This window comes from Nicotiana attenuata, unplaced genomic scaffold, assembly GCF_001879085.1.
Source record: "Nicotiana attenuata strain UT unplaced genomic scaffold, NIATTr2, whole genome shotgun sequence".
Lineage (NCBI taxonomy): Eukaryota > Viridiplantae > Streptophyta > Magnoliopsida > Solanales > Solanaceae > Nicotiana > Nicotiana attenuata.
Window position 1 is genome coordinate 478,614 of NW_017670451.1, and position 72,089 is coordinate 550,702.

The window sequence follows — 72,089 nt, forward strand, 5'->3', positions numbered from 1 at the left end:
TTTGGGCTCGAGCCATAACTCATGAATCTGGGATGGTGGCGAAGATGCTCGATCATCCACATTTGTAGGAGGATATTGCAACCTTCGAAGAACTTGGCCCCGGCTTTGCACAAAGTCAATGCACGATAAATATCCGCCAATATCAACGGGGCAAGTGTATGATCTTTCATGGTAGTGAGGATTTGTGCAATTCTAGCCATACGTATATCCACTGTCCCCTTCTCATTCGGAAAAACCATTATCCCCAAAAACGCCACGATAAATGCAAACCGGCGATGAAGTTGTCAAAGACCCTTATCTTGTTTGTTGCACAACCCCTTTTCATGTGCCTCAAAACCAGAAGAGTGCCCAAACCTGAAGTACAAAAAGTGGAAAGCACAACACCCTTCGCTTACACGGTTCTTGCTTGTCTGTTTACTGATATTCAGGAGGTCAAAAAACTTGTGCACTGACGGAGCCCTTGGAAATATAAGTTGTTGCTTCCTCAAATCTCGTCCAAACTCAATGTACCCGGCTATCTCCTCCATAGTAGGGGTAATCTCAAAGTCTGAGAAGCGAAAAACATTACGAGCAGGGTCGCAGAAAGTTATCATAGCCTTGATCAGATCGTCTCGTGGTTTGATCTCCCAAATGTCTATAAGAGCGCCCAATTGTTTTCTTACCCATTTCTGACCATCTTGATCCAAATCATTCCACCACATGCGCAAATGTACTCGAGCCTGCCCCCTGACCACTTCTGGCGGATCCTGGATAATATTCATTTGTTCCTGTAGAAAGGTGGGGTTAGGGTTGACTCTAATGGACCTTTTTTGAAAGAAAGTTTCTAGTTTTAAAACAAAAGACCATGATCCCTTCCTTGATATGCCAATTTTAGCCAAAAGGCTAGCTTTGCAAATATGGCCCCTTCCCAATTCCACATGAATTTTGAGGCCGGGGGAGGCTTATTTTGTGACACTTCTCAACTTTGCCCATTCGATTACGAGGTAGCCCTTCGACAACGGAAGAATATTCTAAGGCTATCTCGGTAAGAATGGTTTAAAACACTACCGACACTGAATCAGCTTATTTTGACTGACTGCATTTGTTTGACTCCCTCGCTTCTCTCTCTTTTTTTTCTTTTCTTTTTCAAAATAAGGCCGGACCTTATGTAGGTTGCCTACGTATCCCATATCCGATGGGAATCGGACCCGCGTAGTTCGGCCAACTTGACATTGAAATGACTATTTTTTTTTTGTAAAAAAAAAAATCGGCAGAGTTTTCGGGGTATTTTCAAGCATTGGGTTTTCTTCAGAACCGGGTTTTCTTCTTTCCTACATCACTCTTGGTCTTTTTCCCCTCTTCTTGTTTTTCTATGATTTTTCCTCACTCTTCTTTTCTTATTTAGCCGGTCAGCATGCAAGCCAAAATAAATGAATGTTCACATAGCACATAGGATGCATCATGATGGTCTGTTATTTTGGGGTACACCTGTCCTAGACGGACCCAACCCCTGTGTTGAGTCCCCTAAGCCAAAATGCACGTGATGCAAACAAGCGCTCCTACTAGGGATCCGACATGAGGCTGTGTTCTTCTAGGTTTAAAAAACCTGGGGTTTTGGTCTAGACTTGGGGTACCCGAGCGGACAACTGGGGCCGAGGAAGGGGCGACGTACCGGGAGCACTGAAGTCTGCCCGGCCTTATCGCTTGCCCAGCCTCGCTCTATTTGGTATATTTTCTAGAAAAAGCGGGCTACGCGAACGTATGCACCAATTTCAAAAAAAAAACTAAAGGGGTGGCGTAAGAAGACAATTATATACAATGCAACAATATTAAAGCGGTAAACAGATAGCATTTAGCACAAAGGTTCACATAATGCAATAATATCAATAATAAATAAGCCGAGTAAAAATCATAAAACAAGCTCGAATTCTTGAACCCTGAACAAAAGTTCTGGGTTTTAGTCCCCAGCAGAGTCGCCAGAGCTCTCACACCTCCTTTTTACTACTACACCCCCGGCAAGGGGTATAATATAGGGAGTTATTTCCAACTTGAAGTGACAATCGAAACGGGATTCTTTTATTAAAGATTCAGAGTCGCCACTTGGGAGATTTATGGTCCCAAGTCACCGATTTAAATCCCGAATCGAGGAAAGGGTTTGACTTTGTTATACAGTCTGCGAATCAGAAATCCGGGTAAGGAATTCTGTTAACCCGAGAGAAGGTGTTAGGCACTCCCGAGTTCCGTGGTTCTAGCACGGTCGCTTTGATAATACTTGGCTTACTAAAATTGTTTAATTACTGATTTTAAAACCTATGTGCATTTACTTCTTTCACCGCTTTTAATTAAGAAAATTATCTTAAAACAGGTTACGCGTACATATACCCGCTTGTTTGGCGCGTCAAAAATTATGTCACGCGAACGTGTCCACAATTAATGACGCTTTATTATTATTAAGAGAGTTTTGGGCCGAAGTTGCGCGAACGCATACTGCGGTTTTATTTTTAGAATCGCAATCATGTTACGCGAACGTATACACAACCACGATAGTATTTTAAACGGCCCTAAAGGATATTCTACGAAATATTAGTCATTTTTAATATCTAGGTTATAAAGCTAATACGAGGGCTACAGAAAAACCAATTAATAGCCCACGAAAACCTATTTTTATTACTAGGAAAGTTTGATCGGAGTTGCGCGAACGTATACTCCAAATTGATTTTAGAATTGTGATGATGTTACGCGAACGTATACACAATCACAATGATAGGGGAAAGTAGGCTCACTGAATCTTTCTCTTTACATTTCAGTGCAATGACATTGCATAGTCTGGCAAATTCATCCAAATTTAACTAACTTCAAACAAAGGAATTCATGAAATGAGTAGAACAACAAAACTGGAAGACAGTATAGGCAATTTCATGGTTGAGAACAGATTTCCATTACAGAAAGGATTTATTCCTATTCTTCAAAGACCATCTGGTTCCATGTAAAATACGAGAAGCTTATGCTCTTTGACTTAAGCTTATTGCACAGAGAGGTCTGCTTATTGCACAGAGAGATCTGCTTATTGCACCACATAGAGCCCAAGTGATTAGTCATTAATCATTCATTCCCATCACAGACAAAGTATAGGTAGGACGAAGCAAAAATCTCAAAATTGCGACCAAGTGGACTGGCATTCTGAATTTAATGAGAATCACGTCTCCTTGATACCAAAACTAACTCAACTTATCAGAAGAAATGGAATTCAGCAACTAAATCAAAGAATCCAGGATAGGTATTAGTCTATAATTAGCACAAAAATCTCCAATGGACCAATTTTCATCAAGATACTTGAACAAATTGAATTGAGGTTAGGCTTAACACAACCAATGACTAGCTATATGTTGAATTTCCAAACAGAAAACATCAAGGCTAACAATAAGGGTCATCCTGGACCAACTACACATTCCCAGTACAACTTGATGGTTTCCTGAACCATTAAACAAGCCCTGAACCTTATGGCTCATGCTGAGTACAGCAGGACGAGCATACAAAGGACTGGAATGGATCCTCAAGTCGGTGACACACTCACAGTTCGAACACAACGAACGGGGAGTAAAGCAGACAATCAGTGGATACCAAGTTCCTGAACCAATGTTCTCATAATTTCAAATGTAAAACATAGCCAGAAATTAGGATAGATTCAGCAATAGAAAGGTATAACTTGAAGCTTAAACTTTCAGGTTTACAAAAATATCAACTCAAACACATAGGATCTATACCAAATGGTTAATGTTCACAATTGCTCTAGCTTTTGACACATGAATTCCAACACCAATTGTTCTTTTTTCTCCTTTACTATTACGACTCTAAATCACAAAGGGAAAGCAAGACTAAACTAATCAAGTTGAGAAGAGATGTCAGCAGATTCTATTCAAGGGAAGAACAACAATCAAATAGGACTATCAGTTAGAACAAGGACATAAACAGGGTAAGGGGAAGCAACCAATTTAGAGCATCAGGCACATAGACTGAATCTTCACTAAGCAGGAAACACCACTCGTTTCAGCACTATTTCGAGCTCCAGCTGAGAAGGGCAAACTAAACATTCATAAAAGATCACGAAGAACATGTCACTAGATTGAAATTCAGCTAATCGCTTCACAACTAATCATGTTTTAACCAAACAAAGTAAAACTAATGGAAAACAGCAAGCATTGAAGAATAAAAGGCGTCGCAGATTCATGCTTTACTAGCTATAAAGTTTATCAAAATGCGGCTTATCACATTGACATCACATAAATCTTAGCTCAACCAAGACTGAATATCCTAACCATATTTTAAACCATCTAAACAAAGTAGTACAGGAGAGGAAATAAACCTGAATGCTCAAAACTTCAATTAATTTCAGGAGTAGAAATACAAAGAACTTCGGCGGTGAAAATCTGAAGCACACAGCAGCCAAGAAACAGCAACTAGCAACCACGAACGAGCCTCGATTGGAACTCGAGTCGACAAACGACTCACTCGAACTACATACTCGACACCTGTAATCCAGAGCAAAATAAAATGAAGGAGTAAAGGTGCAAGAGAAATCGAACCACTATATCTCTTTTTGTATATATTTTTTTTTTTTATTTTTTTTGGAATTGAAACTAAAAGAAAATCCAAAACGAAGGTTCTGTATCAATCAAACGAACACAAGAAATCAGAAGAAAAAAAATAGAAATCAGAAGAAAAAAAATAGAAATCAGAAATTTCACTCTTTAGAACCTTAGAATTTTTCTCTCAATCCTCTCTCTGAAAAAATCCTCCTTACACAAGAAAATGACCTCACCTTACATAACCCCTCATGAATCTCGAACCTTCTATTCCCCTTCCAGAAATCTTCCGAGCCAAGAAATCCTCTCCCAAAACTAATTTTATCCCTTTTCTGATGCAAAGGGGACAAATGGAGGGAATAGATCAACTTGAATCTGATCTAACGCTCCCCATTTTTCCTCATTTTCATCTGAAGGGTGAAAAATCCGCAATAAATCAAAGAGAGCATGTGAGGGAGGGGGAATCTGTCAGAAACGGTTGTAATATGGTAGGAGGAGAGAGGGGAAACGCGAAGTACGAGCTTGGTGTTCACTCGCCATAGATTTTGAGTGATTTTAGGGTCTGATTTGGTTGTTTGGAGAAGAGGAATAGTGGCTGCGTCGCTTGAGCTCAAGAGATTAGGGCTCTGGATATTTTGTGTTATAATTTGGGACGGGTCGGGTCAGCAGGCAGGTTGGGCGGGTCGGCGGATGAGTGGTGAGATTTGGGCCGGGATTTTGTTTGGATTTTGGCCCAAATTGGTCTTCAAGATCAAATCCCCACTCCCTTTCTCTTTTTTTCATTTGTTTTTTTTCTTTTCTCCCTTTTTAATTAATTAAAAAAAACTAAAATAAACTCTTAAATTAAAATAAGCTGTAAAATTAAGTTAATTACCCACTAAGATATTTATGAAAATTAATTACTCCTACATTAAAAGAAGAAATTACTAATTTAATATGAAGAGGCTAAAAATGCAAAAATGGGCCATTTTTGTGATTTTTCCATTTCTTATAAAATAACTAACTTACTAATTAACCCCTAAAATGCGAGATTAACTCCTAAATGCAAATGCACATTTTTTGTATATTTTTTACTAATTAAAATGCACAGACAAAATGCAAACAATTAACAGAAAATGCCATGAAAAATCCACAAAATTGCAAACATTGAAAGAAATTATTTTGTTTTGAATTATGGGAGTAATTCATATAGGGAAAAAATCACGTGCTCACACTTTAGACCGTAGAGGGACCGACGCAACCGAAATACAAGGCCACTAGACTCCCCCTAAGCAACAAAATCATGTGGTTACTCCATATAAACCTTATCCTTAAAGTCACCGTGAAGGAAAGCATTCTCAAAATCTAATCTATAGAGAGGTCAATGGCGAACAACAGCCATGGATAGAAAAAGGTGTACTGATGCTATTTTAGCCACAGGAGAGAAAGTATCACTATAATTGAGCCCAAATATCTGAGTATACCCTTTGGCAACAAGACGAGCCTTAAGTCGATCAACGTAGCCATCTAGACTAACTTTGATTGCATACACCCAACGACAACCAACAGTCGATTTACCCGACGAAATAGGAACAAGCTCCCAATTACCACTCGTATGTAATGCAGACATCTCATCAATTATAGCATGTCGCCTCCCTGGATGAGACAGTGCTTCAGCTGTAGACTTAGCGATGGAAACAAAGGACAAAGATGATACAAATGCACAGTGGGGTGATGACAGCTTAAACCGACATAATGGGGATTAATATTAAGTATGGACCGTATACCTTTCCGGAGTGCAATCGGTTGACTAAGAGGAGAGAAGTCCGTAGTATTAGCAGGGTCAGGTGCAGGACGTAAATCAGCTGGGCTTGATGTTGGCCGTGGACAATGATGATAAGTCAGGAGTGGTGGAGCTGTAGAAGGTTGAACTGGACTAGGAGGTGGAACTGGAGCTATATGCGGTGGAACAAGAGCTGTAGGTGGTGAAGCTGGAGCTGGAGTTGTAGGTGGTGAAGATGGAGTCAGAGGAAAAGGAATGGGAGATAGTGACTGAATCTCCAAAAGATGGAACCGGTAGCACCTCAGAAATATCTAAGTGATTACCTGGACTTGTTAAGTAAGATTAGGTTTCAAAGAAGGTAACATCAACAGACATAAGGTACCGCCTGAGATCAAGAGAATAGCATCGATATCCCTTTTGCATTCTTGAGTAACCCAAAATACGCACTTAAGAGCACGATGATCTAACTTATCTTTTCCTCGAGTAAGGTTATGAATAAAGCACGTGCTTCTAAAGACACAGGATGGAAGAGAAAAAAAAGGTAAGTGGGGAAACAAGATAGAGAATTGAACTTAATTCTGGATAGCTGAAGATGGCATACGAATAATAAGATAGCAAGATGTAAAAACTGCATCCCCCTAAAAACGCAACGGAACATGAGATTGTATTTGTAGGGTACGAGGAATTGCAATAAGATGTCTATTCTTTCTTTCAACTACCCTAATTTTTTGGGATGTGTACGGATAAGACATTTGATGAATAATATGAGAGTTCATAAACTGCTGAAATGGGGAAGACAAATACTCTAGAGCATCATTACTACGAAATGTGCGAATATAAACCCCAAATTGATTTTAAATTTCAGCATGGAAGGTCTGAAAAATAGAAAACAACTCAGATCAATTTTTCATTAAAAATATCCAAGTGCACCTAGAATAATCATCAATGAAACTAACAAAGTAGTAGAATCCCAAGGTAGAATTGATCTGACTATGACCCCAAACATCTGAATAGACTAAAGTAAAAGGTGACTCTACTCGATTATCAAGACGCCGAGGGAAATGGGAGCGGGTATGCTTACCGAGCTGACATGACTCACACTCTAGAGTGGACAAGTGAGATAAACCAGTTACCATTTTCTGAAGTTTTGACTAACTAGGATGTCCCAACCGTTTATATAATGAATCTGGTGAATCAGTGACAGGACAAGTTGTTGAAGTAAGACAAGATGTGAGTCCATGTGATTTTGCAAGGATAAGGTAATAATGTCCATGTAATTCACACTCGGTACCAACGATCCGTCTTGTACTGCATTCCTGTATAAAAATAAGGTCATCAAGAATTAAAATAGAGCATTTAAGTGATTTGGCTAAGCGACTAATGACTATGAGATTAAAAGGACTACCGGGAACATAAATAACTGAATTTAAAGATAAGAAAGGAAGTGGACTTGCTTGACCTATTTCAGTTGCCATGGTTTGAGGCTCGTTAGCCATTGTGACTGTTAAGAGAGATTGAGAACTTAAAATAGTAGTGAAAATATATTTGTTACTAGAAATGTGATCAGATGCACCTGAATCAATGATCCAAGACTCATAGGTTGAAGACTGGGAGACACAAGTCACACTACTATCTGTTTGAACAACGGAAGTTATCCCTGAAGATGTCTGTTTACATGAATTGTACTGAAGGAACTCAATATAATCCGATAAAGTATGGATTGGATCCAACGGATTGTGAGTTAAAGGCTTCAGATACGAATGCCATTATAATATTGCGCTGGAAAAAGCAAAAAAAAAATGGAAATTACTGTTCACGCTAGAAAAATATAAAAGTGGTTGGAATTTGATTTAAATTGGATGGGTAGGCTCGAACTTGCGAGGAGAAGCGTTGTCCTGAAGAAGCTTTCCCAAAATCTAGCCGGAAACAGCCTCACGAGCCGGCGCGTGGACGCCGGAACTTCGCTGGAGAAATTCTTCCGGTGACACGTGAGGGCGTGTGCAACCTTTTCTGTCGGAGATTTTTTTAAGAGTTGGTCGCCGAGCTCTAATCTAATTCCTGATGATGTTGGTTTTTGCAAAACACTGACATATATTATTGCTCTTGCGGACAGACCTAATTTTGCCGGTAAAAGGGCTTCCAGATGACTTTTTTCTCTTTCCGGAGTCGCTTAAATTTATGCACAACGATAAATTTCTCATGGTTGCTCTGATACTATATGAGAATGGACGAAAGAAAAATCTATTATTGATATTTTGTTTAACTATAATACGATGAGCCCTATTTATACAATACATAACATACTCATATTCTACGTGAGACTATGACTAATTCGTGTTATGTACAAAACTATCTAACATTATGCACTAGCATCACGGTGACATCAGTGATTGTGACACGGAAAAATTTGGTGTATTTTGCATGATTATTGATCAATCTTAGAATAAAAAGGCATAAAAGCCGGCTCCGATTAGTATTCCTGATTCCAAGTAATTTTGGTAAACAATGGAATGTTCCGAAGTTTCTTTTGCTTTAGTTATCTTATTACTTTGTTGTTATTACTTCTTACTTTTTCATAGCGTCTCCAAAATTGTATTGCTTTTTAACACTGTTGTAGTTATGCTTTTCTTGAGCCGAAGGTCTTGGAAATAACCTATCTGTTTTCACAAGGTAAGGGATATCTGCGTACACACTATCCTCCCCAGAACTTACTTGTAAGATTACACTGGGATTTTATAGCCTGTTTGGCAAACTTCAAAAATCAGCTTACTTTGAAAAGTATTTTTTTCAAAAGTACTTTTGATGAGAAGTAGTTTGTGTTTGGCTAATTAATTTGAAAAGCACTTCTGAACAACAATTAGTGTTTGGCTAAGCTTCTAAAAAGTGTTTTTAAGTGTATTTTTCTCAAAAGTGCTTTTGAAGAGAAGTTACTTTTTTCTCCTTCTCTAAAATTGCTTCTGCTTCTACTCAAAAGCGCTTTTTTTTCTTCTCAAAGCTTGACCAAACACTTCAACTTTAAAAAAAATACTTTTTTTTAGGGAAAAAAGTACTTTTAAATTTGAAGAAGCTTGGTCAAACATGCTATTAGTTGTTGTCGTATGGGAATGTTATGATCATGATCAAGAAATAGTAGTGTCTGCATGCCTCTACACCGGAGGCTATCTTTTGCACGAACAAATAATATTTTTCTACAAACATGATGTATATACGCAATAGCTAATGGAACTCTTAGAATTCTTGTATTGTGTGTTGTTTCTTGTGCTTCAATTATCATATATCTTGTTGTGTTCATGCTTTCCTTGAGCCGAGGTTTATCGGCAATAGTTTTTCTATCTTCACAAGGTAAAAATAAGATCTGCACATATACTACATTTCTTGTACCCCACCTGTGAATTACACCGAATATATTGTTGTTGCAATAACTACGGGAATTCATACGAAATAAACATCTATTTGTGATAGGAAGTAAACCCCCAAAATTAATATAATTATATATTTAAATCACTTATAAATCGAATTGTGACAATAGATGACATTATTTACACAAAATTTTGCATAGTACGTTGTGCTAAACATAAAGAATCTCATTATTATTTTGATAAAAATCCATCCTAAAATGGATAAACCACGTGACTGAGGCCCATGCCGACATACGGAAAGGCTCTTATAATAACATAACCTCATTAATTTCCGCTTCTATCCGTCAAAAGATACAAATATCTGGGAAAAATTTAAAAATAGCCAGATTTACAATTGGTCGTTCAAAAATAGTCCAATTTCAAAAGTAATCGAAATTTAGCTACTTTTTATGTAAAGATAAATCCGAGCGAAAATACTATTCAAAACCCGGAAAATACTCCAGTATATTATGCTGGAGTTCCAGCATAAGTATACTTGAACTCCAGCATATTATACTAGAGTTCCAGGATAGTATGTTGGAACTCCAGCATAGTATGATGGAGTTGCAGCATAAGTACACTAGAACTCCAGCATAATATACTGGAGTTCCAGCAAGTATATTGGTCCAGTATAATATACTGGAGTTTGGAGCTCAAGTCCTCCAGTCTGCAGTATATTATACTGGAGCCAGCAAAGTATATCGGTCCAGCATAATATGCTGGAGTTCATACACAAGTGCACCGAACTCCAGTATATTATGCTAGACCGGTCTCTATTGCAGCAAAACGATAGGTATTTTTCATTGACTTGATAAACGCTGGCTATTTTTGATTGATTAGTCCGAAAATTGACTATACTGTGCTATTTTTACCAAATATCTTGGTCCGGTCTCGGCTTTTGTCTCTCTTTTTCCTTTTTGTTTCTTGGATCGGAATCTCGGTGATTAGCCGACCTAACTGCAAGACTACTGACACGAATATAGCAAAGAGAAAAAGGGAATATGAACGCATTGGATATTTAAACCAAATGAATTAATGCAAAATATATTTTTCTATTTAAAATTTCATTATGATTAAGATTCCCCCGTTCCAATTTATGTAAATCTTTTCGATTCGGCACGGAGTTTAAAAAAAAATAAAGAATTTTAGAATTTATGATCCTAGACAGATCAAAAAGGGGTCCAGTGTATTTGTGTGGTTATAAAAGCTTCTCATTAAGGGTAGAATTGGAAGTTTAAGCTAAATTATTTTCAAATTTAAAAAGGGGTCATTCTTTTTGGAATGGGCCAAAAAGGAAATAGGTTCACATAAACTGGAACGGAAAGAGTACAATATAAATATTATATATGCTCATTTAGATTTATTAGTCTTACTTATTAGGAGTCGTTTTGGTTGAAGACAAGTTACACTGGGATTAGTTATGTTAAGATTAGTTATTTTGGTATTATTTATTATTGTCTATTTGGTATTGCTATATTAATTCTATGATTGTCAATTTTACTATTTTATCATAAGATAACTTTTCTTGGGATTACTATTCTACCCACTAACAAGTACTCCCTCCGTTCCAATTTATATGAACTTGTTTGACTGGGCACGGAGTTTAAGAAAAAATGAAGACTTTTGGAATTTGTGGTCCTAAACAAATCAAAAAGGGGCCCAGAGTATTTGTGTGGTTATAAAAGCTTCTCATTAGGGGTAGAATTGTAAGTTTAAGCTAAATTGTTTCTAAATTTAGATAGGGGTCATTCTTTTTGGAACGGACCAAAAAGGAAATAGGTTAACATAAACTGAAACGGAGGAAGTATAAATTATCTCGATATTATTTTTAATTATAGAATAACTTATCCCATAATAAGTAACCAAACAAAGAATAAAACAATACTAAATTGTTGTCTCGAAATTATTGGTGATTATTCATCGTACCAAACGACCCCCTTAAATAGGGGTGTGCATTCGATTTATCGATTCGATTTTGACCCTTATCGATAATTACTTATCAATTATCGATTTGTACATATGCTTATCGTTATCGTTTCAATAAGGTTTCGATTTTTTCGATTTCGATTTATCGATTTTGGGGGCGTATCGATTCAGTTATCGATTACACCAATAAGAAATTTTGCGGGATTCCACGGAAAGTGTATCGCTGTAAACGCGCCTAACTAATATGGACAAAAAGAAGCTAAAATAAGACGAACAACATTTATAATATAAAAATTATGTCAACAAGCACAAATGTATACCACCAACACTCCAACGGTATAAAAAAACAAAACAAAACAAAACACATCATCACGGCTAATTCTGTTTTCCATTAATTTGAACTTCATTCCCTTGATCTTTAAATATGATCGTTCCTTAAATGTGGTAGAGGAAATAATAGGGTAAGAGATTTAGGGTAAAGGAAAAGGTATAGATTAGGGAAAATAATATTGTATAGCCGCTTTCAAAATAGTAGCGGAATATATATACATTATGTATGTTATATTAATCTACACAAATAGGTAATTACTCATTTAACAAGTGTCCATAGTCTAGGGGTGTGCATTCGATTTATCGATTCGATTTTGACCCTTATAGATAATTATTTATTGATTATCGATTTGTACATATGCTTATCGTTATCGTTTCAATAAAGTTCCGATTTTTTCGATTTCGATTTCGATAACAAATAATCGATTTAATTTATCGATAAATCGATTCGAATACACACCCCTACCCTTAAAATTAAAGTAGTGTATGTGGTGTAAATATTTTGTACACGGAAATTGATAATGTTCTCTCGTTTTGAAGGTACAAATCTTACAAACAGTCATACCGCCCAACCACGCATTTTTTAGTAGTGACGCCATTTACCTCGTTTGTTCCCACTGAGAAAACGACACGTTTTTTTAATCAAATGAAGTCAAACGTGGCAACACAAAAGCAAGAGACCAATATAGTACTACTCCTAGTAGAAACTGCTACTCCCTCCGGTTCACAATAAGTATCCAATTTACTTTTATCATGCCCATTAAGAAAATACTAAATTCCATACAATAATACCTATTATGACTAAACTATCCCTAATTAAACATTTAAAGTGAGGAGTAAGAAAACCTTTTAGGGATATGCACATAGGAGTTATTTTGTAAAAACAAATTGAATTCTTTCTTAATTACATAACTGGACATTTATTTTGAACCAAAATAAAAAAGCAAATTGAATTCTTATTGTTATGCACACGAGGGAGTACCAATCACAGAACAAAATCCAACCCACAAGAGCCACGTGGCACGAAAATATCTCTTAAATATCCTGCCATAAACAAACACAGAATAGCACTCACACGTTGGTGAATAAAGTCTTGTCTTTTAGTCAAAAACAAATCTTAAGTGGGGATATTGTGTTTCCATACTTTACAGAATAGTAAGATGATTCAAACTCATAACATTAATATCGGTACTATATTTCTTTGAATACTAAAAACACCAGGAGTGGAAACACATCACTCCTTTATAAAAGTTTGAGTCACTCGTTTAGTCATCACTTGTCAGAAGTAAATTAAGTGCTTTGAAAGGACAAGACCGCACTATAAAACCTCTTCATTTACTTCTCATAGCCTTAGTTCATTGTAGAAGGAGATACGTTAAATTCGAAGAAAGAACATAGTCCTTCCTGTTCAGAGGCAGACCTACATTGTGAGTTGAGGGGTTACGGACCCGGTTAGCCTCGGCAAATACTCTGTATATTTATGTTATATATCAGTACATATATAGATGGAACCCGTAAATATTTTGCTTGTGCCCCCAAGCACTAAAGTACTGACTGGCGAAGTAGTTGGATTGGGCGCAAAAGTTCTCTTTTTTGCTGAATGTTGGGTTCGAATCCTACCTTCTACCTTTTATCTTCTTTTTTATTTTTTCTTAATAGCAAATTGCTTTATTTTTTATTTTTTTTTAAATTCAATTATAGTTTAATACTAACACATAACAATCAACTTCATTAATTTTTCTTTTTCAAATCCCTCATTTAAAATTAAAAGCCTCAAATTGCAACTTATCGCTCCACAAATAAAAATATTCTTCTCCCACAACCTTTTCAACAATTACTTTGACTCCGACTCAATAATGGCGACTAAGAGTTTGAGACTCTTCTTCGCTACTTTAACTATTAACATACCTTTAATCTTGATTTCTTGAGTAAGTTTTGACAATTTAATGTCGGAATGCCATTTTGATCACTGTCCCCCTTTTTATAAATAAATTAGAAATTTTAAAGTGTGAAACATGCTTAATCAAATATTTTCTCTTTCCATAACACCCATTTTGCAAAGAATTCTCTCTCTATTCGGTGCTTTTTTTTCTTTAGAACTTCTTTTCGTTTATACTTGGATGATAGGTCATCATAATCATTAAGTTCTCAAAGAGTTGTACGCCAAATTTTATCGCTAGTCATTAGTATATAATGGTGCCCCCGTCATGCTCAAATTCTGGGTCCGTTACTGTTCTTGCTAGAAGAAGAAGTGGAGGATCAAATAGAAGATGGAAGATTTGTGGCAAAAGATGGTTTTTCCAGTTAGACGTGCTTGGTTCGTGTTTTCAGCCCGTGTCAAGGCTCCTAAGAATGGTTAGTCCTCTCTTCCTACCCCCCTCCTCCCCAACCCCCCAAAAAAAAAAACAATGATAACAACAATAAAACGAGTGAAATCTCACTTTTGGAGAAGATAGTGCGTACGCAAACTTTACCCCTACTCTAATAAATTAGAGAGGCTACTTTTGATACACCCTCGATGAAACCCTTCCTCCTAAAATTAATGAAAAAAGCTCTCTTCCACCCCCCAACAACCAAAACAACAATAACAAACTCAGAAAAATCTTACAAGTAAGGTCTGGAGAGGATAATGCGTACGCAAACCTTAGTCCTACACTGGAAGATAGAGAGGCTATTTTTCGATAGACCCTACATGAAACCCCTCCTCCTAAAAATTAATAAAAAATCACTCGCGCTCGATCTTGCTTAAAGGATTCGTAATGAACATGCGGGAGGCTACACATGCATGAACTAGTTTTTAGCTTCACCCTGTTTTTTCTTCTTGGTTTCACACTAGCGTAGCGTCTGATAGAAATCATGATATGTGACCTTTTATAATGTTGTTAACTTCATAGTTCAACCTAGTTCTTTAACAGATCCTTAACCTTTTACAGCTTGATTGTATTGGGAAAAGTTATATTTATATATAAAGGTGACGTGCAAGACACGTGGATTGGTCAAATGGTCAAAGAATTGCAATTAGCCAAGAGTCATGAGGTGCAACAGGAGCGAGCAAAGAAAGAGGAAGAGGCACGGGCAATCAGACAAATAACTCGGCGCCCGTACCTATTTAAGTCATTTCTATTCGAGAATCAGAAGGAATGAATCTGACAATGGAAAAGAGTACGGATACGGCATTTTATGGGTATTAAATGCTGAATACGTTAGAGAATATGTTTTAAATGTAATGATTGTGTAACGTAACATTCAATGTCTTTAATTACTCATAATAGCCTCATTATAAGGAAAACGTATATTTCCAAAGGTATTTATAAAAGGGAAATGTATGATCAGTTGTAAGGACACGAAAGACTATTGGAATAGACATTGATTTATCTGTTTTCTTGATTATCATCTTGCTATCCAGAATTACTTCTTTTCATTCATTTTCTTGATTATCAGTAACCCGAGTTCTTCTAAATTCTAGCTTTGACTAAAATCTCATTTTTTGGTTAAACAGATTGGACCCGTTACCGGGAATCTGATAATCTATTTTTCGCTTAACTTCCCTTGTTGCATCAACTATGTCGAACAACAATGATAACACTCAAGGAAACCAAATAAATCAACAAAATCAGGAAGATCCACAGCATATTAACGCTCGAGTTTCTACTCCACACGGCTCACCACGACAATCTCGTGAGGGTACTCCTGATGGGTCTCAAATAAACGAGCATGGTCAATTTGAAAATGCTGAAGCTGTTGATGAGGCTTTGCAGAAATTAATTGCTGCTCAGGTCAATAAAGCTGTTGAGGCACTTGTTAATCAGCTACCTGTTGCAACACCCACACCTACTCCAAATAACAACACTTAGGAAAACCCTCGTTCTGGGCTTGTTAACTCAGGCGGTGGACGAACTCCCAGCGAATCTCAGGACAGAGAACCAGGTAATGTATTTAATTCCGATTTACAAAATTTAGTACTAACCTTGCAGAAACAGCTCAAGGAGCAAAGTGAGCGCATAGAGCAGATACCCGGGGTGCCACCCATAATCAAAGGGGTAGATATGGATAGATATTTGCAACAACCCTGGAAGCCAAGTGCTGCTCCACTTCCAATTCCAAAAAAGTTCAAAATGCCTGATATTCCAAAATATGATGGAACGACAGACCCACGAGACCACGTGACTGCATTCACAACGGGCGTAAAAGGAAATGATTTGACTAAGCAGGAGATTGAATCAGTATTAGTCAAAAAATTTGGTGAAACACTCACCAAAGGAGCGCTAACATGGTATTCTCTTTTACCCGAAAATTCTATAAATTCTTTTGCTGAGCTTGCAGATTCTTTCATCAAAGCACACTTGGGAGCTCAAAAAGTAGAGAAAAGTATGGAGGATATTTTCAAAATCAAGCAAGGGGACTTAGAACTACTTAGGGAATTCGTGGACAGATTTCAACGTGCAAGAATGACATTGCCACGTGTACCTAACAACTGGGCGGCTATAGCTTTCACAAGTAATTTGAATGAAAAAAGCTCGGAAGCTACGAGGAAACTCAAGGAAAGACTTCGAGATTTCCCCGTTATAACGTGGAATGATGTTTATAACAGGTATAATACGAAATTGAGGATTGAGGAAGATACTGTTCCACGATTTCAAAAAGAAGAAAAGGTAAGTTCGAGACGTTCAGAGTCCGAAAAAAGATCCGGTAAAACAGGTACGAGCCATACATAGGACCTGCAGGAAGAGACTCACGGTCAAAACAGGATAATCAGAGGTACGATCACAGATCAAGGAATAGAGAGTCAGGCTCATCATCAAGATTTGGGAGTGACCGAAGCGCACGTGAGCCACGAGACAATGATGGAGGTCTAAAGGCAAGGTTTGGCGGTTATAATTTCAACGCTAGCACTTCTGAACTCGTGGCTATTTTAAGAGGCATGGGAGATAAGGTACGGTGGCCCAAGGAAATGAGATCAAATCCAAACAGACGAAACCCTAATCATTGATGCGAATTTCATAACGATCACGGGCATAAAACAACAGATTGCAGGTTTTTACAGGGTGAAGTTGATCATTTATTAAAACAAGGATATCTCACTGAGTTATTCAGTGAGAAAGGTAAACAGGCATACATGAAGAACATGCATGAGCCTCCAAAACCACCCTCTCCCAAAAGAACTGTCAACGTTATAAGTGGGGGTGAAGACATCAATGGTATATCATATACTGCCGCTAACAAAATTTCCAAAGTAACAATTACCCAAGGAAAACGGGTGCGACAAGTTTTAGAAGAAGACAACATTACATTCAGTGATGCAGATGCAGATGGCGTGTTAACTCCTCATAACGATGCACTAGTAATATCTTTAATTGTATACGATACTAATGTAAAACGAGTTTTGATTGATCCAGGTAGTTCCGTAAATATTATTCTATCAAGAGTATTACGTGAGATGCAAGCTGAAGAAAAAGTACTACCAAAGGCACATACTCTATCTGGGTTTGATAATTCCAGCGTCGTTACGAAAGGAGAGGTAACGCTCACCACATTTGCTGAAGGAGTCGTCAAAGATACAAAGTTCCAGGTAGTAGACATGGAGATGGCATAAAATATGATTCTTGGGAGACCATGGATCCACGAAATGGACGCTGTTCCTTCAACCTTGCATCAGGTCATTAAATTTCCAGCGCCATGGGGAACATGTCAAATCAGGGGAGATCAACAGACATCTAGGAACATCAACTCCGTGGCAGATTCAAGTACGAAGGGTGAAGAAAAATAGCAATTACAGAATTCAGTTGAGGATAACATAGCGTCAATCTCAACTAACAAGGACAAACAGATGTAGATTCAAGGCCCGATTCCATTCAAGAACCAGAAGAAAATGAAAACATCAAAACGACGATAGAAGAGCTGGAGGCAGTGGTTTTGTTTATACACTGGCCAGAAAGAAAAGTGTATATAGGAGCCAATCTTAGCCCGGAGGTGAAGCGTAAGTTCATTGAATTTTTAAAAGCTAACGCAGACTGTTTTGCTTGGTCCCATACTGACATGACAGGGATACCACTGGAGGTGATGACTCATAAACTAAATGAAGATCCCTCATATCCTCCAGTCAAGAAAAAGAAAAGAAAGCAAGGAACTTTCAAGAATCAGGTGATTCAAGAAGAAGTCCAAAAATTGCTAAAAATTTGCTCTATTCGTGAGGTAAAGTATCCTAACTGGTTAGCCAACACTGTTGTAGTTCCAAAGAAGAACGGTAAGTGGCGGGTTTGCGTAGATTACACAGATCTTAATAAAGCCTGCCCTAAAGATTCTTTTCCACTACCACACATAGATCAATTGATTGATGCAACTGCNAGTGGTTAGTTACCAAAATGTTTTAAGAGCATTTGGGAAAAACTATGGAGGTCTATATAGATGATATGCTCGTTAGAACTCAACATTCAGGAGACCATATATCGCATCTGTCTGAAACGTTTAAAATTTTGCGGAAATTTAATATGAAGTTAAATCCCGAAAAATGTGCATTTGGTGTTGCATCAGGTAAGTTCTTAGGTTTTCTTGTTTCTAATCGTGGTGTTGAAGTGAATCCTGCACAGATTAAGGCCATTGAAGAAATCCCTGATATACTTTCGAGCAAGAAAGAAGTTCAAAGATTAACAGGGAGGATTGCAGCCTTGGGAAGATTCATTTCTAAATTATCAGAGAAGTGCTTTAAATTTTTCTCAGCCCTTAAGAAGCAGGATCATTTTGAATGGAATGAGGAATGTCAACAGGCACTCAGGAATTTGAAAACATACTTATCAAATCCACCTTTGCTAGCAAAACTAAAGGCTGGGGAAAGACTACTCATTTACCTTGCTGTTTCAGAAGTAGCGGTAAGCGCTGTTTTGGTTCGAGAAGAACAAGGTAAACAATCCCCTATTTATTATGTCAGTAAGTCTTTGTTGGATGCGGAGACACGGTATCCTCAATTAGAAAAGCTTGCACTTGCATTAATCATGGCATATAGGAAGTTAAGACCTTACTTTCAGTGTCATCCTATTGCTGTTGTAACTGCCTACCCTTTACGTAATATATTACATAAGCATGAGTTATCAGGTAGGTTGGCTAAGTGGGCTATAGAGTTAAGTGAATACGAAATCACGTACCAACCTAGAACTGCTATAAAATCACAAAGTGGTAGCTGATTTCGTGGTTGATTTTAGCCACGACATGNAAGAAAGCAAGGAACTTTCAAGAATCAGGTGATTCAAGAGAAGTCCAAAAATTGCTAAAAAATGGTTCTAATTCGTGAGGTAAAGTATCCTAACTGGTTAGCCAACACTGTTGTAGTTCCAAAGAAGAACGGTAAGTGGCGGGTTTGCAGTAGATTACACAGATCTTAATAAAGCCTGCCCTAAAGATTCTTTTCCACTACCACACATAGATCAATTGATTGATGCAACTGCAGGTCATGAACTATTAAGTTTTTTAGATGCATATTCAGGGTATAATCAGATTAAAATGGATCCAGGAGATGAAGAAAAAACTTCCTTCATAACAGACAGGGGGACTTACTGTTACAAAGTAATGCCCTTTGGTCTAAAGAATGCAGGTGCAACGTATCAGATGTTAGTTACCCAAATGTTTTACAAGAACATTTAGGTAAAACTATGGAGGTATACATCGATGATATGCTTGTTAAAACTCAGCATTCAGAAGATCATATATCGCATCTGTCTGAAACGTTTAAAATTTTGCGGAAATTTAATATGAAGTTAAATCCCAAAAAATGTGCATTTGGTGTTGCGTAAGGTAAGTTCTTAGGTTTTCTTGTTTCTAACCGTGGTATTGAGGTTAATCCTGCACAGATTAAGGCCATTGAAGAAATCCCTGATGTACTTTCAAACAAGAAAGAAGTTAAAAGATTAACAGGGAGAATCACAGCTTTAGGAAGATTTATTTCTAAATCATCAAAGAAGTGTTTTAAATTCTTCTCAGTCCTTAAGAAGCAGGATCATTTTGAATGGGATGAGGAATGTCAACAGGCCCTCAGAAATTTGAAAGAACTTGTCAAATCCACCTTTGCTGGCAAAACCAAAGGTTGGGGAAAGACTACTCATTTACCTTGCTGTTTCAGAAGTAGCGGTAAGCGCTGTTTTGGTTCGAGAAGAACAAGGTAAACAATCCCCTATCTATTATGTTAGTAAATCTTTGTTAGATACGGAGACGCGGTATCCTCAGTTAGAAAATCTTGCACTCGCATTAATCATGGCATCTAGGAAGTTAAGACCTTACTTTCAATGTCATCTTATTGCTGTAGTAACTGCCTACCCTTTGCGTAATATATTACATAAGCATGAATTATCAAGTAGGTTGGCTAAGTGGGCAATAGAATTAAGTGAATACGAAATCACGTACCAACCTAGAACTGCTATAAAATCACAAGTGTTAGCTGATTTTAGCCGGGGAATGCAATTAGAAGCAGACAAAGAATTACAAGTATTCAATGGAGCTAACCCAGGAACTTGGATTTTATTTGTCGATGGCTCATCTAATGTAAAGGGTGCAGGTTTAGGGATTGTTTTGGTACCACCTACGGGTAAAACCATTTGACAAGCTATCAAATGTCATTCTATAACTAATAATGAGGCCGAGTATGAGGCTGTGATTGCAGGTTTAGAATTGGCACGAGACTTGGCATAAATTAGATTATACTCAAAAGTGATTCACAACTCGTAGTTAATCAAATGCTGGGGAGTTATGCAGCTAGGGAAGCAAGGATGCAACAATATTTAGAAAAGGTGCGAGAATTGATAAAGCAGTTTCAAACCTGGAAAGTTATGCAAATACCAAGGGATGAAAATCTCGAGGCTGACGCCTTAGCTAATCTCGCATCTGCGGCTGATGTGACAAGCGAAGCAAACGCCTCCGTTATTCATTTATTTCATTCAGTTCTCGTACCTGATAAGAATGAGGTAAATTTTAATAATTTAACTTGGGATTGGAGGAACGAGATTGTTGCTTTTTTGGAGTATGGAACCGTCCCTGATGACAAGAAAAAAGCCCATGCACTTCGAAAAAAGGCTGCTCGCTACTATTTAAATCAAGGCAACCTATATCGTAAAATGTTCGGTGGCCCCTTAGCTAGATGCCTCGGACCTTCTCAAACAGAATACGTAATGAGGGAAATACACGAGGGGCATTGTGGAAATCACGCCGGAGGAAGATCATTGGTAAGAACCTTAATCAGGGCAGGTTACTACTGGCCAAAAATGAAGGAAGAAGCGGAAAGTTCCGTGGCCAAATGTGATAAATGTCAAAGGTACGGTAACAACATGCATAGACCCGCGGAATTATTACATCCGGTCATCGCACCGTGGCCATTTATGAAATGGGGAATAGATATCGTGGGTCCATTGCCACAAGCGAAGGGATAGGTAAAATTTCTGCTCGTACTCACTGATTATTTCACTAAATGAGTGTAGGCAGGAGCATTTAAACAGGTGCGAGAAAAGGAAGTCAAAGATTTTATTTGGCGGAATATTATATGCCGATTCGGTGTACCAAAGGAAATCGTATGTGATAATGGCCCTCAATTTATTGGGGCTCAAATCACAGAATTTTTTCAAAGCTGGCAAATTAAAAGGATTACGTCCACACCTTATCATCCGGTAGGAAATGGGCAAGCAGAGTCAACAAACAAGGTTATTATCAATAATTTAAAGAAGCGTTTGAAAGAATCAAAAGAAAATTGGCCAGAAGTGCTACCTGGTATTTTATGGGCATATCGCACAACAACAAAAAGAAGTACGGGAGAAACACCATTTTCGTTGGTTTATGGAGCAGAATCTTTAATTCCAGTTGAGATAGGAGAGCCAAGTACGAGGTTCACACAAGCGACACAAGAATCTAATGACGAGGAGATGTGGGTCAATTTAGATTTACTTGAAGGAAGGAGAGAAGCTGCATTAATAGGAATGGCAGCACAAAAACAAGTCATAGAACGATATTACAACAGGAAAGCACGCCTCAGATTCTTTAAAGTTGGGGACTTCGTACTTAAAAAGGTTTTCCAGTCTATAAAGGCAGCCAACGCGGGTAAACTAAGTCCTGTATGTTTTTCCTTTTCAGGAAAAGGACTAAAAGAGAGAAACAATCAAGTGCTCGAGGCTTCATACTTCAACACTCAAACACTTGGGGGACTACATAATATACACGAGTATGTATAAAGAAGGCAAAGAAGATTGAAGAGAAATCAAGCCTGAAAAAGTCAAGTGCAGAGTAAAAGTCACGAAGTCACGAGCCAAGGCTAAAGAAAACCTTACTGTAGTTAGGGTAAAAGCTATGTACTAAAGCAGGTTATAAAGAAAAACCTTGCGTTTATTGTTCTGAAACGGGTTATAAAGAAAAACCTCGTATTTATTATTTTTTCTTAAAAATCTATTACAAGAAAAACAGTTACGAGAAAGTTATAGATGTAATTCAAATACATGTAAAGCATTATTCAAAACTGGACAAAGTTCAAATAAAAAAAACTTGTCAATGTTATTTCAAAAGAAACATGTGTGTTCCTATTTCTTTTATTGTATGGCAACACCATTATGAAGTTGAGACGTCTTCTTCATTAAGTGTCGAAATATAAAAGGGCCCTCTTTTATAAAACTCATGTTTAAATTATTTAGTCATGAGATTGACAGAAGCATTTTCGAAAAACAAAAATGCAAACTATTCTATAAGTCCTTAAGAATAAAGGCAAGAATAGAATAAACAGAAGATTAAGATAATAACATAAAAAAAACTTCTTAAATACTTAAGACTAAGTACGAACTTAGTCATAAAACTACGAAATAGTTTATACAAATTGCCCCATAAAAGACTTGGGGACTTACGTTCCAAAACCAACTCTCAAATGAAGCCAAGGGTTTCTAACACAACTTTCCAAAGTGGTGCCTGCAAAAAAGAAGGAATTCAAGACAACGTAAATTTTCACTAAGAGGATGTGGGAACTGAAGAAGATGCATCAATGGCAACGGGCTCAACTTGGACAGGAGCATCAACGGTTGCGGGTTGATCTTGATTCACAGCAACCAACTCAACTTGAGCAAGAGCATCAGCAGATGCGGTTTCAACTTGGCTTGCAGCGGTAGGTTCGATTGGGCTCGAAGAAGATGCAATACCCATATGAGCTTCAACCACGGGAGCTTCAATCACGGGAGAAGGAAAGTCCTGTGTTTGCTGAGCTTGTTCAATGGTTTCATTAACCTTAGCTAATTCTGACTCCAGGTCGAAGTTTTCTTGACCAGCTTCAATTAGGGTATCACGACGTGAATTCAAAAAAGCCCAACTTACCTCAACATCAAATTTTTCTTCAAGGATCTCATAATCCTTTTCCCAAGCAGCCACCTCATTCTTGAGCTCTTCATTTTCGGCCAAGGCGGAGTTACAAGAAGCTTGAAGAGAAATATGAGAGCTCTCTAAAGCACGTACCTTATCAACAGAGACTCGAAGCTCTTCTTGTGCTTGAGTTAAGTTTTGCACGAGCTCTCCAGCATAAACTTCTTTTTGATTCAGCAGAGCCTTCAACGCCCTGTTCTCTTCGCTAGCCTTAGACAACTGTTCTGAAAAGGAGGATTCAAGGCGTTCTTTTTATTTTTCTGCTTGGTTCAAGGAAGCCTTGGTAACCGCTAGCTCCGAAGTTAATGCTCGCACCTGCTGCTCTAAGGTACTCTTGCTCTCTTGTAAATCCTCCATGTCTATTTGAGCACTGTCAAATTGTTCCTTCCAATTGATTGCTTCCAACTGAGAATCACGTGCAACCTTCTCTGAATCACGTGCTACCTTCTCCAAGAGGGAGATTCTGTTCATCAGCTCAGTGCCGATAAGATTGGCCTAAGAAAAAAGGAAGGGAAATAAGAATCTCGAAGATAGAAACTTTTACAAAGTAAAGAAGAGAAAGAAGGAAAATACCTTTAAAGTAGCATGCACTATGTCATTCATTAAAGTCAGGCTGCTATGGCTCTCCAGTTTCGCTTTCTCGATTGGCCAATTAAAGGCTCGAGCCAAACGTCAGCTTGACCTGACTTCCTTAAGAGGCTGCTATCAGCAGGAACTTCAATAGTTACGCTCCTCATAGCAGTACTTCTACTTGAAGAACTCACCTCCATATGGTGAACGATAGGTGGGGGAATTGTCAAAGGAGGAGCGGTGGAAGGAGTAAAAACAGTAGAGGGAGGAACAGAAACAGTTGAGGCAGGTAAGGAAAGAATCACAGGCGCGGGAGTAGAAAAGGAAGATAAGGGAAGTTCATCTAAAACAGGCCCTAAGTTTCCACTATCAAAACCACTGACAAAAAGTTGATCAATAGACTCACGAGTATCGTGAAGAGTGACGTCATCATCAGGAATAACAACTGGGGTATCAACAGGCTCGGGAAGAGGTAGACGAGGTGAGACTTCAGCTTCGTCATCTGAGACGATACGTCTTCTAGCTCGTGGTCTTGTCACCAGGGAGCCTCCTTCATCCTCTTCTTCTGAGTCTTCTTCCTCAGAAGCTTTTCTTTTTGCAGAAGAAGAACCCAAGACTATTTCTCGGGCTAAAGAGGTACGGGTACCCAAAGAGTCACGAGAGGCCACAACTGCCTCAGCAGTAACTCCCCGAATAGCAAATCCTGATAAAAAGAAGGATGAAAGTTAGAACAATAAAGGAAAATATTTATATACGTGAAAGATAAAATAGAAACTCTTACCATGAGTCTTTACTTTCCAACCGTAACGGTTGGAAAGGTTTTTCCAGGACCTACCATCCATTGGAGCGGTCTTCAACAATTTCTCTACCCAACCACGGAAGTTGGGCACATTCTCTACAACACCCATGGTTGCTGAGAAAAGAAAAGAAGCGACATTAGAGAAATTAATGAGCTTGAAAGAAAAAGGCACGAGAAAGATGTAACACTTACGTGCAAAATTCCACTTCTCAGGGAAGAGAACGTTATCTTCACCCACTAAGCCAGCAGTGCGGGCAGCAACAAACTGAGCATACCAGCCACGGTCTTTGTCATCTTCAGGGCTTACTAAAACCCTCTTGCTCCTGGCCGCTAGGGTAAAAACGCCATTGCGGAAAAGCCTAGGGGAGTAGAGGTGAATTAGGTGAGGGAAAGTAAAGCCAACATCTGCCATGTTGGTAAGGTGCCTCAAACAGGCGACAGCCCTCCATACAATTGGACCGATTTGACCCAAACAAATGTTGAAAAAACGGCAAAATCTAGAATGACCGGGTCAATGGCTGGTTTGAACCCTAGAGTAAAGGGGTATGTATAAACAAAAGAGAATCCAATCATGTAAGAAGTGATCCTCTGATTTGGATTAGGAATGATAATGGGAAAATCATCACTCCAGTGACAATCCTTACGAACTATAGGAGCTAGAATTTCTGTAATTTGAGTAGGGAAAGCATCGGCACGATCTAAAGTGGCAACTTGGTTCCTAAGAGATTCTCTATCATGATGAAAAGATAGTTCTGTTGGGACTATCTCTTCAACTAAAGGCTCACATAAAGGCTTAGAGGGTTCTTTGTTCCTAGAAGAAGACCTTTGAGAATGGGAACCTCTAGTTCTAGAAAAGGGACCAATTCTAGGAGAAGGCGCGGATGTGCTACCACCGCGAGCAGACCCTAAGCTACGAAGTCTACCACCTCTTCCATGCCTGATGGGGGCATTGGGGAAGTTATCTAAAATAGGAGCTCTCCTAGGGTTAGGTTTTGATGAAGTCATGGTGAAGAAGATTGAAGTAAAGAAGAACTGAATAGAGATTTGAAGAATTGAAGTGTTCAATACGCTTTATGTGGTAAAAGACAAGAAAAGAAGTTATATTTATACTGATGGACAGCCGGTAAAAGGAAAAAGTACAATGATGGAAGGACCATAATAATGATAATTGACACTTCGTGAACAGGGAAGCCGAAAAGAAAGCCTAAGAAAGTGTTGTAAAACTGTAGAGCTAATAAGAGGATGACACGTGTAAAAACACATTAAATGAAAGTGACAATTGAAGCGTCAATTTTGTCAGAGCATTAATGGTGACAAAAATTCTCTTTTAATGAAATCCACTTCCCAAATATTCAACTGGTGAATAAATGGAAAGTGGGGGGACTATCTGTATTGGGAAAAATTATATTTATATATAAAGGTGACGTGTCAAGACACGTGGATTGGTCAAATGGTCAAAGAATTGCAATTAGCCAAGAGTCATGAGGTGCAACAGGAGCGAGCAAAGAAAGAGGAAGAGGCACGGGCAATCAGACAAATAACTCGGCGCCCGTACCTATTTAAGTCATTTATATTCGAGAATCAGAAGGAACGAATCTGACAATGGATAAGAGTACGGATACGGCATTTTATGGGTATTAAATGCTGAATACGTTAGAGAATATGTTTTAATTGTAATGATTGTGTAACGTAACATTCAATGTCTTTAATTACTCATAATAGCCTCATTATAAGGAAAACGTATGTTTCCAAAGGTATCTATAAAAGGGAGATGTATGATCAATTGTAGGGACACGAAAGACTATTGGAATAGACATTGATTTATTTGTTTTCTCTTGATTATCATCTTGCTATCCAGAATTACTTCTTTTTATTCATTTTCTTGATTATCAGTAACCCAAGTTCTTCTAAATTGACTAAAATCCCATTTTTTTGGTTAAACAGATATATTAGATCAATCCATAAGAATTTAATTGGCTAATTTGTGAATGCATGGACCAAGACTTGTGAAATGAGCAGACATTTTTTGTTTAAACAGAGTAAAGTCTGCATACACACAAAAGTCACTTCTCTTCGTTATATGATCAAGACATGATAAATTCGCTTTGATTTTACCATCTCAATTATGTAGGATGACTTTAAGTGAACATAGTCAAACTTAGCTTGAAAAAACAATATGATTAAGAAAAGATAAATACATGTTGATTTTACCACTATGTCAAACAGGTATTATTAAGGGACTTACGTTTACTCCAAATTTATTACTTCTGTGACTTAATAATGAATTGGTAATATAATGTATACATCATGAAATCACATCATAATCAAAAGAAACACGTGCTAAGAACTATTTAAGAAAGTCCAGCTGCTTAATTATTTCCATAAAAGCTCTGTATTTATATTTAACTAGAGACAAAGAGGGAAAGAAGACACAATATCTTGTATTTCCCTCACTTTCCATAACCAAAAACTACAAAAATGAGACGCCTTTTGTCTTACAATATCATATTTACACACTACTGACGCTATGGCATAACGGTAAGAGTTGCCTCCATATAACTAGAAGGTCACGAGTCCAAGACGTGAAAACAGCCTCCCGCAGAAATGCAAGGCGGCGTATAATAGACTCAATGTCATCTAGCCTTTCCCTGGACCCCTTGCAGGAGCTTTATGCACCGAGTTGTCCTTTACACTAGTGATGCTATGTTTGCGTGGCAAACCCACGCGATGTTGTTGCTCATGATATGTCTATTGATGCTTCATCACCAGTAAAGGCACCAATGGCTGCAAACTTGGCACATTGACAGCAATTTTTACCTAGGAACCAATCTGCTGCTGCTGCTGCTGTTGTCGTTGTTGTTTCTGATAACGTTTCATTAGAAGTTGCGCGTATAGGAGCTCATTCCAAGTATCTGGTACACCAGGAAGGCACCAGTGGCTGCAATCTTGGTACCTTAATGTCGACCTCCTCTCCTCGTCTGTCATGTTTGGCTTCTTGTATACCGATGGATGTCCATCCTTGCGAAAATCTGTCATTCTAGTAATATTCAAGTAGTAGACCGGCGTCTTCATCCACCTGATCACATTCTCTAACATTCCCATTATTGGCGGATACAGAGAAGGCGACAATTCTTTCTCATCCTTCAGTGGTTCGATATCACTGTCACATTTTCCACCAGAATACCACTCCCCTCCACTGCAAATTCATCGAAAAATAGCCAAGATTACTTGTCATTTTCAAGTTTTAGCTCTCATTATGTAGAGTTTACGGGAGAATACAGTCTATGTTGCATTGACTCTCCAAAGATGTTGTCGCACCTGTGTCTGATCCACCAAAAATACACTACTTTTGGAGGATCCGACATGCACCCGTCAGTATTTTTTAAGAGTCCGAGCAACATAGAATACAATTACCTAAAATGAGAGACTGAATAACCTCTGAAGAAAACTTGAGTTCTCATTGGATCTACATTGGCCTCAATCCATCTCGACCATGTTGTCATTGCCTTGCGAAACGCCTCGACTACATTTAGTTCATCATAAACATGGCTACCTTCTTGATAGTAACCTTTCCTACAAAGTTTATCAACACATGACTAAATCAAAGAGTGACGACAGAAATTTTCAGTGACATACATATAATATGTGAGCCTTGTGTGGATGATTTGGTAGCCTTTTCAAAAGAAAGAACCGACCACATCAAAAATTTATGCGAGGAAATATATATATATATATATATATATATATATATATATATGTGTGTGTGTGTGAAAATAGATATCCTATTCCTATTCATAGATTTAGCAAACAGAGATGCATAAATCCAAATAGAAATGAAGAAACAGAAAGGTACCCTGCAGATGTTTTCTCATGAGTCCACCAATGCCCGGTGTTAAATACAAGAATGTCAGCGCCTTTGTATTTGTCGCATGACCTCTCAACAAGATCCAGCCGAAGCGTTTCTTTCTTTGATCCATTCTCATCTGGTACTTCCCACTCTTGAACCAGAAAAGGAGAACGAACGAACTCCACTGAACAATTGTAGTCCTGCTCAAATATTAATCAGCAACAGATTAGCAGATTGTTTCAAGGACTTAATGAAACTAAATTGGTTGGTTAGTAAGGTAATATAGAAGTCTAATCAATATTGTTCTACAGAAACTATTACGCCTTAATATCAAGCAAGTTGGAGACGGCTGTGTGAATCCTTACTGATCATGTCACTGCATTTAATGAATCAAAAGACATCTAATATATTCATGAAATCTAGCTCCATTCCTAATCATACCATAAGCTTTGTTTGCAGCAAGTGGGATATAATATAGAAATCTTATTTATCCTTCAAAGAACCAGCACATTTCATTCTCATTTGCAAAAGCTTAATAACAACAACTACTACTACTACACCTCAATTCTGAGCCGATTGGTCAGACGACGACTACTTCACTTATTATTTTAGTATTAGCTGCCTATTTCGGAATGAAATGGGAAGGAATAGAAAGAACATGAAGCGCTAGCGCTACAGGGTCGGTTTTTGGGGGATAGGCTTGTGAAGAAGCAAGCTTATCCCCGCCCCGACCGGCAGCTGCTAGGTTTCCACATGTCTTCTATACTTCCCCCGGTCTTCGATCAGAGTTGTATGAGGCAAAAACTCGTCCCATGTACAATTCGGACGCCGAGCCCCACCCCAGCAGTAAGGGTGCGGCATAGGTCAACAAACACAAAAAAGATACAGTTCACTCAACGATTGCCTTTGGGTTCCGAACTTCATATGGGGAAGGAGCATTGTTGTTTGCTAGGTCTTGATCATTTACATGGACAAATGGGGTCGGTTATATGAATCCTCACTAGTGATGTTGCACCATATAATGAATCATCACAAACATTTGACATACAAGACACCTAATCAGTTCATGAAAGCTGCTAGCTCCCTCTACATTCATACCATAAAATTATGCTCTCAGCAAATTAGATTCATTATCTACAAGTCTTGGACAACATTCTTACTGAAATTTAGGCTTCCTCTCACCCCTTTCACTATATCCTTTTACTGAAATTGTCAAAAATTTTGCCAAATATGATGATAATGTTGATGAAATCAACAGTCAAAAAGAGAAAACCTTACCAAGAATATAAAAGAGTAAGCACCTTCTTTCTTGAAATCATGTCTACCAGATGCCTCAAAAACTCTGTTCTTATCTTCAAGAGAGTTTCTAAGCAAACATACCATTGATTCCCACATATTCCTGTTCAAAGAATCACCAACATAAACTAATCTCTTTCCTCTCAGCAGCTCCAACATTTTTTTAGCATTCAACCTTCAAAAAGAATCAAAACACCATATCAAATAAGGAACATCCACTAAACCGAACTCAATCATAAAAATCAAGAAAATGGCAGCCGAGTGCACTAAGCTCTCGCTATGCACGGGGTCCGGGAAGGGCTGAACCACAATGGTCTATCGAAGTCTTATCCCTCGTTTCTACAAGAGGCTGTTTTCACAGTTTGAACTTGTTACCTCCTGGTTACATGGCAACAACTTTACCACTTACGCCAACAACAACAACAAACCTAGTATAATCCCACGAGTGGGGGTGTGGGGAGGGTAGTGTGTACGCAGACCTTATCCCTAACTTGAGGGTAGAGAGGCTGTTTCCGATAGACCCTCGAGCCCCGGCTCAAGAAAAGAAAAAAAAAACAGTAACAACAAGCAATACCAACAGCAAGATACCCTACATAAGAATCAAGAAGCCAAAACATATTTTTTTTCATCAAAGTTTTGGTAATTACCTTGGAATATTACAGTGAGTAGGCTGCCACCTGAACTTCTCATATCCATTATCTGGTCTTCCATTTTTGTAACAATCAAATGGTTCATCAATATGAGGACATGAACCAGCTTCATATAAAGGGCCAAATTCATCTTTCACCCATTTCCCATCAAAAATATCACAATGACTCATTTTTTCCCACCAAGGTTCATTCTTTTCATTTCTTGTATTTTTATCATTTGTCATATTTTGTAAATTCTCATTATTTAAACCCTTTTGACCATTTTCAGAGTTAATGGTTTTATCAAGTGATATTGAAACCCCATTTTGAGAAACAGAAGAAAAATTATATTGAGAGAAAAAAGTGGAAAAATGTGACCTTTTTTCCAATATTTTCTTGAACCAAATAGAGGAATGGTTAAGTGAAGGATTATTGAACACAAAGAAAACAGCACAAGTAACAAACATGAATGTGATACTAAAAGTTAATGCCATGGTTTTTTGAGTTCTAAAAGATGGAGTCTTGAAAGTTGGTGAAAAAAACAAGCTTTTCTTTAGCTCTGACATTATGGTGTTGTTGTTGTATATGAACAAATTATGAGATTTCAGGTGGGAAGGCTTATGAGCTAAATATATAATATATGGTATTTGAAGGGTGAGTTTGTAAAATAGATTCATCATTCAACTTTTCTAGTAGTGTCATATTTCTTTCAATTACTAACTACTATTTCTTTTGCTTCGGTTTTTCTATTATCTTATAAGAGATACTGCGTCTCTTTCTAAGGCTTCTTCACTACTATATTTCCTTTTACTGGGATTTTGCTTTTCTTGAGTCGAGGGTTTACTTGCGTACACACTATCCTCCCCAAACTCCATTTGTGGAATTACATTGAGTAGCCGTTTGGACATAAAAATTATAATTTTTAAAAAAAAATAGTATTTGGAGTTAAGTTGAAAAATGGTATTTGAAATTTGAAATTATATTTAGACATGCATTTCACTTGAAAAAATGTTGCGGTTTTGTGAGTGGAGAAAGAGAAATTTTCTGAAATTTTTGAACAAACATGGCCTGAATTGTTGTTGTTGTTTTTGTTTTTTTTATTAATGTTTGGAGAAGAAATTGCATAATTTGGTTTTATTGGTAGGTTTGGTTATTGCAGTTGTTGAGTCATTCGGATGATGCATGCTGTGAAAAATATTTATTCAGTACTCAATGTATGAATCAAATTAATAAGTGTATAGCATATGGATTTGATTATTTATTGTTTAATAATAGTTAATTGATATACATCTTTACCTAACATAATTTAGTATATAAATCGAGTTCAAGTGGAGTACTTGTTTTCCATGCATTAATTGGTCCTATGAATGACAAGTGTCAATAGCATAGTTTGACTTCTTATTTTATTTCTTGAAATTTTTTGTGGAAATAAACAAAAACCATTTGACCATAAAGTTAGTAATACGCAAAAATAAATGTTTGCTAGTAGAAAACAAAAAGGTCTAAAAATAAATGAATTAAAAAATGATTTTTTCTTTTTTTTTTTGTAGTTCCAATGCCACCTCAAATTCAAGTGACGGTGAAATCAAGGAATAGTTTATGCAAAGGTCAGAACAAATGTCAAAAAATTGAAGCTGCCATTCTCATGTGCCTAATTAAGCTAATAGGGACAGTAGGATAGAAAAGTGGCACATCCTAGCCATAGACATAATAAGAGTCCGGAATTAAAATGTGGTTCTTTTGGACTCAAACTACACAAATAGGTGTAAAAAAAAAAGTTACCATACTATATATAACGCCAGAAAACCTGGCGCTATACATTAACGGTAAAGTTACCGTTAATGTATAGCACCAGGTTTTCTGGCGTTATATATAGTATGGTAACTTTTTTTTTACAGCTATTTGTGTAGTTTGAGTCCAAAAGAACCACATTTTGGTTCCGGACTCGACATAATAATACGTACATAAGAAAAGAAAATTCTATGAATATATATTATATATTAAATTCTCTTTAACTTTTCTGTATGTTTAACTTTATATTTTGAAAACAAAAATATTATACTGAGCTTCTCTTTTTCCTTGGCTTTGTCGGCATGGTTTTAAAGAGTATTTCAATAGTGTAATCTATCAAAGAAAAAAAAATTACTAACACCTCAACTAGAAGAATGACCAGTTGAAGAAAGTCACGTCAAATTCAATACTAAATGAAATCAAGGACTAGTCATGTTATCAAGACAAATAATAGTACCAAATAGTATTGACGATGAAATCAACCAAACCCTATTCAATGTGTCTTAGGGTCGTTTGGTAGGGTGTCTAAGAATAATGCGGAATAAGGTGTATTAACAATACAGGGATTAGTAATACAAGTATTAGTTATGCAGATATTATTTCTTATCTATTGTTTGGTGTGGTGTACTAAAAATTATAATGCATTGCATAATTTTTAAGAAAAATAGTTGTTTACAAAATTGTCCTCCATATTCTCTAGCTTTAAGGGACTTTAAGGAAATTTTATCTTTAACCGTACTAATACATGCATTAATAACCTTGGTATTACTAATGTCATGGTTTTCTATGTATTACTTATACATAGGATCATACCAAATATGATGTATAACTAATACCAGCATTAGTTATACACAGATTGAAAAAATATACCAAACAAGGCATTAGTAATACACAGAGCTAATACTTGTATTATTTTTTCTAATACTTCCTACCAAACTACCCCTCCGGCTCGTAGGTACAATTGGGTAGCAAAGTGGCAAATCGATAGCCAAAGACTAAAAGTTCTGAATTGACAAGATTAGGCAGAATATCTATTTCCTATAATTGAGGTAAACAGATTTTCATTATTGTAGGCAAAAAGCCGATTTGACACAAGAAATTGTAGTAAAATTTCTCAGTTTACGTAATTACAGTAGTAAACTTTGATCTCATTATTTGAGTTTTTAAAGAAATAAAGCTAATAATATTAGAGAGAGAATATGGTATGCTTCACGTTAATGTGGCAAAAACTTATTTGTAAGTGGTGTTTATATCAAATTAGTTTAACTTATTGTAGTTACGCGATAAATTGATATGAGAATGTGTATTGTCATGGGCGGCTTTCCAGTCATGTCTCATGACCCCTTGGACGTGCCCCATGGCGTCCTAGCAAGCCTCCCAACGCCTAGCGCCTCGAACGGCCCCGTGGTCTTGGCCGCGCCAAGTGACAAGCGCGCATGTGCGTCTGTCGACCTACTGATATCCCTCGCCAGCGCCCAGCCGCAGGCAGATGCCAACAGCGCCGCGCGCGCAGACCATGATGCCAAAGACAAGGTTGCTGACAACGGACTTGTTTCTACCTTGGAGAAAACTAAGTCCTTTTCATTGTAAATATAGAGTAGTTTTATTTCATGTACTTCCATTATGTTCCTCTAACTTGGTTAGGTCTAGTCTTGTAACTTTGGTTTTTTTTTTTTAAGCACTATTAGGGGAGATCAAGCAATCAAACTTTCTAGCAAGCAAACAATTCTCTGTACTGGTGTCTCTCCCCCTCGACACTGCGTTGCTTTTCTATAATAGCTTTCATTAATGCAATCAAGCTTTCTTTCATTCTCATTTCTCATTTCTGTTCTCTCAATTGCTCTTGACATTGATTTTTCCGTACGGCACTAACAATCTCGTCTAGAGTACGGAGGAGACCTCAATTGGCGGATAGTAATCGCACTGACATCAGTTGCTTAGCCTTGCGTCGCCCTTCCAAGGAATCTCAGGAAGGCGCCGCGTAACAGTTGGTATCAGAGCCTAGACTCGACATTGGACGAGGAAACACATTGCCATTACCACCATTTCTGACCATTACGGCCCATCGTGGATATGGTGCCTGAACTAAGAACCAGCCTAGTGCAAAGGTTGGACGACCTGGACCGCAGAGTGCTCCAGGCCGAAGTTGACATAGAAAACATCAGTTGCGACTCTGAGGGAAACCGGCAAACGGCAGCCACAGAGGCAGCCAAAATTTTTGGCAAATTCGAGGGCCTCCAACAGGAGCGTGCTGAGGATTTAGCCTACAAGGCACAAGAGGCAAACAGGATGACTGCCATGCAAGAAACTATAGACAACTTGACATGCCAGCTTAATGTTGTCAATGCTGCTTTACAAGGCCTGCTTCGAGGAGGCGGAAATCAAATCGGGGGTGTTGTGAACCTCGCTCCCGCAACACAAAAACTAAAAATTCCTGAGCCAAAGGCATACAGTGGAGCTCGGAATGCCAAAGAAGTGGAAACTTCATCTTTGATATCGAACAGTACTTCGATGCCGTGGGGGGCCTACAAGAAGCTAAGAAGGTAGCAACTGCTGCCATGTATCTTCAGGGTGATGCTAAACTCTGGTGGCGGGTGAAGTACGAAGCCATCAGGGCCGGTGAAGATGCTCTCGAGACATGGGCTGAACTGAAGGCACCCATACGCCTACAGTTCTTCCTCGAAAATGTTGAATACAACGCAAGGAGGAAGCTACGGGAGCTCCACCAGACCAAATCAGTGCGGGACTACGTGCGGGAATTCTCCGCGCTCATGCTGAACATACGTGACATGGGGTACAAAGACAAACTCTTCACCTTCTTGGAAGGGTTGAAACCTTATGCCCGTATGAAGCTGCAAAGACAAATGGTAGACACCCTACCCAAGGCGATCCAAGCAGTTGAATGCCTTGGGGACTATCAAGTGAAAGCTCGGAAGGATAGGCCTCAACCGCTTTCCCGAACGGGATACAAAGAGGGCCAGCCTAGCAGTGGTGGCCCTAGCAGAAGTGGAGGAGATCGGAGTGCAACCAAATCTAAGGCTCCCTCCTCATGCAGCAATAGTGCTGCGTCAAACAACAATGAAAGGGGGAGAAAGCCCCTATCAGGATGCCGTCATTGCGGCGGACCACATTGGAATAATGAATGCCCACATGCACAGATAAATGCCCATCAAGCTTTTGATGATGGGACAGATGACGACACAGATGATGCGGACCAGACCGAACCAGTAGGTGCCTTCAATACAATTGTTGGCTCTATTTCTGAGGCCTTAGCGGAAACCGGTACTGGTATTCGTAAGAAGGACCCCTGTCCAATCACCAAGAAAGGGAAAAAGAAGGCGGATGAGAGGAATCCTCTTAAACAAGAGAGGACCTTAATGTTCGTCGAGATGAAGGTAAATGGAAAGCCCATTTGGGCGATGATAGACACGGGAGCTACCCACAACTACTTAGCCTCAACTCAAGTGGAGCGCCTTGGTCTAGTTGTAGGGAAGGGTAGAGGTCGTGTCAAGGCTATCAACTCACCTCCTCAGCCAGTGGGTGGAATAGACAAAGAGGTACCAGTGAAGCTTGGCCCTTACGAAGGAAAATTCAACCTGCGAGTGGTGATCATAGATGACTTCGAGTTGATAGTTGGGTTGGAATTCCTAAGGCAAACCGACACCATGCCCGTACCTTATGCAGACATGCTAGATGGGAGCAAATGGGGCCAAGCCCAGCATGATCCCGTGCATGCCCATGAAGATGGCCGCTGACAATATCTTGGCCTTGCAGCTGAAGAAGGGGGTCAAAAGACATGAACCTACGTTCCTGGCAACCCTCTGCATTGAAGATATAGAACGCTCCTCGGGTCTCATTCTTGCACCCGTGAAGGAGCTTCTACTGGAGTTTGAAGATGTCATGCCACAAGACATGACAAAGCAACTTCCGCCTAGGCGCGCTGTGGACCATGAAATTTAGTTGGTACCGGGTGCGAAGCCACCCGCCCGGGCGCCTTAAAGAATGTCACAACCCGAACTCGCCGAGCTTCGGAGACAGTTGACGGAAATGCTAGACATAGGGATCATTGTGCGCTCCAAGTCCCCATACGGGTCCCCTGTGCTATTCCAAAAGAAACATGATGGCAGCCTGCGACTCTGTGTGGACTATCGGGCTCTAAACAAAATCAGACGTCTCCATAAACGATCCCTCAGACTCTACTAAGCTTGTCTGTGAACTGTGAGACCCATGGAACCTAGAGCTCTGATACCAACTTGTCACGATCCGGATTTCCCATCCTTGGGAGTCGTGATGGCGCCTACTAATGGGAGCTAGGTAAGCCAACCTTACATAATTACTACACATTCATATTTCTTCTCTTTAACAAAATACCAGACGATAATATGATAACAGCGGAATTTTAAATAAATAAGCGAAAGTCAACAGTAATATATCTTAAGACTACGTCTATTACAGCTTTTAAAACCTCAAATACCCAAAACCTGGTGTCACAGTGTCACAGACTGTCTAAGAGTCACTACATACAAGGTCTGAAGAAAATACAATAAACTGTTTCTGAACAAAGGAAATGAAACAGGAAATAGAGATAGAGGGAGACGTCAGGGCCTGCGGACGCCTGCAGGTCTACCTTGCGTCTCCGGGTGGACTGGAGAAAGCCCTCCAACTACTATCCGAAAGCTGCTCCTGGATCTGCACACAGTGCAGAGTGTAGTATCAGCACAACCGATCCCATGTGATGGTAAGTATCTAGCCTAACCCCGGAGAAGTAGTGACGATGCTAGGACCAGACTACCAAATAAACCTGTGCAATTATATAATATACAGCGGAAAGTAAAGCAGAAATAAACAAGTAAAGATGGGAGGGGGGAACATGCTGCGGGGGAGATAACAGTTCCGAATAAAGCATCAAGTAGGGAAAGGAACAACATAACTAAAATGTCAACAAGAATCAGAATTCAATAAGTGCACGGCATCACCCTTCGTGCTTTTACTCTCGTCCTCACCAAGCAATGATATAATAAAAACATGCACGGCATCACCCTTCGTACTTTTACTCTCTTTCCTCACCAAAGCAATTATATGATAAAATGTGCACGGCATCACCCTTGGTGCTTTTACTCTCTTTCCTCACCAAAGCAATTATATGATAAAATGTGCACGGAATCACCCTTCGTGTTTTTACTCTCTTTCCTCACCAAAGCAATTATATGATAAAATGTGCACGGCATCACCCTTGGTGCTTTTACTCTCTTTCCTCACATATAATCAATAGAATTGGCACGGAATGGTACATCGTGCGGCACGGCATCACCCTTCATGCTTTACACTCTTTCCTCACAATAGCAAACAATACACGGCATCACCCTTCGTGCTTTAGCACTCTTCCTCACCCAAACAACAATCACAAACAAAGGGGCAAGGAAATAAACAAAATATTGATAGAAATCCCGGCAAGGGAACACAATTAAATAATTAAATCCCGGCAAGGGAACAACATTAATAATCTCAACATCCCAGCAAGGGAGATAATCAACAAGCAACAATATCCCGGCAAAGGAACGATTTAATAACTCTTTCTCTTTCTTTCACTTTTATTTCATAACTCACTTTACCACTTGAGTCAGTGCTCCAAAGGGTTCAATCATCTCATATACTTTCACAATTTGTAATATAACTTGAGCCAATGCTCCTCGATGTTCAAAGGTCACAATTTCCTTCCACAAGATTTTCACAACAAATATAAATCATCACCAAGGCATGAAAGATACCACGAAGTCAAGATATTCACAATTTAAGGACTCACGGTCATGCTAGACACCAACGTATAGATACTCGTCACCATGCCTATACGTCGTACACGACTAATACCACATAGCAAATAGGACTCAACTCCTAATCCCTCAAGCTAAGGTTAGACCAAACACTTACCTCGATGCCTTGAACACAACTCAAGTCTCAATTATAGCTTTACCCCTTGATTCCACCGCCAATTCGCTCGTATCTAATCACAAATTACTTAATTACATCAATAAGTGCTAAATGAATCAACCCCAACGCATGAAAATGAGTTTTTCAAAGTTTTACCCAAAAAGTCAAAATTGCCCCCCGGGCCCACGTGGTCAAAACCCGAGGTTCGAACCAAAACCTGATTACCCATTCCCCCACGAGCTCAAATATGTAATTTGTTTTGAAATCAGACCTCAAATCGAGGTCCAAATCCCCAATTTTTGAAAAACCTAGGTTCTACCCAAAACACCCAATTTTCCCCATGAAAATCTTTCATTTTAAGTTGAAATCATGTTAAAAGATGTTAAGGAGTGAAGAAAATAAGTTAGAAATCACTTACCAACGTTTTGGAGAAGAAAGGTTGTTTGAAAAATCGCCTCTTATGTTTTTAGGGTTTTGAAAAATGAAAAATGACTGAAAATCCCGTCTATATATAAACCTCTCAGAATCCCTATGCGGACCGCACAAAACGGACCGCGGCCGCACAGCCTTTTCCTGAGGGTACACAGTCTCAGAATCCCTGTGCGGACCGCACAAAACGGGCTGCGGCCGCACAGCTCTTCCTTTGACCCTGTGCGGACCGCACAAAGTCGACTGCGGCCGCACAACCCTCCACCGCGCACCGCACCAAGTCGACCGCGGATCGCACTGCCCCTTCCGCGGTCGCACACGATTTCTCACGGACCGCACTAGCGGGTTCAGAGATCTGCAATTTCTCTGAACCTGCAACATTTGTGATTTTTAAGCCTAAGACATCCCGGGACCTACCCGAAACTCACCCGAGCCCTCGGAACTCCAACCAGATGTGCATATTAATGCAAAAACATCATACGAACTTATCCATGCGATCAAATCGCCAAAATAACCTTAACAACAACGAATTAAACCTCAAAATCAAAGAACTCCTCTCAACTTCATAAAGCATCAAATTTAGCAAATTTAAGTCCGGATCACGTCAAACGACGTCCGTTTCTCACAAAATTTCACAGAAACATCTTAAATCATATATAAGACCTGTACCCGATGCTTGAACCAAAATACGGGCCCGATACCAACACGTTCTAATCAAATTTCCTTAAACAATTTCAGAAAACAATTTCCTTTAAAAAATTCATTTCTCGGGCTTGGACCTCGGAATTCGATTTCGGGCATACGCCCGAGTCCCATATTTTCATACAGACCCTCCGGGATCGTCAAATCACGGGTCCGGGTCCGTTTACCAAAAATGTTGACTGGAGTCAAATTTATTCATTTTATAGCCAAATTTTATAATTTTTCATAGATTTCCATATTTAAGCTTTCCGGCTACGCGCCCGGACTGCGCACGCAATTCGGGGTGACTCTAAATGAGGTTTTCAAGGCCTCAGAAACATAGAACCGACTTTATGTTCCTAAAGGAAGAGATCTGCGAAGGACTCTTCTGGCGGAATGTCACGATATCTGTGGGTCGGCCATCCCGGTGAAGAACGCACCATGGCATTGCTTCACCGTACATATTATTGTCCTCAAATTGCCGATGACGTCGCTCAGTATGTGAAGACTTGTCTAGTATGCCAGAAAGATAAGTCGGACCGCTTGACACAAGCGGGACTCTAGGAACCACTAGCTGTCCCAAAGAGACCTTGGGAAAGTGCTTCCCTGGATTTCATCACCGGATTCCCAAGGTCGGAGATCTCACAACTATCTTGGTTGTGGTGGATCAGTTTTCCAAGTATGCTACCTTTATTGCAGCCCCACAATACATCTCAGCAGAGGATACAGCTCGACTCTTCTTCTCTCATGTCGTCAAATATTGGGGCCTGCCTAAGGACATTGTTAGTGATCGCGACTCACGCTTCACTAGCAACTTTTGGACCCAACTCTTTAAGTGCCTCGGGTCAAAACTGAGTCACAGCTCAAGTTTTCATCCGCAATCTGATGGCCAGACGGAGCAGTTCTATGGCATGCTAGAGGAATATCTCCGCCACTTTGTAACCGGATCGCAGAAGAACTGGGTGAAGCTTCTGGATGCTGCTCAACTGTGTTTCAATTCACAAAAGAGCTCTAGTACAAACAAAAGCGCTTTTGAAATTGTTACCAGACAACAACCGCTACTCCCACACACCGTGAATACACCAAACATGTCAATATCTCCTCGAGCTGCTAGCTTTTCAAAAGAATGGAAGCTAAATTTGGAGATAGTGCGGAGCTATCTTGTCAAAGCCCAAAAGCAGATGAAGAAGCATGCTAATCAAAATCGTCTCTTTGTTGAATACCAAGTAGGAGATAAAGTGATGGTCAAAATTCTAAAGCGATACTTGTTTGCGGGGGTCCATGACCCTCGCCTATTAAAAAAATACATTGGACCCTTGTCCATTGAAAGGCGCATTGGGAAAGTTGTATACCGGGTGGATACCCCAGCTTGGTGGAAAATCCATCCCGTCTTCCATGTCAGTCTTCTGAAACATTTTCGAGAAGACATGGAGGATCCTTCACGGAACCAACTCACAATACCAAGTATTCGAGGCCCCAATTCAACGGGGAAAAGGCGTGCTGAAGTTATTCTTGATAATAAAGTGAAGGAAAGATACCAATAGTTCTTGATTGGCAAGGCTGTGATGCAGAGGACAATACTTGGGAGAGGGGAACAAACCTCAAAGCCTACACGAGCCTAATTGATGATTATCTTGCAAGTAAGGCGCCCAGGACGTCGCCAACTCAGGTGGGGGAGAATGTCATGGGCGACTTTCCAGCCATGCCCCATGACCCCTTGGACGCGCCCCGTGGCGTCCTAGCAAGCTTCCCAACGCCTAGCACGGATGGCCCCGTGGTCTTGGCCGCGCCAAGTGACAAGCGCGAATGTGCCTCTGTCGCCCCACCGATATCCCTCGCCAGCGCCCAGCCGCAGGCAGATGCCAACAGCGTCGCGCGCGCAGACCGTGATGCCAAAGACAAGGTTGCTGACAACGAACCTGTTTCTACCTTGGAGAAAACTAAGTCCTTTTCATTGTGAATATAGAGTAGTTTTATTTCATGTACCATTATGTTCCTCTAGCTTAGTTACGTCTAGTCTTGTACTTTGGTTTTTTTTAAGCACTATTAGGGGGGATCAAACAATCAAACTTTCTAGCAAGCAAACAATTCTCTGTACTGGTGTCTCTCCCCCTCGACACCGCATTGCTTTTCTGTAATAGCTTTCATTAATGCAATCAAGCTTTCTTTCATTCTCACTTCTCATTTCTGTTCACTCAATTGCTCTTGACATTGGTTTTTCCATACGGCACTGACAATCTCGTCTAGCGTACGGAGGGAACCTCAGTTGGCGGATAGTAATTGCACTGACATCAGTTGCTTAGCCTTACGTCGCCCTTCCAAGGAATCTCAGGAAGGCGCCGCGTAACAGTGTTAACTAACTATAGTTCAGTAATAATTAATAACATTATATGTGAAAAGACATGTCATATATTTATTAGCTTGGTGCAAGGACGGTAATATTTTCTATGAAATAAAGCTAATACTAATAAGGAGAGAGACGAGAGAGAAAATATGATATACTTTATGGGATCGTTTGGTTGGAAAGATGTTATTACAGGATTAATTATTTCGGGATTAGTTATTCTATTTTCTCCCAACAAAACATGGAATAAACTCTTCTTAAATTTAATCCAGGGATTAATTATTCCTTGTCCCTCGTGCCAAACGAGCCCTATAGGTATTGTATAACTTGCAGTACAATTAATACCTTGGCAAAAAAATTCATTTCTCATTAGCCCACATCTTAGCTTCACAAATAGAAAACATTTAATGACGATAATTAAGCAGAGTTAGCAGTTGAGAAATTAACATAATATTGAGCTATTATTAAAGTATCACGTGAGACCGACACTTTTGAACCACTTCTCATGCCCAATTCCATGGCATAATCATAGATCTTGCATTGACAACTTATTTACAGCTTAGGATTAATTATAAATACAATATCTAAGTTTGGACCACTTCTATTAATCACATTCATAATTTTCTGGTGTAAATAAAAGAATCAGATCCTAGAACTATGGCTTCTATAATTATGGCAAATTATAAGTTTCAATTAATCCAAAAAAATAAAAAGGTTATCATTCTACTTATTTTAATCTACTTGCCAAAGGATGTGGTGCAGTGGATCGGACTGCTCTTCCTTTAATCAGAAGTCTTGGGTTTGAGCCCTGGTTATGAGAAAATCCTTGGTAGGGAGTGCTTTCTCCCGAATGGGGTCCTACACTGCACGAATCCGAATATAGTCGGGCTTCAATGCGGGTGCCGGACACCGAATGGAAAACAAAAAAAAGAGTTTCTCAATCTTGAAGTTTGTCGGGGTTCAGTTTTCACATGTCTTGTTGGTTCAAAGGTTCTTTACTACCTCTATGACGGTGGTTGTCTATATAGAGAGTGAACAGAATACTAAAATAATTGTTGAAAAATTAAGTTTGAAATTCAAATAGTAAGATACTAGATGTTTGATGCCCGTGGAGCACGGGCCAACAATTTGCTGAGCTAGACTATTACTTCATCCGTCTCATAATGTGTCGTGATTCTTTTGTGCACGCTCCTTAAGAAAGAATAGTTTTTGACTACTTTACTCTTATTAAATATTTTTTAAATTTATGTATCATCTCTATCAATGACATTATCCATATTTTTATTAAATATGAATGCAATTGATTATTAAAGGTAAAAAAGGAAAAATATAATCAATTTTGTCTTGAACTTTTAAAATGACAAATAATTTTAGACAACTATTTTTAGTAACCATGACACATATTATGAGACGGAGGGAATAGTATTATATGTTCTTACCTGCAAATACACCAAAATTTCCATTTCGTAAATTCAATTATGTGGTTTGGAGCAAATATGGAAGAATAGATTTTTTTTTGAATAGCTAGCACAAAGAAACTGCTTTGTTAACTTTGATAGGAACAATGGGACCAAAATGGTAGTTAAAAATATAAGGCATTATTTGAAATGGGAAGCTTCGAGAATATAATATTTTGATTTTATGTGGATCACATAACTTGTTCTTGTACGAAACATTAGAAACCACTGCCAAACTATATTACTTGGTCGCGCTGACTGCATGAGGCTTTTCCTTTAAAGAGTTTCAGAAATCCTTTTCTTTTCCCTTTGCCTTTTTGGGCGTAATTGTGCCATAAAATAGCAAGCTTCAACACAATATTCAAATGTTAAATGATATCAACCAATATAGATGATAACACATACTCCATACAACTTGAAATTACAAACACTCCAAATGGTGGAAATCCAACGATCCTGAATGCGATGAAATAACTCAAAATTTGTCTTATATATATCCTGCAAGTTAGTCCGAAAAGCTAACTGGTGCAAATATTTGTATTTTAGCGTGTATATTGTAGATGCAGTATGTGTCACGACCCTAAATTACAACCCGGTCGTGGTGGCACCTCTCGTGAAGACAAGGCCAGCCAACTAAACCCAATTCATCCTTTAAAGCAGTTAACCAACACAAAATAGTCTAAACATGTTTTAATAATACTGAATAGCGGAAATATCAAGATAATGCGGAAAATCCAACCCGACACAGCCCTAACCGTGGTATCACAAGTCACGAGCATCTATGAACCACAATACAGTCTGCTAAAGTCATAAACTACTACAATTGTTTGGAAAGAAACAAGAATGATAGAGAAATAGAGACACGGGGCTGTGGACGTCAACAACTACCTCGTAATCTCCGAAGAAGCCCGCCTGGAACTGGAGGAAATCAACACTCCGGAGCGGAACCAGCTACGCCTGAATCTGCACCAAAGGTGTTAATCGGGCGGGCTGGGACGGGCTGGACAAAAAAAACGTCAGCCCGTACGGGTTCGGGGCGGGTTGTTATCGGGCTAGGGTTAACGGGTTGGTGGCAGGCTGGGATTTTTCGGGTTCTATAGGGCCCGTACGGGTGCGGGTTTAACGGGCTCGGGCGGGTCGGGTTATATATAATTTTTTTTTTTTTAAATTAAGTTATATTTTTCTTTTTCAATGTTATTGAAACTTTTAAGGGTTAAAATTAAAGATTAGAATTGAACTTTTAAGGGTTAGAATTAAAAGAACAAACTAAAAAATTCTAAATTTGAAAATAGAAAGTAAGTGTCTATATAAAAAATATTGAATAAAACTAATATGCAATATAAAAAAATCACAATATTTAAGTAACTTTGATATTTTTATTGAATAATATAATACTTCAAATTAATTTGCAAGTTCTTTTTTGATTTTTTAAATTTTTGAACTTGCGAATTAAAAGTTTACAACAATTGTTAAAAAAAAANCCTGGCGCTATACAATAACGGTGCAGTTACCGTTATTATACAGCGTCAGGTTTTCTGGCGTTATATATATTATGGTTACCTTTTTTTTTACACTTATTTGTGTTTTCTGAATCCAAAATAGCAACATTTTGGTTCCGGTCCACTGGTCATGCATGTATGTACGTACTTTCAGTTTTTTAACATTTGTGATCATCAGTTTTCGAGTGACTTATCAAGAGTCTCAAGGCAAAGAGATCAGATTCCCAAGTGTCAGCTTAAACAAATTAAAATCTTTGATTAGACACGCATAAGACAAAAAGTACTACTATATTATTTCTGTTGACATGTATTTTCAAGTGATTGGTTAATGGTGTATTTTGTTTGTTCTTTTATCATCATTCGGCAGTATAAATACGTTTTGCAATTATTTCTAAGCCACTTCAAGTGTGAGTGAGCTGTAGGTCAACAAAGTCTTCATCTGCATCTTTATATATAAACTGGACAAATGAAGATCAGAAACTATGTTTTCCTTCTAGCAGCTATTCTGCACATTCTAAGTTCGGTTACTGCAACAAGGAATAAGCCTTTTGCAACTTACAAAAGTCCCCATCATCAACAAGGTTTGAATGTCTAACTTCTCTCTCAGCTTAATTGTTCTGTGTTGTCATTTGCGAGGACTTATTCTTTAGTTCTCTATGTTTATCTGATTTCATAACTTTTAATCTGAACTAGGCAAAGACTTCAATTCTGCTCAAGCTGCTTTGCAAAAGATGCAGGTATTTAATCTTACAGCAATGATTACTACGCGTCACCTTATCGATATCAACCAAGTTGAGATCGACTATATGAATTATCACTGTTCATATATACCATTGCATTTGTGCTCGTCTCGGCAACTATAATTAATCCTTAATGGTTTTTTTCTTTTCTTTGCTAAATAAATAGGGACTTGACAACATGGAAAGGGCAGGAGATAAGAATGAGAATGCCATTGAAACGCTAAGGAGACTTGGTTCAAGGCCACCAAATTGTGAGCACAGATGTGGAAGGTGCAAACCATGTATTGCTATTCAAGTACCTACAAAAGCAGACCATTTGGAGGTACAATATGCCAATTACGAACCTGAAGGTTGGAAATGCAAGTGCGGCACTTCTTTATTCGATCCTTAAAAAGTTTTCCCCTTTTGCCTTCCCATTTCTTTTTTGGCTTCAAAACTGCAGCGCTTCCACTCTCCTGCATGTGTAAACTATTGAAAAATGAACACTGATCTGTTTAATGTACTTCTTTCCATTTTATTAAAGGTGTTAATCGGGCGGGCTGGGACGGGCTGGACAAAAAAAACGTCAGCCCGTACGGGTTCGGGGCGGGTTGTTATCGGGCTGGGGTTAACGGGTTGGTGGCGGGCTGGGATTTTTCGGGTTCTATAGGGCCCGTACGGGTGCGGGTTTAACGGGCTCGGGCGGCTCGGGCTATATATAATTTTTTTTTTTAAATTAAGTTATATTTTTCTTTTTCAATGTTATTGAAACTTTTAAGGGTTAAATTAAAGATTAGAATTGAACTTTTAAGGGTTAGAATTAAAAGAACAAACTAAAAAATTCTAAATTTGAAAATAGAAAGTAAGTGTCTATATAAAAAATATTGAATAAGACTAATATGCAATATAAAAAAATCACAATATTTAAGTAACTTTGATATTTTTATTGAATAATATAATACTTCAAATTAATTTGCAAGTTCTTTTTTGATTTTTTAAATTTTTGAACTTGCAAATTAAAAGTTTACAACAATTGTTAAAAAAAAAATAAATAGTAAATCATATGTTTTGCATCATCTTTGAAAGCTCTTCCATGTCAACGGTCTTTTTTGGTATTTGACCGTTGGCAACGGTCAGATTTTAATAAAAAAAATTATATTACGGGTTAACGGGCTGAACCGGGCTGTAGCCCGTTAAGAACCCGTTAAGGGCTTAACGGGTTGTAGCGGGTTCGGTCACCCGTTTAAAAAAAAATTAACGTTTGTAGCCCGCCCCCCGCCCAACCCGTCCCAACCCGCTTTTTTTGCTACAGTAACGGGCTGGACCGGGCTGACCCGGGTTGAACCGGGTTGTTAGCGGGTCAGCCCGGTCCAATTAACACCTTTACATTTTATGGGACAATGAGATGAGTGATTAGGCATCAAATTTAAGATATTAATTTGATTTATGTAATATGTTAGTGATGATGTAAAGTATATAAAGATGGTGATTGAAAAGATAACAATTATCACATCACGTCGAAGTTAAAATGCAAATAGCCTAGTGAATTTAAATTTTCATTAAGCTTTAAAACTTGTAAAATAATACTCCACTAGAATAATCATCAAACACTTTAAAATTTCCCAAAATAGGAAGAATGTCACGTATATAGTGTTTAGAATTGAGTTTTGACGGTTAACAATTGTGTCCAATGAACGTGTACTAAGAACCAGCTCCTCAAAGTAGCTGCTGAAGGTTCTTACGAGGCAAGAACTTTTACACAAAGTTACTACAGTCCGATATTGCTGGAGAGGACTCTTGATGCGATAAGGAATGCTGCCCAAGAATATTTGCCTGCATATCTAATAGACATGAGTCGCCAAATTCGTGGAGTCCTTAAAACTTCAAGATTGCAAGCAAACGGGAGTTTGACTATGTATAGGACTCCCAAAGATCTCGGAGTACTGAGGGGTTAAATACTTTACTTATGGACTGTGAAGACCATCCTTTTGCACATTGATTGAGGATCGTAATATAATATTTTCAGTTCAACACTCAAGTTGATCATCAGTTAGAGTAACTTGTAATTCATGCAAGAAAAGGAGAAGTGTGTGGGTATTGGTTTACAAAGTCTTGTAATCTGTATATTTGACTCATTTGTTCTAGTGAAGTTGAAGTTAAAATCCTACGTGGCAGGTCGTAGTTTTTGCACCTTTGAGCGGGCAATTTTTCACGTAAAAATTGTTGTCGTTACTTTACTATTTATTTTATTTATGCATAATGAGTAAGAGAAATAACCAAGTACTTTAGTAATTTAGGAAGGCACTCAAATTAAACAATGATATCAGAGCAGGTTTTCTCAAACATGGTTACTACCTAGAGAGATCTTGGAAGAAAATGAGTGCTCCACCTGGAATCAATGAAGGACAGTCAACTACAAGACCACCTCTGTTTAACGGAAAATACTACAATTGATGGAAGATAAGAATGGAGGATTTTCTAACGGCTGAGGACTATGAACTATGGACAATAGTGAATCGGGGACCATTAATTCCCACTAAACAAATGGGCAAATAAAACTGTTCCCAAAGATCCTTCTGAATTTGTGGCAGCAGACTTCAGGATGAAGGAAAAAAATGCAAAGGCCAAGAAGATTCTCATTCGTATGCAAAGGCCAAGAAGATTCTTATTTGTAGACTTAGTCCTGATGAGTATAATAGGATATCTGCCTGCTCCAATGCAAAGGAGATCTGGGATATACTTCAAACTGCTCATGAAGGAACAAATCAAGTAAAGAAATCAATAATTAAATTACCCATGAGAAATTATGAGCTCTTCTCTATGAGGGAGTCCGAACCTATTCAAGAGATGATGACCGGGTTCACTATAATAACAAATGAACTAAAGTCATTGGGAAAGGTATTTACCTCCGAGGAACTAGTCAGCAAGGTTCTAAGGATTCTCCCTACATCGTGGGAATCAAAAGTCACAGCCAGCAAGAAAGCAAAGGAGTTGGACAAGATTTTACTGGACGAGTTGATTGGAAACTTAAAGACACATGAGATGAGAAAACTGGAACTGCGCAAGCAGGAACCAAAGAGAGATAAGGTATTGGTTCTTAAGGTGTGTGAAGAAGATGAGTCTGACAATGATGAACTGGACCTACCAATGTTTTCCAAGTTCAAAAGGTTCATGAAGAACTCCAAGAATGCACCTAAAAGAGAAAGCAATAGCAAACCTAGGCAGAATGACAATCTTCTTATGATGGGTGTTACATTGTAACAAACTGGGCCATATGATCAAAGACTGTCCAATGTGGGAAATTGAATGAAAGAAAGAAAGAGTTGAAAAAGATAAAAGGGATAAGATGAAAGAGCGAGGTCTAAACAAAGGCAAAATTCTGGGCAATGGATTCACTGAAACCCTGAAACAAGCCTTTCTAGTAGCATATGTAGACAGTGGAAGTGACAAAGAGGAGGAGAAGGAAGATGAAGTCATAGTCTTTATGCTGTGATTGACTCACACAAGGATGTTGAAGATGAGCCCCCTGTACAACTAGGAATGCATATTGGAATACCCTCTCCTTTTGATGGACATCACTACGATGAATGGAAGATGCGTATGGAAGTGTTCCTTTAAGCAACTGATTTTTACCTATGGATAATTGTTAATAATGGGCCAATTATACCTATTAAAGTGGATAATGATGGAAATAAAAACATCAAAAGAGAGGAGGAATATGATGCCGAGGATCGTCATCCAAAAAAATGCTAAAGCAAAGGATCTGCTATATAGGAGTCTACCAAGGAATGTTCTCTACATGGTGTCCTCATGCATCTCTACTCATGATATATGGAGGACTCTGGAGGCTATTTATGGAAATGAAAACATTAAGGTCGCCCTGATGGCAATTGAATAAATCAAGACAGAAGAGGAAGTGATGGGAATGATTGCCACGAGTGACTCAGAGGCTGAAGATGAAGCAAATCAGGTTAGTATCTCTAATTTGAATGAAAACATCCATGCTGTCCATAAAACAACTAATGGCCATAATAGTAACCATGATGAGTGAGATGGATAGGTTGAGTGCTGGGAATGATTAGTTAGTAAGCTACCTTTCATGTGTTAATCTTGACTTTAAAAATCTTTAATCTAAAAAAGCAGATCTTGAAGGACAGGTCAAGAATTGTAACGACCTGGCCGGTCATTTTGAGTATTAAGCCCCGTTCCCCTATTCGTTTCCTCCTTTATGTTATATGCTATGAGACTTGCCAGGGTTGTTGGTTTGGGTTTGGGTGAGTTTCGGAGTAAAATGGGACACTTAGTCCCTAAGTTAGAGGCTTAAGTTGAAAGAGTTGACGTAGTTTGGCTTTTTTTATAGAAGACTCCGTAATGGATTTTTGACGGTTCCAATAGCTTTGTAAGGTAATTTTGGACTAAGGGCGGGTCCAGATATTGATTTGGAGGTCCCTAGACTATTTCGGCTTGAATTGACGAAAGTTAGAAAGTTGATGGTTTGGAAGGTTGAGAAATTTGACCGGTAGTTAACTTTATGATATCAGGGTCGGATTCCGATTTCGAAAGTTGGAATATGTGCGTCATGCCATTTATGACTTGTGTGCAAAAATTTGAGGTTAATCGGAGTTGTTTTGGTATGAATCAGCATTAGTTTTGGAAGTCGGATGTTCATAGTTTTAATAGGCTTGAATTGGGTTGCGATTTGTAGAATCGATGTTGTTTGATGTGATTTTTGGCCTCGAGTAGGTCCGTTATGTGTTATGGAACTTGTTGGTATATTCGGATGGGGTCCCGAGGGCCCCGGATGTGAATCAGATTGAAATCGAGATGATTTTTGGCCTTGGTGCTTGCTGAAGCTTCAACTGTTCTGGTATCATCGCACCTGCGGTGGGAATGGCCGCAGGTGCGGACTTATTGGTGCGAGTGATGTAGCGCAGAAGCGGAAAGGGGCAGCCCAGGCCTGGGTTCACAACTTCAGACACTTGGGCGAGATGCACATCCGCAGGCGCGGGGGTTTATCCGTAGAAGTGGAACTGTGGGGAGCTTGTGAAGGATCGTAGGTGCGGTCGAGACTCCGCAGAAGCGGGCTTGCAGGTGCGAGCAATTGGTCAACAGAAGCGGAATTTCTTGGACTTAGTTGGAATCACACCTGTAATGGATTTTTCCGCAGGTGCGACTGTATGCCCATATGAGCGAAAGTTGCTGGGCAAAAAATGCTAGAGACGAGGGTTTTATCTCATTTTTTATCTTTTGGACCTAGAGAGCTCGGTTTGTGGAGATTTTTCGAGGGATTTTCAAGAAAATCATCGGGGTAAGTGATTCTAACTCGTATCTAGCTATTACATGAATCCATCTTTATTTTTGTCATCTAATTAGTGATTTGAGTTGGAAAATTTGGGGAAATTGTGAAACTTCTTATACTAAATTTTGAGGATTTGAATGGCGATTTGAAGTCAGATTTGAGTTATTCTTGTATGGTTGAACTCGTTATTGAATGGGTGTTCGGATTTTGCAAGTTTGGTCGGGTTCCGAGACGCTGGCCTAGGGTTGACTTTTTGAGTTGACTTTTTGTTTCTCTTTAAAGATTGAAACTTTATTATTTGAAATACATTCCTATAGTTTATATTTATGGTATAAAGGTGTTTTGGCTAGATTCGTGCCGTTCGGAGTTGGATAATCATAGAAAAGGCTCACTAGTGGATAATCGTGGAATTGTTCTCTCTATTCCTTATTCGTTATTTAACCTTTGAGTTCCTTACTTGAGGTTATTATTTCTTGGAATATCTTATTGTTAATTTGGTATTGAGTTGTAAAGGCCGTGATTCACACTGAGGCAAAATTGTAAATTGCTGAAATACCATTCTTTTTGAGTTATTCACTTTTGGTTGCTATTGTTGAGACTCTTGTGCATATTGTTGTTGAGCCATGGGCTATTTATTGTGGAAACCGTATTATAGTTGACTTTTTTAGTAAGTTGTGATATTGGGAACTTGAGGTGCGATTTGTGATACATTGTGATATGATATGCATGCGGTGGTATAAGGATTGTGGTTGAAACGCATGCGGTGAGATAAGGTGGGCTTGATACGTGTGTTGCTAGTAGGGGAACTACTTGAAGCTATGCGGTGTGATAAGGTGGGCTAAAATTCGGGAAGCTATTTCGGAAAACATAATTTTCAAAACTAAATGCAAGGCTCCCGCGGTGATATAAGGAAAGATTTTGATACCTTTCTACAATATCACTAGTGTTTTGGTTGTATTGTTTCCTTGGCATATTATTCTTTGTTTTCTTTCGTGATGCCTTAATTACCTTAGTTCAGTGTAGCTATCCTTGGCATATTTCTTCATTGTTTTATTTCCATTGTTTATCACTATCACACTGTCATATACCTGTTCAGTTTTCTTATTTATTCTAATAGGGTCTTGACCTGAACTCATCACTACTCTAGCGAGGTTAGGCTTGGCACATACAAGGTACCGCTATGGTGTACTCACGCTACATTTTTGCACATCTTTTTGTGCAGACCCTGGTACATCTTACCAGCCTAGGCACCAGTGAGATGAGCCCGGATTTGGAGACTTCAAGGTATACCTGCCGGCATCCGCAGGCCTCAGAGTCACCCTCTATCTAGTTCTATTTCATTTTTCCCTTTTTATAGATATTGTTGTATAGGGATGTTCAATACACTCTTGTAGAGCTGGCGACTTGGTATCATCGGATTTTGAGAGTTTGTTATGTTGAGTTGCAGAATCCTTTTATTGATAGTTGTTTAATTTGAAGGTTTTATCACTATCTCAGTTAAATTCTACATGGATGTTAGGATTACCTGGTCTTAAAGACTAGATGCCATCATGACATCCTACGGAGGGAAATTAGGGTCGTGAAAAGTTGGTATCAGAGCTCTAGGTTCACAGGTGTTACGAGTCACAAACAGGTTTAGTAGAGTCTCGCGGGTCGGTACGGAGACGTCTGTACTTATCTTTGAGAGGCTATGGAATTGTTAGAAAAACTTCAATTCTTTGATTCCTTATCGTGTGAATTTGTTGACTTCGAAATTCTGAACCTTTGTCTTTCTATTCTCTCACAGATGGTGAGGACACGCATCGCTGGGTCCATCGATCAGACACCTGCGTCCCCTGCTAGAGCCGTGAGATGCCGGGTCTGGGATAGAGGCCGAGGAAGGGAACATGGTGCAGCCAGAGCACCTGCCCGAGCTGCAATAGAGGAGCCACCAGTGCTCCAGTTGGGGAGCAGGTGCTGAGGCGCCTGTTGCTACCCCTACACTTCAGAAGACTCTCGCCTAATTCATGAGTATGTTTGGTACTCTAGCTCAAGCAGGGGTGATTCCATTTGCACCAACCACATCTCATGCTGGGGGAGGAGCACAGACTCACACAACCCGTACCCGTTAGCAGCGGGTCCATGTTGACCAGGTCCTAGAGGTTATACCGGTTGTTGATACCCAATTTTTCTCTCATATATTTCAATAATGCATATATACTTTCAAAATAGTGCATGAGCATTACCAAGTATTTTTCCATAATTTTCTATAATTTTTTAAAGGCTTTTAATTAATTTATTCCTGCATTTATATATAAATAATTATTAATTGCATCACAAATAATTTTATAATGAATCACTATTTAATTTCCCATCATTTATATCCATTTTAAGCTTTAAATATTTTTATATATACTTATTTTGCATCCTTAGGCTAAAATTGCATATTTTGCAATAATAGCCCATATATATGCATAATTACATTATTTACACAAAAAATAACTTTTTATATTTTTATAATATTAAGTAATTATGTTAAATCATTTTCATGTACAAGTAATATTTTTTGTTATTTATTAATTATTTTTATAAATTATTTATTTGTTAGATAGTGGGTATTCAAATAATAGCCCATTTTAAGCTTATTTCGGACCAACCCCTTGCCCAATTACCTAAAATACACCAGCCCAACACTCCAGCCCAAACCAAATGACCCCTAACCCAATAACGCAACTGGTACCCGTTTAATTGACCCGCCCCAGCCCCTCTTTAAAATTCTGGCCGTTGATCTCAAAGATCAACGACCCATATTTAGCCTACCCTTTTAAATTACCCAACCCCAAAACCTAATCCCATTCTCTACCATCCGCCACCTTAAACTCTCTCAAACCCTCTCTTTGTCTCTGCAAACCCTAGCGCCGTAACCTCTAATCCCCTTCGATTCCAACCCAGAAATGGAATCAATCGGCGATTCCCTTACCTTATTGACCATTCCCCATTACTGGATACCCGTTTATGGTGTTACATAATTGCTTGCCTAACATGGCAAGCAAATCTTCCTTATTTTTGAACCAAATCTGGTTCAGATCTTTGCCTCTTTCCATCTGTGTTCGTTCTCGTTTCTTTTATGGCATGAATCTCTGAGATTCTTCGCGATTCTTTGCTCACCCTAAAACTAGGGTTCAAATCTTCCTAAGATCTAATACTGGTTCGCGATTCTTTAATTATTTTTCCTTTAGTATTTTCGTATATAAGTCCCTGTGCATTTTATTATGATTTTTCTTTGATATTTCTGACTAATTTTTACTTACCCTAAAATTAGGGTTTTTGAGTCTTTGAAATCGAACCAAATCTGGTTCAATCCTTAATTATTCCCGTCTATATGTCTATGTGCATCCTATTATAACTCTCTTCGTTAATTTATGACTGATTTTCACTTACCCAAAATGAGGGATTCTTGATTATGCAAAATCAAACCAAATGTGTTTGATTATTTAATCATTGTGTTATAATCTCTGTCTATATGCCTATATGCATCTTTTTGCTTGTTATTACTGCCGATTTTGTATATTTTTCCTAAAACTAGGGTTTGATACTTTTTCCTTTCTCCTATGGTACTGATACCTTCCTTACTTCCAGTCAATCTACCATGCTTCTATTATTGCTTGCCTTATTTGCTGTGAGACTGACTGTTAATTGATATTTTCCTTATTCTAAGTAGTACTTGCCTGATTACTCGTTAATTGACTGAACTCTGACTTCAATTGATTCTGGATTTATTTTCTTTCCTTATTTGTGTATGTTTGATTTATTCCCTTATTTGTCTGCCTAATTGAACGCTATTTAAACCCTTTCCCCTCTCCCCTTTTGGAACAAGACTCGAACTCTCATACTCTCACTAAAACTTAGTTCTTTTACTCTGATTCTGTGCTCATTATTTCTGGTCTTGGCCGGCTGAAAGCCAAGGCCAAGTGATTCTGGAACTTAACTGCTGTAGCATATCTACTTGTTTTCTTGCTTAACTGGTAAGCCCTAATCCCTTGTCGTTTCATTCTCCATGTTTTTCATAATCAGTGTTACTTGAACAACATGTCTTGAACCTTACTTTTAGCATGATTCTACTTTTATGCTCCTATGACTCTCTTCTAATCCTTGGTTAATACTGTTAGTCTAAGATTAGCTATTTTGAATAATATGAATCCTCTTATAAGTTAGCTTAATGTTCAATTTGTCCGGGCACACTGTTTGTTAATCCTGTACCTGTTTTGAACCTTGCACACTTAGGATACTACAAGTATGTAATTAATTAATTTGTCCTAATTTGTTGCTTAACTCATGTGCCCTGTCTGTTAATATATCATGTGATGATCTGACTGCTTTGCCTAAGTTATTTCTGTTATTAAACAATGGTTGTCTTGAGTGTCAGCATGCTCCCTTAGTGTAATTAAGTCTCTCTTATGAATTAACCTGTTTGAAACTATGTACTTTGCAAACTTTGCTGTTTTCTGAATGCAATTCTGTGTTCTAAACCTTGTTTCTTCTGAAATCCAAACTGTTTTGAAATCTGCCCCTACTCCCTTTTATATACTGATTTTTCAAAACCTCACTCTTAGTACCTTAGGCTCTCAACCACCCCAGTGTGAGCACTGCTCAGGGTTCACATGAGACTCCTATGAACTCTAACACACTGGAACTGGTTACCCATCTCTTGCGAATCATCTGTTGAATACATGGTTCTGGTGTGAGCATTGCCCTGGGTCCCTAAGGCCCTTGGGAACTTTGACACACTGGCAATCTGGTTTTATATGTGCTATGAGTGAATCATTCATATTTTGCTATGCCGTACCTATGAAATGAGCCCCAAAGTTGATTGGTGTGAAGGCCTGGTTCCCAGGTTTAGTTGGGCTTAATGAATGCTCCCTATAGTTGTCTTGCTACTATTATGTAATTTATTCATTTACTCTGGCCTATAATAAGTTTGTAACAAACAGATTCTGGGTATATAGTAAAATTGGGAAGGGTCTTTATTCTCTTTGGGCAATCCGGGTAGAGATCCTGCCAATAGGGTTTCATTTGCTCTGTTAATCCTGTTTTACCTCATCTCTGTTGAAATCATGTGAGTGATGTACTATGCTTGCATATTAAAAATCCTACCTATGGGAATTAAATTGCATTAGAAATCCTGCCTATAGGAAGTTAAATTGCATTAGAGATCCTGCCTATAGGAAATTAATTGCATTAGAAATCCTGCCTATAGGTTGTATTAACTTGTCCAACAAACGCATGCTAGCAATCATGCCTATACGACCTCGATGTTGATCTAACTGTTTCTGGCAATGTGCACAATTTCTGCCCGTATTATTATTCGATAGATACCATATCTATAGGACTAAACTGGTTTCAAATCTAGAAATCATGCCTGTAGGATTTAATTCAGTAATAGATACTATGCCTATAGGACTAAAGCCGTTTCTAATCTAGAGATCATGCCAATAAGATTAAAATCAGTTAAATGATAGATATCATGCCTATAGGATTAAAAAAATTAGTTCAATAATAGATATCATTCCTAAAGGATTAAAAATCAGTTCAGTGATAGAAATCATGCCTATAGGATTCTACTAAATGATTCTGAATACGATCATCACTATCGACATAGGATTGAACAACCATTCAAGATTCGTAACTGTGATTTACTGTTATTCATTACTGCATGAAACGCCTGTTGATACCCAATTTTTCCTCATATATTTTAAATACATATATATACTTTAAAAATAGCACATATGCAGTTATAAGCATGCATAAGCATTTTTATAATTTTTTCTATAATTTTTAAAAGCTCCAAATTGATTTATTTCTTCTCTTTTTATTTATAAATTTCCAATAATTATCCTTCAAATTATTTGTGTGGTGATTTGGTCATCTAAATTCTTTATTTATGCCAAAATAGTGTTTAAACATTTTCAGTGCATTTTTTGTAATTATATTTATATTTTTTTAGGCTAAATTGATCATCTTTGCAATAATAGCCCTACTAATGCATAATTGCATTATTGATGCATAAAATGATCTTTTATTATTTTTAGAATGTTAAACAACTATTTTAAATCATTTTAGTACACGAAAATATTTTTTGGAAATGATTTGTTATTTTTATAAATTATATAGTTATTAAAAGTGGCTATTTAAAATCTGGCTTGTTTTATTTCAATTTCAGCCCTATTCCAACCCAATAGCAGCCCAATTTTTAATTAAAATTAGACAGGCCAAACCCTGAAGACCCGATCCGGCCCCAATACCCTTTAATCTCGGCTGTTGATCACAAAGATCAATGGCCACAAATGACCCTTCCTAAAATAAACCAAACGACCCCCCCCCAAACCCTTTCAGTCTACACCGTCCGCCGCCCTGAAATCCTTCTTCTCTCTCAAACGCTCTCAAACCCTAACCCTAATCTGACCTCGGCGTCACTCGTCCATGGCTATCTATGGTGTTTTCTCACCACCTCCCAGGCCTCCAATGGCCTCCCTCACGTTAGTCTTGCCATCTCCAGGGTCCTCAAGGGATCAGGGCTAGTTAGCTTGCATCTATGGTTCCTTTCTCGCCTGTTTCAGGTCGTTCCAGTGTGATTACGAGTAAGATCATCCTATATTGACTACGATCTATGGGTTTCTAAGCATGTTTCTTCACCTCTATGTTGTTCTCCTAAAAACCCTAATTTCTTTTTCTGAACCTCTTAGATCTGTACAGATCTGAGATGATTTGGGCATGTTTCATGTGAGTTTTACAATAACCTTCAGATTCTTTACAAGAATCGTATGATTTTCAATAAATTTTCATCTTTTTCTAAACTAGGGTTTCCGGAATTTCTTTTTTTTTTTTTTTACAAAATGTTTGATGATTTTTGTTTATGTTTTGACTGATTTTGTAAGTTTGCTACAACCTTAGCTTGCTTGTACTGAAAGCCCTAATTTTTTTGAGGTTCTTCGTTTGGTTTCTGAGTACTGGTATATCGACTGTTCTCTTGCTTTGGGTTCTTGTGATTTCTCGTGATTTTCTCGCCCTAATATGCTTCTACTGAATTTCTTAGTTCAAACTTTCACTGATTCTATATGCTTGTGTTCATCCTGACTATTCATGTTAAGACCTGTATCTTTCTCCTTGAATTAGTGTCGTTTTAACTATTTGTTTTGATAAAGTTATGTGTCGAATCCTGACTACTCATGTCTTGCCTTATTTTATATGCTAAACTTGCTGACTCTTTCATGACTTTCTCTTTGATTGAACCCTTGATTATTCTGAATTCCTATTCCTGGTTTAATTCGAACACTTTCCCTTAAACTTTTGATTCTTACTTCTCTACTCGATTTGATTGAACTGCTTGCCTTAATTAATTTTCCCTTGCCTTGTTTGTATTTTTGCTGATTCTTACTTATTGTTTCCTTAATTGAAACTTCCGTTCATTTACCCCTTATAACCTGCTCTATACCCAAACTTACTTGATTCTTTTCCTTAAATACCGAGCATGCTTTTACCGTTGATTTGATTATCCCTTGATTAAGGGAAGGACTTGCTGATTTACATATGTGATTGATTCCGCAAACTTCCCTGATTCGCTACTAGATTGATCTCTTACCTTATTTTGTTAAACTTTTGATTACTATATAAACCCCCTCTTATTTTAACTTCAAAACAATGAACAATAGTTCAAAACCACTACTTTTTTTTTACACTCTAAAAAGGTTCTTTTTCTCCTCTCTTTGCTACTTGTGATCTTTGCCATTCTAGCCGGCTGCAAGCCAAGGCTGGAAGTTGCACACTACCTTTCTCACATCTTGTGCTTTTCATTCTTTAACTAGGTGTGCTTCTGATTAATTATTAAGAATCAAACCTATGTGTTTACTTACTGCTTTAGTTCATATGGCTTAAGTCTGTTCATGTCTCTGTCTACTGCTTAGCCAAGCATGTCTAATATTGCCCATTCAAACCTATGATAAGCATGTTCCCACTTTACTTGCCTGCTTGCTGTCTTGTTTAGCATGTCTGCATGTGTAACCTAAGCCTGTTTGGACTAACTATTGTCTTTCCTAAACTCTGCTTCTATATAACTAGCATGCCTCTATTGTTAATACTTGCTCAACATGCTCATTTAAGTCCTTGCCTGCTCTGTTTCATTCCTACTAAGTCAGTCAATCCCTTTAAAGTAATTCTAGCTGTGTGATGCATGTTTCTGCTGTGATCTTTGCTGCATATGTAGAACCCCCTTAAAAATCCATATGTCCTGTCGTTTGTACGCTCTATTAAGAGATACCCTCTATGTTCCCAACCCCCTAACCCCTTTGTGTGAAAGTTGTTCCTGAAACTTGTTCTATGACTTGGTTCTGATTGCCAATTGTTTTCTTCACACTTTTCCTCAAACTGTTTCAGCATTAATGGTTTGCAAAAGTTCTTTTCAGTCTTAAGACCTTTCTATTAAACTCTTTCAATTGTTATGCACTTCCACTTACTCTTAGAATATTAGGTTCTTCCTCTCTGATATGTGTACTGCCTTGAGACCCTTGAGATCTCTCTGAACTATGGCATGTCAGAGCTGGCCTTTCCACACTGCACCTAAATCGGTTATTATTTGAGAAAAGGGCTAGGTGTGAGCACTGCCTGGGATCCTTGAGGTCCTTAGGGAACTCTGACACACCTAGACATGAGATTGGCTATGGAACTTTGGCATTTGAGGCTATTGGAGGCTTGGAAATCATTTGGGCCTGCTACAGGCTCCCTATAGATCAATTTCTGTTTATTTATGTAATTTATATTCAGTTCATTGGTCTGTAATAATTATTGTAAACAAACGGCGGGGTGTTTAGTGAAAAGGGAGGGTAGTATATATATTATGGATAAAACTGGGTAAATACCATGCCTATAGGGTCGTGTTGATTCAAATGTGTTTGTTATGTTTGCTTTACTTCCAAACAATTAGAAACCATGTCTATAGGGTCTAAATGGCTTTTAATAATTAGATATCATGCCTAAAATTAGCTCTAATAGAAACCGTGCGTATAGAACTTATACTAGCTTAGTTAAATAAATCAGTTTAATCCACGTTTGTTTATTCTGAATTGGTTTAATTTAATTAATTTGTCCGCCTTTTTAAATAAGTTTTCAAATACTGCCTTAAATTAGTACTGCTAGAAAGCATGCCTATAGGATCTCAAGTTATCCGTTTAAAATTGATCACTGTTTTACTACATTCCTAATAGATATCATGCTTTTAGGACGTCATTGTTATGCGCTTAGGCAAGCCTATAGGGCGATTAAAATCCTGCAGCTATAAAACCACGCTTTGTTATTTAAAACTACTCACATCCACAGGTCTAAAATCAGCAGGCAAGCTAATAGGTCTCTGACACTTGGTCCTAACTCATGCTGTATACTTCCTGCTCACCTAGATATCATGTTCTAAGTTTTATACCTGACACAATTGTTTGAGACGTGCATTTATCTGTTCTTCTTGTGGAGGTAAAAATGTGAGCCATTATTTGTTCCTTCTTTATGTGCAGTCCTAATTGTTTTGATTGACGCTTAGACTTTTCTCCTTTAAACACTTAGGATGGTCTAGAACTACCCGAAATTAGAGGTCCTAAATACCTCCAGGTCCACAAGGAAGGGACGGGTAGTGCACGCATATACGTTTGGGTCATGTTAATTATAAAACCTTGCGGAAAATGATTACTTGGAAGTATTGCCTAAGTTTGAATGCGATAAATCAATATGTCAAATATGTGTGGAATCTAAATATGTTAAACATCCTTATAAGTCAGTTGAAAGGAATTCAGATCCTTTAGACTTAATTCACACAGATATTTGAGATATGAAGTCAATACCATCTCGCGGTGGAAAGAAGTATTTCATAACTTTTATTGACGATAGTACTAGATATTGCTATGTTTACTTACTTAATAGTAAAGATGAAGCAATAGACGCATTCAAGCAATACAAAAATGAAGTTGAAACGCAACTTAACATGAAAATCAAAATGATAAGAAGTGATAGGGGTGGTGAATATGAATCTCCTTTTGAACAAATATGTTTAGAATATGGAATTATTCATCAAACAACGGCCTCTTACACGCCACAATCCAATGGGATTGCAGAAAGAAAGAATCGTTCATTAAAGGAGATGATGAACGCACTATTGATAAGTTCTGGTTTTCCACAGAACTTGTGGGGGGAAGCCGTTCTTACGGCTAACCGAATACTAAATCGAGTACCCCATAGCAAAACACAATCCATTCCATATGAAAAATGGAAAGGAAAAAAGCCCAACTTGAATTATTTTAAAGTGTGGGGGTGTTTGGAAAAAGTGCAAGTTCCTAAACCCAAAAGGGTAAAAATAGGACCGAAAACCGTTGATTGTGTTTTCATAGGATATGCAACCAATAGTAAAGCATATCGATTTCTGGTTCATAAATCAGAAAATTCCGACATTCATAATAATACGGTTATAGAATCAGATAATGCTGAATTCTTCGAAAATATATATCCGTATAAAAAGGAATGTAAGTCGATTGGTGAAGAATCTAAACGACCTCGGGAAAAAACAAAAGAAAGTACATTTAATCAGGAGGATCCAAGACGTAGTAAACATCAAAGAACGTCTACTTCATTTGGACCAGCTTTTGTGACTTTCTTATTGGAAAATGAGCCTCGAACATTTAAAGAAGCTATGTCATCTTCGGAATCATTATTTTGGAAAGAGGCAGTCAATAGTGAAATAGAATCCATATTGAACAACCATACATGGGAATTGGTTGATCTTCCTCCTGGAAATAAACCGTTGGGTTCTAAATAGATTTTTAAGAGAACAATGAAAGATTATGGCACTATTGACAAATAGAAGGCAAGACTTGTAGTTAAAGGGTATAGACAACAAAAAGGTCTTGACTATTTTGATACATACTCTCCAGTTACAAGAATTACGTCCATACGAACGTTGGTAGCATTAGCTGCAGTTTATGGTCTTGAAATTCATCAAATGGATGTTAAGACGGCCTTCTTAAATGGAGAGTTGGAGGAAGAAATCTACATGGAACAACCTGAAGGGTTTGTGGTTCCAGGTTAAGAAAAGAAGGTATGTAGACTTGTTAAGTCCCTTTTGCGGACTAAAACAAGCACCCAAACAATGGCATGCGAAATTGGACCAAACAATGTTGTCAAATGGTTTTAAGATAAATGAATGTGATAAATGAATGTACATTAAAAATGTTCCAAATCACATAGTCATTATTTTCTTATATGTGGATGATATGCTGATAATGAGTAATGACATTGCTAACATAAATGCTACTAAACGTATGCTAACTAGCAAGTTTGATATGAAGGACTTGGGAGTTGCTGATTCAATTCTGGGGATTAAGATCCATAAGACTCCTCAAGGTCTGGCATGGTCACAATCCCATTATATTAAGACAGTACTTGAAAAATTCAAGCACTTAGGCTTTAAAGTTGCAAAGACTCCAATTGATGTGAATCTTGCATTAGCAAAGAACAAAGGCCAAAGTATATCACAATTGGATTATGCTCGTGTGTTGGGATGCTTAATGTATATCATGAATTGTACACGGCCAGATATACCTTGTGCTATAAGTAAATTGAGTCGATACACGAGCAATCCAGGTCAATCTCATTGGATGGCAATGAAACGAGTTTTGGGATATTTAGAACATACCCAGGGCTTTGCTTTGCGCTATAGTAAATATCCTGCAGTGATTGAGGGGTACTGTGATGCAAATTGGATCACCGGTTCAACTGATTCTAAGTCCACAAGTGGATATGTATTCACTATTGGTGGAGGAGCAGTATCTTGGAAGTCGTCCAAACAAACTTGTATTGCCCGCTCTACAATGGAGGCTGAATTCATAGCCTTAGATAAAATCGGTGAAGAAGCTGAATGGCTCCGGAATTTCATGGAAGAGATTCCATTTTGGCCCAAACCGTTGGCACCAATATGCATACATTGCGATAGTCAAGCGACAATTGGAAGGGCTGGGAGCGTTATGTATAACGGTAAATCTCGTCATATACGACGAAGACATAAAACCGTTAGGCAACTACTCTCTAGAGGAATTATCACGATTGACTATGTAAAGTCAAGTGATAATGTGTCGGATCCACTTACAAAAGGCCTAACTAGAGAGGTAGTTGAGAAATCATCAAGGGGAATGGGACTATGGCCGAGAACAAGTCATAGTGGCGGTAACTCTACCTAGAAGACTGGAGATCCTAAGATCTAGGTTCAAGGAGATCAAACAAAGTCGTTAATGACGGTTCAACATTGTCAACTAAACTTTTGGTCCATTCTCGTGATGAGACAATGTTCAGTACCAAGGATAACGCATTAAGGCTTTTTAATGATTTCTAAATTTGATATGGGGTATATCAAATAGTGTATCTACGGGATGACACGTTTAGGGATCACCTATGTAAGTGAGAAGTGTTAGTCGCTTCAAGGAGAACTTTGTAAGGCCAGTTCTCTACGCACTTATGAAATCAGGCGGTGTTCATGGCTGAAACGAACACAACAATGAGAACCAAAGGCGGTTAAGGATTTGTTGTGTGACTTATGGTTGCCCAGGTATACACCAAAGTTTGACGGTTCAAAGATATCAAATGTACCGATTGACCGAGTATATCCGATATAAGTTCACTACGGAAAGTTCAAAGGGAAACCTACTTATCCAGATGCAATTAATCCTTACTTGCGAATCACACAGTTTTTCATGCATATTTCCGTGATATAGCCATTCCCCATTCATGTGGGGGATTGTTGGGATTTTAAGTATGTTAAATGCTTAAAAGAGGGTGAATGGGAAATGGAGGGAAATAAAATTTTTAAATGAAATTTTAAGTTTCCCCCCTTGATGAAGGAACATTATCCCATATTGGAAGAGGAAGAGGTTTTTTATGGGTATATAAGCAATTGCTCTTCTTCTAGCTCTTAAAGAGTTAAGAAGAAGGCAAGCCTCGCGCCGCCGTCGCCGTCGTCGTCGCTCGCTCGGCTCGGCTTCGGCTTCGGATTTGGATTTGGTCATTGATTGATTAATTTTTTGGTCCAAATTTATTTGTTAATAGTAAAATATTAACAGAAATGTTACTAAATATTCGTTTTAATAACAGAATATTAATATTAAAATAAATATTAATATTAAATCCAATCAGTTTTTCGTTTTTCAGTTGTGTAACTGAAAATTAAACTACCCTCTTTAATTTTCCCTCTTTATTGTTGAGCAAATAGCCATTTATGTTACAACATTTATGCTGTGGTCGTTTTGCATAAACAGTCATTCTGAAGAGTTGCACCTCTTCAGATTTTCAGCCCAACGTTGGCTATAAATACAAGTCCATTCTGCTCAAAATTTCCATACGAATTTCTGACTTTCTCCTCCTTCTTCTGCATTGTTTTAACTTCAAAGAAAGGAACAGTAAGTGTAATTTGCTACCAAACTTTGTATTCGCTGAAACACTGGGGTTTGAAGTACCACTACACCAGTGTGTGATTCGTTCTATCCTGGGAGGAAATAATCCAAAACCTTGGGTACTAGGAGGGGATTAAATTCCTTAAGGAAACACTGTGAATTCAGTGGGCTCGAATTAATTTTTGTTCGTCTATATTTCTGTTTATGTTATTTTATATTTTCCAGAATTATTTTACAAATATAGTTTACTAACAGTTTCCTAATTTGGAATCTTAATAGCTTAACCCTTGTACCAAAATATTATAGCAATTCCTTTTTTGAAAAATTACCTAAAAATTGCTCTAAACCAGTTATTGGGAATTTGAAAAAAAAATCTTTTTTTTTTTTTTTGCAAAAACTGATCATATACTATAAACTGGTCAAGGTTTCAACACTTGCGTTGATTTTGTAATTCGACAGATTCACGTAAAAAGAAAAATTCACTTGTAATTTCATCAATTTGTCAGCCCTAACGATGATTTTGCAGACTGCATGAGCTAGATTAATCAGGTACTATAAACAAGTACTATCCACTAATAACTTTTCCGTAAGTTATGAACCCTAATTTTTCTTTTGTAGATTACCCTAGATTTATGAACTTCATGAACATAAAGGAGGATAGAGGGAAATAAAAAAAATTACAACCCTAATCTCAAAATTATTCTCTTTTCGTCATTCATCATTTCGGCATACTATTAATTAGGAGTAACTTGTAACTTAATTACAGGGGCGGCCTTCCATAAAGCAAGTAAAGCAATTGCTTTAGGCCCCACATTTATGGGGGACCCATTTTTTGTGTCACATAATAGATTATGTATAATTTTAAAAAACGGTTCCGTGAAGTGAAAAGTTTGATTTCTTTCTTTAACAAGTATAGAGGTTGCAACTGTTATATATGATTTCTACCAAAAAAATTGCACTTGAAACAAATATCGAACCCGAATTTCGTAGGAACCATATGATATATAGGAAGTAACAATTTGATGAGAATGTTGATAATAAAATCTCAAAATCTTTCGAAAAGTCCTTTGGAGCTAATTACTTTATACATAATAGAGAAGACTATTTTTTTTTTCACTTCAAAATAGATTTGAACAATTCGAAGCATATGGAAATATTTTTGATTTTCTATTTAGTGGTAAAAATTAAAATTATTAGATGATGAAAATTTGAAAAAATATTGTCTTAATCTTGAATACTCCTTAAAGCATAATAATCAATTCGATATTGATGGTTTAGATTTATTTTCGGAAACAAAAATATTACGAAAAATAGTATAATTAGAAGTAACAGTTTAATTGATATATTCAGTCAAATAAAAAAATTTGATTCTTTTTCCAATGCTTACATTACTTATGGAATAATATTAATAACTCTTGTTTCTGTCTTTTTAACAGAAAGAAATTTCAAAATTAAAATTGATAAAATCTCACCTAAGATCAACAATGTCTCAATAAAGATTAAATGGATTAGTTATATTGTCAATTAAGAAAGACTTATTATGAGTTATTGATTATAAGAAAATTATTAATAACTTTGTATCTAAGAAACGGTGGAAAAATAGACTTCAAATAAATAAATAAATAATTTTTTTTTAAAAAGTTAAGGCCCCTCATAAAATTTGGCTTTAAGCCACAAAACTCGCGGGCCGCCCCTGCTTAATTATAGCAGTATTTGTCAATAAATATTCATACTTTATTTTTTGGAGAGTGAAATATGTCGTGCTTAATTGATTTACTATAAAAAGTTAACCAATTAACACTATCATATGTCGGAATTATATCTTGAGAATAATATGATATAATAAATAACAGAAAAATTGATGAAAATATTGTTTTTCTGGGGGCAACTAAATTTGAGAAGTCAAGCCCATGCTCAATTTCATGCTCAAAAGTGGTCCCAAAATCACAAATCCAATAGACAAAATTACGTAATAATACACTCCAGAAGTTAACCTTGCAACCGGATGACCCAGATTTAAGTTTACAAATATGTAGCCCAATATTATTTGGCTCACATCCGAAAAAAACCTTTATGCCCTTTTTATTCTGGCGCAAATTTTTCATGGGTTTTTATTCTATTTCTTATCCAAGTTTATACATTCCTATCTCAGCTATAAACATACAACAAACACACCTAAAATCTCTTATTTTCCAAGTTCTATATAGATGAATTTGCTCCAAAGTTTATGATTTGACAAAAAACTCAACAAGAAAAGAAAAATTTGAAAATTCATCATTTAGTAGAGAAATTAACGAAAAAAATTAACTTTATATATAAATTGTTAGATAAAAGTGAGAAAAATACAAAAATTCTATTTTTCAGTTTTAACTTCATCTGTACAGTAATGTATATTGATGTATAAATTTGTATAAACTTGTAAATGAAATGTTGAATAATGTATACCAGTATTTCGCTGGAAAAAAACAACCTCAGTGTTAATAGAAAACATAGAGAATACGAAGTAAAAGCAAAAAGAAAAATCTAAATAAAAAGTAACCAAAACAAAAGCAAAAGGGAACCGTGGAAAAACTAAAAATAAAAAACATGCAACAAAACTAAAATTACTATCATGAAAGAGAAACTTACTTCAAAAAAAAAAGATCAATGTTGTATAACATTATTTTCACACCTAATATACAATATTATACAACATTATACCCTCATTATAATTTTATATAATGTTGTATAATATTGTATAATGATGTAGAATGGTGTATACTGCATGATGTAGAACCCCCCCTCAAAACATCCCTGTGTCCTGTTGTTTGTATGCTCATTAAGATACCCTCTATTTCCCAACCCCCTAACCCCTTTGTGTGAAAGTTGTTCCTGAAAACTTGTTCTATGACTTGGTTCTGATTGCCAAATTGTTTTCTTCACACTTTTTCCTCAAACTGTTTCAGCACTAATGGTTTTCAAAAGTCTTTTTCAGCCTTAAGACCTTTCTATTAAAGTCTTCAATTGTTATGCACTTCCACTTACTCTTAGAATATTAGGTTCTGCCCTCTCTGATATGTGTACTGCCTTGAGATCCCTTGAGATCTCTCTGAACTCTGGCATGTCAGAGCTGGCCTTTCCACACTGCACCTTAATCAGTTATTATTTGAGAAAGGTCTAGGTGTGAGCACTGCCCGGGATCCTTGAGGTCCTTAGGGAACTCTGACACACCTAGACATGAGATTGGCTACGGAACTTTGGCATTTGAGGCTATTGGAGGCTTGGAAATCATTTGGGCTTGTTGCAGGCTCCTATAGATATTTCTGTTTATTTATGTAATTTATATTCAGTTCATTGGTCTGTAATAATTATTGTAAACAAACGGCGGGGTGTTTAGTGAAAAGGGAGGGTAGTATATATATTATGGATAAAACTGGGTAAATACCATGCCTATAGGGTCGTGTTGATTCAAATGTGTTTGTTATGTTTGCTTTACTTCCAAACAATTAGAACCATGCTATAGGGTCTAAATGGCTTTTAATAATTAGATATCATGCCTAAAATTAGCTCTAATAGAAACCGTGCGTATAGAACTTATACTAGCTTAGTTAAATAAATCAGTTTAATCCACGTTTGTTTATTCTGAATTGGTTTAATTTAATTAATTTGTCCGCCTTTTTAAATAAGTTTTCAAATACTGCCTTAAATTAGTACTGCTAGAAAGCATGCCTATAGGATCTCAAGTTATCCGTTTAAAATTGATCACTGTTTTACTACATTCCTAATAGATATCATGCTTTTAGGACGTCATTGTTATGCGCTTAGGCAAGCCTATAGGGCGATTAAAATCCTGCAGCTATAAAACCACGCTTTGTTATTTAAAATTGCTCGCATTCATAGGTCTAAAATCAGTAGGCAAGCTAATAGGTCTTTGACACTTGGTCCTAACTCATGTTGTATTTCCTGCTCACCTAGAATATCATGTTCTAAGTTTTATACCTGAAACAATTGTTTGAGACGTGCATTTATCTGTTCTTCTTGTGGAGGTAAAAATGTGAGCCATTATTTGTTCCTTCTTTATGTGCAGTCCTAATTGTTTTGATTGACGCTTAGACTTTTCTCCTTTAAACACTTAGGATGGTCTAGAACTACCCGAAATTAGAGGTCCTAAATACCTCCAGGTCCACAAGGAAGGGACGGGTAGTGCACGCATATACGTTTGGGTCATGTTAATTATAAAACCTTGCGGAAAATGATTAACTTGGAAGTATTGCCTAAGTTTGAATGCGATAAATCAATATGTCAAATATGTGTGGAATCTAAATATGTTAAACATCCTTATAAGTCAGTTGAAAGGAATTCAGATCCTTTAGACTTAATTCACACAGATATTTGAGATATGAAGTCAATACCATCTCGCGGTGGAAAGAAGTATTTCATAACTTTTATTGACGATAGTACTAGATATTGCTATGTTTACTTACTTAATAGTAAAGATGAAGCAATAGACGCATTCAAGCAATACAAAAATGAAGTTGAAACGCAACTTAACATGAAAATCAAAATGAAAGAAGTGATAGGGGTGGTGAATATGAAAATCTCCTTTGAACAAATATGTTTAGAATATGGAATTATTCATCAAACAACGGCCTCTTACACGCACAATCAATGGGATTGCAGAAAGAAAGAATCGTTCATTAAAGGAGATGATGACGCACTTATTGATAAGTTCTGGTTTTTCCACAGAACTTGTGGGGGAAGCCGTTCTTACGGCTAACCGAATACTAAATCGAGTACCCCATAGCAAAACAACAATCCATTCCATATGAAAAATGGAAAGGAAAAAAGCCCAACTTGAATTATTTTAAAGTGTGGGGGTGTTTGGAAAAAGTGCAAGTTCCTAAACCAAAAGGGTAAAAGGACCGAAAACCGTTGATTGTGTTTTCATAGGATAGTGCATACCAATAGTAAAGCATATCGATTTCTGGTTCATAAATCAGAAAATCCGACATTCATATAATACGGTTATAGAATCAGATAATGCTGAAATTCTTCGAAAATATATATCCGTATAAAAAGGAATGTAAGTCGAATTGTGAAGAATCTAAACGACCTCGGGAAAAAACAAAAGAAAGTACATTAAATCAGGAGGAGCCAAGACGTAGAAACATCAAAGAACGTCTACTTCATTTGGACAGCTTTTGTGACTTTCTTATTGGATAAATGACCTCGAACATTTAAAGAAGCTATGTCATCTTCGGAATCATTATTTTGGAAAGAGGCAGTCAATAGTGAAATAGAATCCATATTGAAACAACCATACATGGGAATTGGTTGATCTTCCTCCTGGAAAAAACCGTTGGGTTCTAACTAGATTTTTTAAGAGAAAAATGAGAAGTTATGGCACTATTGACAAATAGAAGGCAAGACTTGTAGTTAAAGGGGTATAGACAACAAAAAGGTCTTGACTATTTTGATACATACTCTCCCAGTTACAAGAATTACGTCCATACGAACGTTGGTAGCATTAGCTGCAGTTTATGGTCTTGAAATTCATCAAATGGATGTTAAGACGGCCTTCTTAAATGGAGAGTGGAGGAAGAAATCTTACATGGAACAACACTGAAGGGTTTGTGGGTTCAGGTTAAGAAAAGAAGGTATGTAGACTTGTTAAGTCCTTTTGCGGACTAAAACAAGCACCCAAACAATGGCATGCGAAATTGGACCAAACAATGTGTCAAAATGGTTTTAGATAAATGAAATGTGATAAAATGAATGTACATTAAAAATGTTCCAAATCACATAGTCATTATTTTCTTATATGTGGATGATATGCTGATAATGAGTAAGACATTGCTAACATAAATGCTACTTAAACGTATGCTAACTAGCAAGTTGATATGAAAGGACTTGGGAGTTGCTGATTCAATTCTGGGGATTAAGATCCATAAGACTCCTCAGGTCTTGGCCATGGTCACAATCCCCATTATATTAAGACAGTACTTGAAAAATTAAGCACTTAGGCTTTAAAGTTGCAAAGAATCCAATTGAATGTGAATCTTGCATTAGCAAAGAACAAAGCCAAAGTATATCACAATTGGATTATGCTCGTGTGTTTGGGATGCTTAATGTATATCATGAATTGTTACACGGCAATATACCTTGTGCTATAAGTAAATTGAGTCGATACACGAGCAATCCAGGTCAATCTCATTGGATTGGCAAATGAAACGAGTTTGGGATATTTAGACATACCAGGGGCTTTGCTTTGCGCGCTATATAAATATCCTGCAGTGATTGAGGGTACTGTGATTGCAAATTGATCACCGGTTCCAACTGATTTAAAGTCCACAAGTGGATATGTATTCACTATTGGTGGAGGAGCAGTATCTTGGAAGTCGTCCAAAACTTGTATTGCCCGCTCTAACAATGGAGGCTGAATTCAATAGCCTTAGATAAAATCGGTGAAGAGCTGAATGGCTCCGGAATTTCATGGAAGAGATTCCATTTTGGCCCAAACAGTGGCAACAATATGCATACATTGCGATAGTCAAGCGACAATTGGAAGGGCTGGGAGCGTTATGTATAACGGTAAATCTCGTCATTATACGACGAAGACATAAACCGTTAGGCAACTAATCTCTAAGAGGAATTATCACAGATTGACTATGTAAAGTCAAGTGATAATGTGTCGGATCGCACTTACAAAAGGCTAACTAGAGAGGTAGTTGAGAAATCATCAAGGGGAATGGGACTATGGCCGAGAACAAGTCATAGTGGCGGTAACTCTACCTAGAAGACTGGAGATCCTAAAGATCTAGGTTCAAGGAGATCAAACAAAGTCGTTAATGACGGTTCAACATTGTCAACTAAACTTTTGGTCCATTCTCGTGATGAGACAATGTTCAGTACAAGGATAACGCATTAAGGCTTTTTAATGATTTTCTAAATTTGATATGGGGTATATCAAAATAGTGTATTACGGGATGAACGTTTAGGGATCACCTATGTAAGTGAGAAGTGTTAGTCGCTCAAGGAAGAACTTTGTAAGGCCAGTTCTCTACGCACTTATGAAATCAGGCGGTGTTCCATGGCTGAAACGAACACAACAATGAGAACCAAAGGCGGTTAGGATTTGGTTGTGTGACTTATGGTTGCCAGGTATACACCAAAGTTTGACGGTTCAAAGATATCAAATGTACCGATTGACCGAGTTATATCCGATATAAGTTCACTACGGAAAGTTCAAAGGGAAACCTACTTATCCAGATGCATTAATCCTTAACTTGCGAATCACACAGTTTTTTCATGCATATTTCCGTGATATAGCATTCCCATTCATGTGGGGATTGTTGGGATTTTAAGTTGTTAAATGCTTAAAAGAGGGTGAATGGGAAATGGAGGGAAAATAAAATTTTTAAATGAAATTTTAAGTTTCCCCCTTGATGAAGGAAATTATCCCATATTGGAAGAGGAAGAGGTTTTTAATGGGTATATAAGCAATTGCTCTTCTTTAGCTCTTAAAGAGTTAAGAAGAAAGGCAAGCCTCGCGCCGCCCGTCGCCGTCGTCGTCGCTCGCTCGGCTCGGCTTCGGCTTCGGATTTGGATTTGGTCATTGATTGATTAATTTTTTGGTCCAATTTAATTTGTTAATAGTAAATATTAACAGAAATGTTACTAATATTCGTTTTAATAACAGAATATTAATATTAAAATAATATTAATATTAAATCCAATCAGTTTTTCGTTTTTTCAGTTGTGTAACTGAAAATTAAACTAACCCTCTTTAATTTTCCCTCTTTTATTGTTAGCAAATAGCCATTTATGTTACAACATTTATGCTGTGGTCGTTTGCATAAACAGTCATCTCTGAAGAGTTGCACCTCTTCAGATTTTTCAGCCAACGTTGGCTATAAATCAAGTCATTCTGCTCAAAATTTCCATACGAATTTTCTGACTTTCTCCTCCTTCTTCTGCTTGTTTTAACTCAAAGAAAGGAACACAGTAAGTGTAATTTGCTACCAAA

At 37.8% G+C, this 72,089-nt stretch overlaps 2 protein-coding genes across 2 annotated transcripts; both read right to left on the reverse strand.

Annotated features, from left to right (window-relative positions):
• Positions 1-4,368: 4,368 nt before the first annotated feature.
• On the reverse strand, positions 4,369-7,820 carry LOC109239595 (merozoite surface protein CMZ-8-like). Its single transcript, XM_019406179.1, has 4 exons — positions 7,779-7,820; positions 6,329-6,593; positions 6,120-6,218; positions 4,369-4,508 (listed from the first exon to the last, which is right to left on the reverse strand). Exons 1-4 carry the CDS (start codon positions 7,818-7,820, stop codon positions 4,369-4,371), a joined length of 546 nt encoding a protein of 181 aa, XP_019261724.1.
• A 19,244-nt stretch (positions 7,821-27,064) lies between these two features.
• LOC109239605 (protein trichome birefringence-like) lies at positions 27,065-31,157 on the reverse strand. The gene is made up of 5 exons (XM_019406191.1): positions 30,505-31,157; positions 29,840-30,032; positions 28,568-28,761; positions 28,129-28,287; positions 27,065-27,910 (listed from the first exon to the last, which is right to left on the reverse strand). Exons 1-5 carry the CDS (start codon positions 31,050-31,052, stop codon positions 27,532-27,534), a joined length of 1,473 nt encoding a protein of 490 aa, XP_019261736.1. The 5' UTR covers positions 31,053-31,157; the 3' UTR covers positions 27,065-27,531.
• Between the last annotated feature and the right edge of the window lie 40,932 nt (positions 31,158-72,089).

What these genes read in the sequence shown, in the direction of transcription:
- LOC109239605 (XM_019406191.1), bottom strand. Translation starts at nt 31,052, where the DNA reads ATGTCAGAGCTAAAGAAAAGCTTGTTTTTTTCACCAACTTTCAAGACT. An exon ending in ACTCACTGTAATATTCCAAG is followed by an intron (nt 30,033 to 30,504) that starts GTAATTACCAAA and finishes TTCTTTTTGAAG; the next exon opens with GTTGAATGCTAAAAAAATGT. An exon ending in TATTCAGTCTCTCATTTTAG is followed by an intron (nt 27,911 to 28,128) that starts GTAATTGTATTC and finishes ATGAATTTGCAG; the next exon opens with TGGAGGGGAGTGGTATTCTG.
- LOC109239595 (XM_019406179.1), bottom strand. Translation starts at nt 7,820, where the DNA reads ATGGCTAACGAGCCTCAAACCATGGCAACTGAAATAGGTCAA. An exon ending in TGGCAACTGAAATAGGTCAA is followed by an intron (nt 6,594 to 7,778) that starts GCAAGTCCACTT and finishes TTGGAGATTCAG; the next exon opens with TCACTATCTCCCATTCCTTT. An exon ending in GCTTGTTCCTATTTCGTCGG is followed by an intron (nt 4,509 to 6,119) that starts GTAAATCGACTG and finishes TCTGGATTACAG; the next exon opens with GTGTCGAGTATGTAGTTCGA.